This window comes from Aegilops tauschii, chromosome 4 (genome assembly GCF_002575655.3).
Source record: "Aegilops tauschii subsp. strangulata cultivar AL8/78 chromosome 4, Aet v6.0, whole genome shotgun sequence".
NCBI classification, from domain to species: Eukaryota; Viridiplantae; Streptophyta; class Magnoliopsida; order Poales; family Poaceae; genus Aegilops; species Aegilops tauschii.
In genome coordinates, this window is record NC_053038.3 from 69379112 (window position 1) to 69451200 (window position 72089).

General features: G+C 47.4%; 1 long non-coding RNA gene and 1 pseudogene across 1 annotated transcript; both read right to left on the reverse strand.

Annotated features, from left to right (window-relative positions):
• Window positions 1-11312: 11312 nt before the first annotated feature.
• On the reverse strand, window positions 11313-18225 carry LOC141021199 (uncharacterized). Its single transcript, XR_012181375.1, has 2 exons — window positions 18122-18225; window positions 11313-11579 (listed from the first exon to the last, which is right to left on the reverse strand). It is a non-coding gene; the product is annotated as an uncharacterized lncRNA (long non-coding RNA).
• Window positions 18226-19241: 1016 nt separating this feature from the next.
• LOC109734750 (disease resistance protein RPM1-like) lies at window positions 19242-44750 on the reverse strand (annotated as a pseudogene).
• Window positions 44751-72089: the final 27339 nt, after the last annotated feature.

Sequence of the window (72089 nt, forward strand, 5' to 3'; positions counted from 1 at the left end):
TCGGTGGGGGTACTTTTGTAACACACCCTACATTTTGGGCAAGCGCGTCCCTAAGTCATGGTTCCCCCCTCCCGTCGCCTCCTTTTCGCCATTTGAAATCCCAGGCCGCCATAACCTCTTCGCTCTAGCCACAAAACCCCGCCCTCCTCCATCCGCGACCTCACCGCTGCCCAGCCGGAGCCTCTTCCCTGACGACGTCGTCAACCGCAATAGCTCGACGTTCCTCATCCACCTCCCTGGATGAGGATCCGTCGTCCATCTCGTCGTCCCGCCGGTTCAGCTGCCCCGTCCTCCACCTCCAAGGAGCTGCTCCGACGATCGCCTCGTCTATCGCGGCTACTCCATCCCCACAGCGCCGCCTTAACCTGCTCCACCGGAACCGCAGCATCCTCACCGACTCCTCGGACGAAGCCGAGGCCTACTCGGCGCCACCAAAGAGGTTTTACACTCATCGCATCACACCTTCTCCTTAACTCGACCTCCCGGCGCCGACGGTGCTCCATCCCGCACCCCCATGGAGCGACTACCTCGAAGTCGGCGCCGCAGGCGACATCTCCACGGCGGCTCTCCCCCAGTGCGAGGCCCCTTCGGCGGCGGCGTCCATACCAGCCGGATATGCTGCTGCTCCGGCTCTCGCTCGCTCGCTCACTCGCGCTGCTGCTGCTGCTCTCCCCCTCGCTCGTGCTGCTGCTCTGCTCTGATTTAGCTACACTTCAGTCGACTGAATCGACTTTTGGGTCAGTCGATTTTCAGGGGTGGGGGGCTCACCGGAGTTAAGGAAGAACCACCTGCAGCGGGGAGGGGGGCTCACCGGAGAGGTACCCCACTATCTATCTTAGGGTTCAGGGTGGGGGCGGTGGTCGCCGGCGGTGGTGGGGCGGTGGCGTGGGGATCGCCGGAGAAAAAGCTTGGCGCGAGGGAGGGCTAGAGGGCTGGCCGGGGCGGCAGCGGACCGATGGTGGGGAGTCGTTTCGGGGCGATGGGGCGGCGGACCGGCGGTGGGGAGTTGTTTCGGGGCGGCGAGGCGGCGCGGGGCCGGCGGTTCGGCCGGTGGTGGCTGGCAGCTCAGGGGGCTGCAGGTTGAAGATGAACTGCAGGCCCTCCCAAAACTACATGTGAAGTGCCTCTCTACTACCATTGCGTTCAGTTTCGACAGTAACATTCAGATTCCACAGTAAATTTCAGTTTCGACAGTTAAGTTCAGAGTCAATATTTTTTACCTCATCTATTGCAGTCAGGTGGTTTTTGGTGATGTAAATTTAAATCTATCACTTTTTGGTAATGTATTTTACATCATCTATAGGAGATGCTACTAGAATCCCACTTGAGATTAACGATGTCTATCATGTGTTGCTTCAGCCTCGACGTCTTACGACTCACCGGAGCTGTTCCAACGACGGAACGATCCATCACAACAGAGCAGTGCCCTGGACGCCGTCTACAGATTCCTCAGATCTTCCTCCACACCTCCGACAGCCACCTCTGCCTCAACTTCTTCAGCTACCAACCCAATGATGCTGAGGTCGACACGGCTACGGCAAAGAGGTTGTACACTTGTCGCATCACTTATTACTCTACATTCATGTCGACCCATTAGGGCTATTTTGGTTCAACGGAAAAACATAGCAATAGGATATTTTCCTATGGCACTCTACTATTCAATTATTCATGCATTTTGTTGAAAGGAATAGAGCAAAACATCCACCTGGACCTACTTTTCAAAATCCTATGCATGAAAACAAAACCAAGTGCATTAGTGGCAGAATAACATTCTAACTGTACACGCTTTCATATGGTTTCACTTTATTTTGGCCATGTTTCTTTGCATTCCTCTGCTCCTCCATTTCCTGTGAACCAAACACCCAAGTTGACAGAAATTCTGTGTTCACAAATGCTCTGTTTCCCATGTGCATTCCTAAACTATTCCGGTGTTTTTCTTCCTATCCCTGCGTTTTTAGAATCATGCAAGCCAAATGAGCCCTTACAAAATTACTTCAGTTACAGGTAGGTGTCGAAGAAAACTTTGTGTGGTTTGTCCTGCTCCTGCCGCGACGTCGTCCACCTCACCTGAGCTGCTCCATCGACAGAAGGATCCACCAAACCTGACATCACGACTCATGACCGTCTTTCGCCGCCTCAGATCTCCTTCCCTGCCGCCGGCACCCACCGCAACGGCATCACCATCATCGACTCAGCACATGAACCTGAGGAGTACACGGGTCCACAAGAGAGGTCACACTCTTTTGTTTCTGCTTATGTTATGCATTGCTTAATATTACCTGCTACATTATTGTGATGTTCACCTCTTAGACTCCAACTCAGGTCCAAATTGATGTTCAAAGTTGAGTTCTAAATTAGTTGTGGGGCACATATCGAGGCAGCAATGAATAGTATCTCTGTCTAATATCTGGTTCGCCTAGGGTATGCCTATGTTGTTCATCTTGGGTGGGAAACAAATAGTAAAGCAATCATCATCTATTTTTTATTAAATTAAAGCAATCATCAGCCTGCTATCATTATTTTTGGATCCATCCACTGGTTGTTACCATTACTCTAGATTTTTGCATGCTCTCCTTACATAATCTCACTATAATTTTTTTGTATGCATGTCAGATATTGTACACAGTCATGCTGAACATGTAGAGAAAAGGAGAAGAGTTTTTCGCGGCAATACAATGTCATGCAGACATCGCTCCATGGTGGGTTCAATGGTAAACCCTCCCCCCTCTCCAGATTGTAATCCAGAGGAAGATATCTGTACTGAGGCGGATTCAGATGCAGCTGACCACTCCTATTTACCCCCCAAGGTGTTTGCTCTAACTTGGCATGATGATGTTAGTCATATCATGCATATGTTGCCTTGCAGTGCCTACTTTCGACATTATATATGTCATCTGCTTAGTTTAGACATGTTCTGTAATGCCACCTGTTTAGTTTCAATATCATATATGGGAATTATGCAGTCTCATGTCTTTTAGCCAGCCATAATATATGTGAAATGTGCAATGCCATCCTGTTTAACCAGGCATCATATATTTGAATGATATCTTGCCCATCCTTTTCTTCATTACATTTCCATTTGTCGACAATGTTTGTACATTAAACTACTCTTCCTGTGAATCAGCCATTTGAGTGGGTGATGGAAAAATCTGGAGTGAAAACAAGGCCTTCAGAGCAGATAGTGCTACCTGTCGAAGCAGATCTCTTGCTGGGTCCCGATAGCTCCTCAGAGATGGATTCAGAGACAGATGACCAGTCCTATTCCCCCACCGAGGTGTATGCTCTAACTTGGCACGGTTATACTGCTCATATCATGCATATGGTGTCTTGCATTGCATAGTTTAGACATCATATACACAATATTCAACACCATGTTCTTAGTTCAGACATCATATATGCGAATGCCCTCTGCTTAGCATAAAAATCACATATGTGAATTAAATCATGTGATCCTGATTACTTAGATAACATGTATGTGAATTATGTCATGTGATCCTGTTTAGTTAGTCATCATATCTTTGAATTATGTTATCCTATGCTATCCAGTTTAGATAGACATCATATATGTGAAATCATGTCATGCTATCCGTTTTAGTTAAACAATATACATGTCAACTATTTCATGCCCTGTTTTTTCCATACTATCTATTGCATCTGTCTCTCACACAATGTATGTACATTCAACTATGTTTCCTGTTTATCAGCCATTTGAATTGGAGCGGGTGATGGCAGTATCTAGCGGAGTAAAACACGGTCTTCAAATAAAACAGTGCTACCTCTTGGTGGAGATAGCACACCGGTTGTACATGCACGAGAACCAGCCCTACCACACATAACCCAGACTCTCGCAGATTTTATCCCTACTGCGATGGACAGAGAACCAGCTTCACCCAATCTAACCCCAACCCCAGCAGATAGTAACCCAGTTCCTGTTGACACATCACCATCTCCACCAGAGAGCTCCCAAACAAGAGCAGTTAGTAAGGCAACTCCAGTGCCCAAAGCGCTAGTACTACCACGGCGAACCCCAACTCCACCAGTTAGTACACCTATTCCTGTGGAGGAAGCACAACCAGCCATTCATAGTTTAGCATCTATCGCATTTGATGTTGTTAAATCCTATGTGTGTATCTTCTCATCATGGAAATATTATACTGAAGATGAAGGAAAATGCCAGTTGCAGGTGTTTGTCCAGGAGTTATGTGTAAGTAATGTTATTCATGGCAATTACTTTGATTTGTCCCATACATTCTACCTCCATGATGGTTATAATACAGCAAATTTTCCCATTTTTCTCTATAGAGAAGGACCGATTTGGAAACTCAGGATGTGAGGTAACCTGTGCTAATAGCTCTGCTATCTTCAAGAATGTTTGGTGGCAGTATCGGAATTACCTGAAGAAAACGTACTTCACTGGCAAAGAAACTCATCAAATTCCCTTACGTTCTCCTGAGTCACATTTACTGGACGATGACTGGGAACGCCTTGTTCTGTACTGGTCCCGAACCAAGAATGTGGTAAGGTCCTGAGTATATGCTTGCGTCTTACTGTACTCTGTTCATGTAGAATAAGTGCTTAAACCTGAAGAACAACTATTCTCATTTAAGATTCCATTGCTATCGTGCATACTGCTTTGCTCTTGTATCACTGTATTTACTCGTACAAACTTATTTTTTAATTGAAGGATCCAATGGAAACTCCAATGGCACAACAGGTATGTTTACGCATGTTTCTTTAACAGGTTTGCTCTTATAAATAGCTCCGTTGATTTCAATTTCAATTGTGTATACAGTTGACTTCTCATATCATGCACATTACTAGCATCACAATAGGGCCAATAGTGTTGTTGTACATGTAGACCCGTGGTACTCATCTGAAATCTTATTGTGCCGTGTAGTTTCCCACGCTTTGTATTCTTTCAGTGCTGCTTTCTCTTGAACTGATATGATTTGAACCGTGTCTCTATTTTGATTTGGCAAGACAATGCAGTGACCATAGGACATAGATATATGTTTGTTTGATGCTTTTATAATGTACTACTTGGCAATAGAAGACTTGGGCCAAACATGGGCCAAACATGGGCCGTATAATCATTTCGCCAAACATGGGTCATACTACCATGACGGGCCGTTAATAGGCCATATTTGATAACGCTATGAAAACATCCCAACGGGTTAACGGGCCACAAATGGGCAGAATGTAACCACGAGTTGAATTTGGCCCACAAACGAAACATGCCAGTAACGGACCGTAACTAAACGAATTCTAGAAATGAGCCCAAGAATAAATGGGCCCTTAGAAGGCCGAAAGTTAACACGGGCTGGAAATGGCCGATGGAATAATGGGTCATTAATGGGTATAAAGCGATACACTGTTCATTATGGGCCAGTTTCATCTCGGGCCTTTAATGGGCCCAGAGTTACAAAGGGCCTCATATGGGCCGAAAGACATCATGGGCCATACATGGGACGGAAGTTACAATAGGCTGGAATCATATTGGACGGCCCAAATGAAGCTACCGGGCTTAATTCCAATAGGCCGTAACGGGTCGGGAGTTAGCGGGTCGTAAATGGGCTATATACGAACAGGCCGTTAACAGGCTTTCCGTGGGCCGGCCCATTACCTTTTGACCAAGTCAAATGGGCCGGCCTTTTCACCGGAATGGGCCTCTGTTGGGCCGTGCCACGTGTCGACCTATCATAGGCGCCTCCTGTCCAATGAATGGATGACATCTGTCCCAACGGTGAGCCAACACGTGTTTCCTCCGGCCAATGACAATTTTACACGTGGAAAATCCTCATTGGTCCAGGCTGTTAACGGGTTATCAGATCCAAAAGCGGACCCGCTAGCTTAACGGCGACCCGTTACGGTGGATTCCACGTGTCGGTCACCCTTGACGAAAGCACTTCTATTACGCGCGATTTATCATCATGGAAGTGGACACTTCCGTGATGATAATTTTGGTAATGTCATGGAACACTTCTACGACAGCACAGGTATGACTATCTTGATTCTGTCATAAAATCGTCATGGATGTACATGCATGACAGAAAACGTGACCTACTGTGACAAACACGCATCATCACGGAAGTGTATTTTTTTGTAGTGCTAGTTGCCTCCCTCTTTGTTGCCTAGATCCTCTTTGGCTACCACTTAGTTGCGTTTGCACTTGTTGGCTACCACTTGGTTGCCTTGGCACTTGTTGCCTACCACTTGGTTGCCTTGGCACTTGTTGGCTACCACTTGGTTGCCTTGGCACTTGTTGGCTACCACTTGGTTGGCTACCACTTGTTTGCCTTGGCACTTGTTGGCTACCACTTGGTTGGCTACCGTGTGTACCTCCTTGTTGTCTTGTGCTTGCATCATTTGTCCTTGACCTCTTTCTTGGTTTGGTACATTTTCTATTGTTGTGGCCATGACCTTTGCATTTCCCACAATGGGAGCTCTCATGAGGCTCTTGGAATTGGTCGTTGCCCGATTCGCGGCGGCCACCATTGCCCCATCCGTCCATGTTGCCTCGAAGACGCTTTGTCTTATGTCTACCCCGTTTAACAACCTTCAACTCCGGATTCGGCCATAGTTGAAGTCCTTGGTACTCCGGCCATTGTGATTGGTCAAAGTATGGGTGAAAGCGGGGAGCCCATGTATTCTTGACCGTCATGATTGAGAACTCCGACTCCCTCACGGTGAGGGGGTGATTGACGTCCACATTCCTAATGCGACCAGTGGTATACAAGTGTGAGCATGGGAGATGAAGTAACAATGGCCTCCCGCAAGAGCAATCACACCATGTTAATGAGACCTTGAAAGCCCGACCTCCATGTTGGCGGCCATTGTTTTTGGTTCCTCTTGGCACTTTCACTTCGTACTTCCAATCTTCATTGTCATATAGTATAGCTTCTTGTGAGTCTGCCTTCCGTGATTGAAATTCCAACCATTCATCAACTTTGGGTGGGAACTTATAGTTGTACTTGCGCTTGTTCTAACCCGCTATCTGTTTGTTTCCATTGAGTACTTTAGAAAGTACGCATTCATCTTGTCAAATGTGTATTGAACTATTGCCGTCACGGGTAATGCACGTGCACCTTTGAGCACCCTATTGAAGCATTCGGCCATATTGCTTGTCATTTGACCGTATCTCCGGCCATCTTCATCAAAAGCACGTGCCCACTTGTTCTGGTATTGAATGTGCCTATTGAGAAAGTCTTGACCCCCGGGATCAAGTTTTTTGTGTGCGAGCAATTTGTTGTACAAATTGGTGAACCGCTTGTCGGAGAAAGCGAGACAGCAATCTTGAAGATCATCAGCCAACTCCTTAAGGCCACATGCCCTATAGAAGTTCGAACAAAAGTGCCTCATGCACCATCGATGGCGCAACGGATCATGACCGGGAATGTCAATCTCCACCGCGTTAAGAATTCCTTGATGCCGATTCGATATGACACAAATTTCCCTCTGAGCGGGTAACACCTTCGTCCTCAAAAGACGCAAAAACCACTCCCAGTTGTCATTGTTCTCCACCTCAACCAAAGCAAATGCCAATGGCAACACCTGGTTATTGGTGTCACTTGCTATCGCAACCAACAAGGTGCCCTAGTATTGTTCGGTCAAGAACGTGCCATCAACGGTGATGACCGGCCTACAGTGTTCGAAAGCCCTCATGCATTGCCCGAACGCCCAAAATGCACGGCCAAATACTCGGACTTTCCTTCCGTCATGAACCGTTGTTTTTTCCCCATGAGGCTTGACCACATGAACCATGCCCGGGTTTGTGGCGGCCATGGCTAACAACAACCTAGGGATTCGGTTGTATGCTTCCTCCCAATTACCATACAACATCTTAAATGCGGCTTGCTTCGCCTTCCATGCCTTGCCGTATTTCACCTTGTAATGAAAGATGGCTTTCACAAGGTCCATGACATGTTGGATGCTCATTGTTGGAAGTGTGGATATTGAGTTGGAGAGCCTGTAAGCGATGAACTCGGACGTGACTTGTCTGTGGTCTTGGGACACAACCTTGCCATCCACCCTTTTGCCTCGGCACATGTGAGTTGGTACACAACTCACTACGTGCCAAGTGGGACCTCCTTTCCATGGTCTTGCACGCACAATCCACGGACATTTTTCATCTTCACATGAAACAGTGCAGCGCACATTGACGTCCAAGTTCACCACCTTGTGTGGACGATAATGCGTAACCGAGTAGTTGTCGAGCCACATCTTCAATTCCAAGAAGGTTTCGAACTTAGACCCGCGAGAAATACCGTTCTTGCCGTCTTCCAAATCAAGTTGAAATCTTGGCCTAACCCCAAGAGATATACCTTGGCCACCATCTACCATGGCTTCATCCGCGAGACTAACATCCTTGAACAATGTAGTCCGATGATCCCGCCCGAATACCTTCTCGAAAGCTTCGGCCTCCTTCACCGTGAACCCTCCTCATCAACTTGTTCATCAGGACCTTCGTCATCCGAATCTGATGCATAGCCACGGGAATAAGGGTTGGAATGGTCCATTGTCTCTTGCAAATGATATTTGTCGAGATCACCCACATTGTTGTCATGGAGATCAACTTCATTGTCATCGTCCGCATACTCATCATTCTCCTCTTGCAAAGCTTCATTTTAGTTGTTTGGAAACGGGCTCAATGTTGGCCTCACTTGTTGGGTCAAAAGAGGTTCAACAATTTCATCTCGGTTCAAGGGTGGGGGGCTACTAGCAACCAAAGGGGAGGGGTTTCGGTTCAAGTCCAAATGCAAACTTGAATCAACCTTCTTCGTTGCAAATAACTCAAGAGCCTTGTTTAGTGATTCGGCCACCGTCTCCTTGTATGCAACCCAACATTGCTCCGAGTTCACACGCATTGTCTTCCAATGGATGTGCATTCCAAAACCAACATTATGCCTTCCCTCCAACTCAACGATATCACTAGGGTCCATCCAATTCAAATCTTTCCTCACTTGTTCCAAGAGGTCCGCATAGTTAGGACTATTATCAAACACCATGTCAAGCTCATCCGGGTCCGGTTCAATATTGCCTTTCAAGAAGGCGTCTTTGTCCCCATGATGAACAAACACACATGTTCTTCCCATCCCTATAAGCATTCAAACAACAAAACGTAACATTTCTTCCATGAGTACTAATCCAAGGATTAACACGGAATACAAACCCTAACATAGATATGAAATAACAACCCTAACTCTAACCCTTGCCATAACATAACAACATCCATAACCCTAACCCTAACATACTAACAAGCCTAACCCTAGCACCAACATTAGAACACCCACAAGAATAACCCTAACATACTAACAACGCTAATCATAGGAAATGAGCAATTTGTTAACATTTCTTGGATCAAAACAAGGGGATCAGAGAAGATTACCTTGAGGGAGGGATTGAGTTCAAATTTGGAAAATTTGGAGAAGGATTTGAGAGGGGGAGAGGGGACAAATCTCGGGTGGGGATGGTTTGGGGGTTGGGGTGTGTGTGGGGGGAATGGGGGAGTGGGGCCAGCCAGCCAACTAGTAACAGACAGTGCAACGCCTACGGAGTAGGCGCTGCACATTACATGTGTGGCGTCTAGCTCTGAGGCGCTGCACTGCTGGGTGCGGGCCCCGGGGCTGCCACGTTGGACAGAAGTGCAACGCCCGCGTGCTAGGCGTTGCACCGTAGGGTGTGGCGCCTCCGTGTCAGGCGCCATTCAAAAAGGTCAGCTGAGTGAAATTTTTTTAGGGGCAACTCATTTTGTGAAATGATTTCATCCACAGGTTAAAATTGTGAAAATTGCCCTAGGGTGCCATCCTTTTTTTCTAACTTGTTGGCCTAAAGTTCCCTAAAAAAAACCTTGTTGGCCTAAAGAAAACCTAGTACTACTGTACTGGAGTGGATATGATCTCCCCCAAAACATACTCAATGCTTTAGCCGCCGCAACCGCAGGGCGACGGCAGCCTGGGCGGCGAGCAGTGGGCGCCCTTCACCGTGCTCAACCTTGTAGGCGCCGGCTGACGGGCTGATAAGTTTATTCGGTAACTTCCTGTACTAGTTGTAGTTTAGGCGGCGTCCTATACTCCTATTTGATTCGATTCCGCTCGGAGTCTTGGACTAAGGCCTCTGTAGCGTGTTCATAGTTTCGGCCTTGGCTAATGCGAATCTTTCAGCCGCCTTGCTTCTGTATCGTGTTTTGATGATACGTTGGTGATCACCTCACAGCTCCAAATTTCATTGTGAATTGGCACTCATGCAGTAATACTACACCACTGCTAGTACGGCATGACATGCCGAAATCGAACCACACAGTTTTTGCCAATTAAAGGCAGTAGTAAAACAAAAAAAATAGAATAGGGAAAAAATCATAGGGCAGCATCAACTTTTGCTTGTCTTAGCTTGAGCGATTAGATCGACTTTCTTTTTCCTTGTCTAGGTTACGTATGCACTTAAACATTGGGTTTTCAGATTTTTCATATACTTTCAGAAACTGATAATACGATAGCGTACCCCTGAATTACACTCCTTCCAGTTTTAACAGAAGTTTTGATAGAACAAAACACTAGGAGATCATACTTTTTTTTTGCGGGAAAACTAGGAGATCATACTTAAATGCTGATTTCTGCACTGCACGATACTGCAGTATGAAGATGCCACCTAGGAATAACATTATTGGCTAGCAATTCACATTGAACCAGTTCCGGTGGATATAGAAAACAATTGATTCTCATTGGAGTTGTCTTATGTTTTGGTTGCATCTCTAGGAGCCTACCATCAGCTTGCCATTTTTTTTCGAAAAGGAGGTTGAAACCGCTGGCCTCTGCATCACTTTACCATCTAGGAGTACAACTCTTATCTCCTACTCTCTCTTTTTTTGCAGGGTGAATCTTATCTCCTACGCTATTGATCCACATCCCTGTAGGTCTTCTCCATATTTGTGCTAGTGCAAGTTGATGCTCTTCAAACGAGGATCCGTTTTATGAAGTTGAACTCGAGGTCTCCCTTCAGTGGCTGCAGTTGCATGTGAACATCTGAAGATGTTCTGACTTCTGAATTCTGCTGATATCCAGCTAAGTATTGCCTTTTGTAATCGATTTCTTTTTCATATGGGAAGAAATATATTGCTGCCAAAGAAAACTTTTAGTGTCCAAACTAAGCGGAAAAGATGATCGATAATTGTATCCTCTAGCAAAGCGCACCCTTGTTGAACTCCTACCAAGCTTTGGCTCCTGGCCTCTGAAGCAGGGACTTTAACTGGAGCAAGAAAAAATATCGCCTTTTTTCTTTTAGAACGAAGACGCCAGGAGCGTCCGGCTTTAAACTAATAAAGCCCACAACATAGGCAGCGTACACATAACTAATAGCCAAGTCAAGGAACCCAACAACACATAAACAACCAGCCCAGAAGGTAAAGTGCGGTACAAGGCATTGCCAGCCAGCAAAAGAGCGCTCGGAGGAAACACTTCCAAAAGGAGCTACACATCCCTAGGTAGCAGACAACGGTGCTCAAGACGCCGAGTAGACGAGGCGGAGGCGGCTAGTGCATGGCGATGGAGATCGGCGTCCTGATGCCTTACCAGCGGCGCCCACTGCTGTAAGAAAATGATACATTTGTAGATTACGTCAGCTAGGTGAGATGAGAAAACACCCTCAATAGGAAACTTGTTACGAGTACGGCATAAGGCCCACAACATTGCGGCCGCACAAGTCCACACTATACGGCGGGAGGAGCCCTGAACCGAGGACAGAGACGACACAAGCTCGGAGCTGGAGCATGGATCCCAATCCACGCCCGCAGCTTCGCGGACCGCGCTCCAGGCGAAGCGCGCCAGGGGGCACCGGAAGAACACGTGATCCGCGTCTTCCGGGACACCACAAAGTGCGCATGGCCCACTGGCCGGCCCATTACGTTTAGCCACGTTGATGGAGGTAGGAAGGCGATCTTGGCATAATCGCCAGAGGAAAACCTTGATTTTAAGCAGAATGAGGGCCTTCCAGAGCCCCGAGGCAGCCTGAAGGGCAGGACCGCGAGCCAACTCTCTATAGAGAGAGTTAATAGAAAACTTACCAGAGCCCGTTAACCTCCATGACACCATGTCCGCGGCAGTAGACAGGTGCACGCCGGCGATTAGGGCCCGCAGGCGATCCCAACTATTCGCCTCAGGCCCCGAGAGCTCCCTTCTAAAGTATATTGCCAGCGGGGAGGAGCTAAAGGCCGTGGCAATCAAAGTTGGGGATCCACCGCCATGGAATAGAGATCGCGAAACTCCGACCAGAGAGGCTGGGGGCCAATCCATAGGTCAAGCCAGAATCCCGTGGAGCGGCCGTTATTGACCGTAAATTTCGCCCCTCTGGCAAAGTACGGTTTTAAGGTTTGGATGGAGTTCCAGAATGGTGAGCCGTGATTCTCGGCCTCAAAAAAATCCCCATTAGGGAAGTATTTGGCACGAAGGAGATCCACCCAGAGGCCAGTCTCGCCCTGAGACAGCTTCCAAATCCATTTACACATGACTGCAATGTTCATCAACTTAGAGTTGATGATCCCAAGGCCCCCCTGAGCTTCGGGCCGGCATACGGCCTGCCATTTTACCATATGGTATTTTTTCTTCGGCCCAGCCCCTTCCCAAAAGAAGCGGGCCCTAGGGGTGTCAAGTTTGGTGTGCACCCCATCAGCCAACAGGAACAGCCCCATGACGAACATAGGTAGGGACGATAGGCTGGAGTTGGTTAAGATTAGTATTGCCCCTGAAGACATAAATCTCCCTCTCCACGGGCAAACTCTACCCGCCACCTTATTGCAGAGAGGTTCCCAATCTGAAATCAAGCACTTTTTCTCAGCGATCGGGAGGCCTAGGTAAGTAAACGGTAGTTTCCCAAGTTTGCAATTAAGCAGGTTGGCTACACGTAGACTCTCAGCCACGTCCATCCCCATGGACACCACTTCACACTTGTGGAAGTTGGTTTTTAGCCCGGACATAAGCTCAAAGCACAGGAGGATGGCCTTAACAGTTTCGATACTGTGCGTGTCCGGTTCGAAGAGAAGGAGTGTGTCGTCCGCGTACTGCAGGTGCGACACACCCCCCGGGATCAAGTTACCGACCACTCCCCTGATGTGGCCAGCCGCACGGGCTTTATCTAACATGGCGCCCAGGGCATCGGCCACGAAATTAAACAACAGCGGGAGGCAGGGTCCCCTTGACGAAGCCCACGCTTGTTGCGGAAGAAGTTCCCTACTTCTCCGTTCACCGCAATCGCAGTTTGGCCCCCCGAGACCAATTGCATCATGCGGTGAACCCAAACCGACGTGAAACCCCTGTCCAGGAGAACTTGTCGGAGAAAATCCCAGTTCACGCGGTCATACGCCTTCTCGAAGTCCAGCTTCAGTAAGATGGCTGGCTGGCGAGATCGTTTGAGCGAGTGAACTATTTCCTGAAGGGCGAGCGGCCCCTCCAGAATATAGCGACCTCGGATAAAGGCCGACTAACTCCTACTAATGATACGATGAGCAACTGGAGAGAGACGCGTGGAACAAGCCTTAGAGCAAATTTTAAACGGAACGTTAATGAGCGCTATGGGCCTAAACTGTCTAATACAATCCGCATGCTGAACTTTGGGGATCAAAGAAAGGACCCCAAAGTTCAGGCGTGAGATATCAACGAAACCCCGCATGAAACCATTACACACGTCGAAGATAGGCCCCTTAAGCACTGGCCAAAAGCGCTTAAACATCGCCACCGGCCAACCATCAGGGCCCGGGGCAGTGTCTGATTTCATCCCGAGAGCCGCCACATTAATCTCCTGAGGGAGGAAGGCCAACCCCAGGCCCTCGTTTTCTTGGTCCGAGACCCGCAGCACGGGATCCCAGACGTCTACCCGCAGCCTAGCGCGCAGCTCCTACGTGGGGCCCATCAGCTGGATGTAGAAGTCGTAGATGTGGCTAACGATATCCTCTTGCCGCAAAAGGAGCCCCTGCTCAGATTGCAATCTCAGGATGGCGCACTTACGTCGCCGGCCATTAGCGTAGGCGTGGAAGTACTTGGTGTTCGCGTCTCCCTTCAGCGTCCACTTGATGCCACCACGCCTACGCCAATATTCCTCCTCTGCCCTAAGGAGTGCCTCGACTTGGGCTTCCAGCGCGTAACGCTGAGCCCAATCCTACTTCGAGAAACCCTGTGAGTCGGCAATCGCGTCCATCCGAGCCAACTCCGCGGTCATGCGTGCTCGAAGCAGTTTATCCTCGCGGCCCTGGTTGGCCGCCCAACCTTTGAGAGCCGCGCGCATGCCCGCCCCTACGTCAATCCAGAACTCCATAGGCCCACGTTGCAGCCCGAGCCGGGCAACACATGTCGCCCATTTGTTTAGAAAGATTTGATCGAAACCCGGGGGCTCGAGCCATGCAGTTTCAAAGAAAAAACGAGGATTCCATTTCAACCTGTCCTTCCCTGAGGAGAGGATTAGAGGGATATGATCCGATCCAATCCTGGTTTCGGCTTGTAGGGAGCAAAGGGGGAAAAGAACTTCCCACTCCGCTGACATGAAAACCGGTCAAGCACCGACCGAACCGGCATTAACTGCTTATTGGTCCAAGTATACCGAGCCCCTACTCGAGCCATTTCCCTAAGGGCCATTGCTGCAATCGCATTGTTGAACATGGACACCCTTGTCCAGGTAATAATCTCGGTATTCTTGTCCGCTCCCGAGCGAATTAAGTTAAAATCGCCACCTACCAGTAGTGGCAAATTTCGCGCACCCAAGGCCGCAACCTTCACCTGGAGTTCCCCCAGGAACTCCTACGAGCGGGAGTGGTCGGCTGGGCCATATACCACAATGACCTCCCACTCGCACAGGGTCGCGCGGTGGCGAACGTGTGAAGAGATGTAAAACCTGCCCACATCCCACGTCAAAACCTCGCAACAAACTTGGTTGACACCAAGCAGCAGACCCCCAGAGTGGCCCACAGTGGGAACCCAATTCCACGCAAAACGCTCCAAAGGATCGATAGCCAAAAAGTCCTGGTGGAGAAATTCCACCTTGATGGTTTCCTGTAAACCCACTACATCGATACCTTCTTCGCGAATGTATTCCTTCAGCTGGGTCCGCCTCCCAGCGTGGCCGAAGCCACGAATGTTCCAGAAAATGAAACGCATTAGATTATGCGATTGCGGAGACGGATACCCCTCGCGGTAACCGCTTTGACCACACGCCGTGTCTTGGCAGGACAACGAGTTGAGGGGGGACGGGCCGCACAACGATCCCCAGAGAAGCCCCTGCTTCGTCTGTCGATGGCGCCACGCGGGCAGCAGCGGCCTGGGCAAGCGCTGCCTGCGCGATTTCCTTCGAACAAAGGAGAGAAAGAAGCTCGCGTGCTTCGCCCTTGTTCGACATGTCTACTCCACAATCATCTAAGATCCCACCTAATCGCTCATCTGAGTACTCGTCGAAAATAGTGAAACAGGGCAGGGGATTACCTTCAATTTTCATGTTCTTCTGCGCCAGAAGGAGCTGGGCGCGCTGCAGCGAGGGAAGGTTGCCCTTGGCGCCTTTGGAGCGCGAGCTGGCCCACTCCAGAGTCGATGGCGCTGCCACCACCGCCTTGGAACGCTTGGCAGTGGAGATGGGCGCCGTCTTGGCCACCGCCGCCCGGAGCGCATCCGAGGGGGGGGGAGGAGCGGTCGCCGTAGTCCCGCCAGCCTGGCCTCCAGGGGAAGCCAGCACCATCACCACCTACCTGTGCGAGACAGGCGTGCCCGCACTCGCCGTCGGGGGGCTCGCCGGCGCCACCGTAGGAGTCTTGCGCCCCGCCATCTTCTTGGGGATCCGCTTCCCGCAGCTGACGCCGCCCACCGCAGATGAAGGTGGAGGGGAGCGCGCCTCGAGCACGCGCACCCCACCCACGCCAGCAGCCACCGGAGAGATGAGCATTGAGCGGCCCCCCGAGTCACAGGATGCCGAGACGCCTTTGTCCGTGTCGAAGCCGAGCGACATGTTGGAGCCATACTGATTAAAGGCCGTCTCGTTGCTGCCCACGCCAACATGGCGCTCCCCCGCTCCCCCATGTCAGTCGCAACCCCCCCCCTTTAGGAGCGACGGTCGTCGTGTCCTTGTCCTTGAGACCCAACTTGTCCCACGACGCCGTGTCAATCGAATCATCGCCCAAGCTCATGTCATGATCCTTGTCCTTGCCATCCGGGCCCTTGTCCAAGCTTGCGGGGGGAGGGGGAGGGGGCACAACACCTTGAGGCCCGTCCGTCTCGGCCTCCATCCTAATGGTGTAGCCTTCGCTGTTAAACCAGATCTGGACGTAGCCACGGAGCTTGGCCGGAGAGCGGCATGCAAAGCGCATCCTCATCGGCCCGAGACTCGCCAGCGACGCCTCATCCACCTCCATGGGGCGGCCAATCATGATGGTCCCGGCCATGAGGCGGTCCACGCGGCGATGCTTGGGAGGCACGCCCCACAGCATAACCCACACATCCGGCATGATCTCTGCCTTGGGCTCCTCCGGGAGAGATTCCTTGATCTCGGCCATGATGTTGTTGAGGGAGAGGAAGAGCTTGCGGCTGTGGGTCGCCATCCGCAGCATGGCCTTGTTGGGGAAGACGACCGAGAATAGGTTGTCGCCAATCACCGTCACCTGCCAGTCCCATACCCTTTCGAAGAGGTGGGGGAGTTCCGCCTCCAGGATAGGCACCGACAGCAGCCCGGGCGACGCGGAGATGACTGCCGCATCCGCTACTAGCTGGGCTCACACCTCCTCACCCTCCGTCTTCACGAAAGGCAGGCAGAAGAAGCCTTCACCGGGGATGGCATTGCCCATGATCTGCAGCATCAAGGGCCGCCCCTGCGAAGGACAGTGAGCCGAAGCATGGCCCTCCTCATGGCAAACGACGCACAGCGGCTTGAACGAGCACATGTTCTGTTAGTGGCCAACCCGGCCACACTTGAAGCATTCGGGCCCGTCAGTCTCCTCCACTGGAATGGGCGCCTCCGCCGAACCCTTAGAAGCCGACGGCCCAGCCATCAAGGCCAGCGGCGCATGCTTGGGCTCCACCGAACTCCCCCCTTCTGCTTCTACTTCTTGGCATAGGGATCCCCGATCCTTTCGCCGCAGAGAGGGTGTTGGATCTCTTTCCTCTTGAGCTCTTTCTTTTGCTCCAGCCCCCACCGCCTGTACTCCTCCTTCTCCTTCTTGCACTCGCGCTCCTCCTGCTTCTTCCGCTCTTGTTCAGCGAGCCACCATGGAGGAGGCGGCCACCAGCCACCACCCTCCGCCAGGCCCGCCAACATCTTGGATTGCGCCTGCACTCGGAGATCGAGCTCGCGCTGACGCTCAGCCGCCGGATGCAGCGGCGGCAAGGCTGGCTTCTCCGCGCGTCGGTCAGCGCGGGATCCCATCCGCACCACGGCCGTGAACGAGCTCGCGAGTGGGGAGGGGGGCGGAGCGAACCAGGCGACGAGCGAGATGCCCAAAGCGCCGCACTTGCGAGGAGGATGCTGGAAACCCTGAAGTGAGATCTAGGGCACCCCTCGGCAGCCACAGCCACTTATAAGGGGAGAGGGGCAGCCGCGCATCCGCCTCCGCGTTGGGCCTGGGCCTGACCGCATGGGCACACGTGACCAGCGGCCCGGGAAGGCTCTGTCCAACAGCTGGCTCGCACCCCTGCACCGAACCAGACTGGGTGATGGGCAAAGCCACGGCTGGGCCCCCTGGCCCAAGCGAAGGAAGACTGGGCCACTCCTCCGGGCCCAACCAGGAAACAGGCCCACCAGCCCGAGCCAACGGAACCCTAGTCAGAGCGCGCGTCTCCCTGGCAGGGACTACCCCGCCGCCGCCGCCGACCCCTGTCAGCGCCGACGAGCTCGCAGCGGCCGAGGGAGGCAGCAGCACCTCCTGGCCACTCCGCCCCGCCTCCGCCAGGACGCACGAGCGGCCCTCTGGGCCTGCATCCGCACCACTGGGCGGTCTCCAGATCCGCGCCGCCAGACGACGGCAGCCATGACCACCAGGTGCAAAAGCACGCCGGCGGCCGGCCTTGAAGGAGCCCCCAAGCTCCTCCGCACGGGCGACAAAGTCACCCACCGAGCAAGCCTCGCGAGGCCTCGGCGAAACACCTCCACTCACCTGGCTGCCTACCTGATTTTCCTTTTCTTCTTCTTCGTCGGAGTCGTCACCCGCCAGCGCCCAGAACCTGCTGCCCGAGGGAGACACCGGTCCTGGGAGCCGCCCGGCGGTCGCCGCGCTCGCCCCTCTGCTGGCCTCACCGCCGTCCATCCGCCGTCCGCCTCCACGGTCCCGCCAGGCACACGTGCGCCATCGCTTCTGGAGTCGCCTCCCGAGTCGCCTATCCGTACGAGAGCCGTTGGGTCTCCCATCCTCCAGAAGAATGTGGTTTTTCCACCCAATGCTTGTATCTTTAAAAAAAAATCGCCTGATATATCAATCTTAGAAGACGATGTATCAAGGTCGACAGAAAGTGTCTTCTACTCCATATTCTGAACGGAAAACACATATTCATAAAAAGTACTCCCTCCGTAAAGAAATATAAGAGCGTTTAGATCAATAAAGTAGTGATCTAAATGCTCTTATATTTCTTTACAGAGGGAGTACATGTAATTTGCGTTCCTTTTTCCTAGTGTATCACACAACATATCAGACGAACCAAGATGATACTACTACTAGTTTAGCCCCGCTAAATTGGCAGACCTAAACACCTGCGAAATTCACAAACAGAAGTGCTATTGAAAATCCCCACAAAAAAAGTGCTGCTGAAAAAAATATGAAAAACAAGATAGAGATCTTATTGATCTGAAATTTGGGGATCAAAAGACAGTGTACCCATGTATGAATGTTAACTCTTGGCGAATCAGATCATGGGGTGATACATTGACATAGATCAAAAGGTATCAAGATATTAAATGAAATGTTTGACATGATTAATCATAGAAGATGTTCGATACAAACAATGCATATGGTTACATGAAATTACTACTACAGCATGTAACTTAAACAACAGACAAATGGTACAAAGCACGGTCAACAAAAAACACATGCGGTACAGAGGCCACTGGAAGGCAATGTACACCAACCACAACCAATCTTTGAGGAATAGATTTGTTACAGCATATAAGTACTGACCAAATGCTGCTGGCGATGTCGATAATCGCAAACTTATTGGAATGGTTAAAAGTATGACGCACTTGCACTGGATGCAGCATACAAGAATGCCACTGCAGAAAGAACCGACTTGCCGTGTCTAGACACGAACCTCTGAAACATGTTGTATCTTCTGATGCATTCCTTCAGTGTCCCATTGAGTTCTGAAATCCTTGTGCAAGTTCAGCAGCCAGAGCTTCTTCAGGGAGCGAAGGGATTCAATGCCTTGAGGAACTTTATCAAGCTTGGATAGCGACACAATGTACAAACCATCAATGCAGGGAAGAGCGCCATCAATGATTTTTAGCTCACTGACATCATGCATGTGCTTTAAGACAAGCGTCTTCAGGTTGGGAAAGGATCCCGCAGAAAGAACCAAAGTATTTCCGACAAGCATGCCGATGCGGTTAAGACTCAGATATGCCAGGTTCGGCATGTGCGGTGCGAGCATCCCCAGTGGATCTTCCACAAGGTCACACCAGCTTAGAGCTACATACTTGAGGTATTTCCCATGGCTGAGAAAGATCGGGCAATTTAGTGTCCCCATGGCCCATTGTCCTCTGATAATCCTTGGCTGGAAAGCCTGGAAGCAGAGTGTCTCCTTCTCATCTCTTGCAGAAAGAAGCAAGCTCGAAAGAAGTGGCAGAGTTGACAGAGTCGCAAACAGATTTGCACATTCAGCAGCACTAATGGTATCAATCCACACACTTCTTAGTTGCATCAGTTTCTTCAGCTGCTCTGCCAGGTCAATGCTGGACACCACAGTCTCGAGAGTTTGCAGTTCTTCCAAGTTGGACAGCTCTTTAGGTGCTTGCACTCCCATAAAGTACCGGAACTCTATCTGATTCTCATCAACATATTTATCGGCTAAAAGATGACGCAGCTTCTTGATCTTAACAATCCCTTGTGGTAGCTTCTCAATTTTGGTTTGTTTGATGTCCAGAGTGTGGAGGTTAGAAAGATTCTCAATAGAATTGGGGAGTGATTTGACCTTGGTGCGTCGTAAGCCGATGTAACGTAGATTGAACAAATGCCCTATGGATGCTGGCACTTCAGTGACTTCAGAGTCTTGAAGCTCGAGAACTGTAAGATAGATAGACTCAAGACAAAATTGATGACAACATGCCAGGGGCGGACACAGTTCCTCCAAGTGACAGTACTGTTCGAAGATGTGGAAGTTGAATTTTCACTGCTCTGTCGTCTTTCCATCCACATAATGACAGACGACGAACATCCTTATCCTGCTGTACCAATATCATTGTGGCGTAATCATAATCTGAAGCAAATCTCTCTTCTTTAGCAACAGAAATAGCTAGTTCACGCACAATATCATGCATCTTACTGTTGGATAATCAGCAACTTACTTTACCGAGGGGCAAAGACCAATACATATACATGTGTGGTAAAGTGCAGGAAACCCCTTATACAATGGGGATAAACTGAAAAGAGACTATACCATGGTTTTAAATAGCCCGCTATAGCTCCGCTATAGCACGCTATAGCATTTGAAAAAGGTCATGCGCTAAGGGTCATTTGTCCAAACACATGAGAAAACATTTTAAATAGCGTGCTATAGCATTTAGAAGAGGTCCGCCGCTAAGAGGCTTAGCGCGCTATTTAAAACTTTGGACTATAGACATCTAACACCCCCCTCAAACTCATGGTGGATCAACAACACTGAGTTTGGAGAGGAAAAATGCATGCTGCGCTCGAGTCTGTGCCTTCGTGAAGAAGTCAGCCAACAGTAACTCAGAGGGCACATAGTGAAGAGCGAGAGTCTGATCCTGCACAGCAGCACGCACGAAGTGGGCATCCACACCGATGTGCTTAGTGAGCTCATGCTTCACCGGGTCACGCGCAATACTGATAGCACCAGTACTGTCTGACAGTAAGGGAGTCGAGGTAGCAGCAGACACACCAAAATCCTCAAGTAACCACCGTAACCAGATCACCTCAGCCGTCAGCATAGCCATGGCTCGCAACTCAGCCTCTGTACTCGAGCGAGAAACTGCAGTCTGTTTCTTTGTTTTCCAAGCAATAAGAGAGCCACCAAGAAAGACACAATAAGCAGACAGCGAGCGTCGATCAGAGGGATCACTAGCCCAGGTAGCATCAGAGTAAGCCTGGAGCTCAAGAGAACTGGAGCGGGGAAAGAAAAGGCGCTGAGAGATCGTGCCACGAAGATATCGTAGAACACGGAGGAGGTGACTATAGTGGACAGAGGTGGGGGCTGAAACAAACTGACTCAGGATGTGAACAGGATAGGAGATGTCAGGACGCGTAACAGCAAGATAGACAAGGCTACCAACGAGGTGACGATAGCGAGTGGGATTAGGAAGAGGGTCACCATCAGAGGCACGAAGCTGAACGTTGAGCTCCATAGGAGTCACAACGGTGCGGTCATCACTGAGAGCAGCTCGAGCGAGAAGATCCTGAATATATTTCTCTTGAGAGATGTAGAAGCCATCAGAGGTCGAGGAGATCTCAATCCCAAGAAAATAGCGAAGAGAACCAAGATCACTCATGAGGAACTGGTCATGAAGGCGGGCCTTAACAAAGGCAATGTAGTCAGAGTCGTCACCAGTGATGATCATGTCATCAACATAAAGAAGGAGAAGAGTCCGACCACGAGGAGACGTGTGAACAAACAACGCGGGATCATGATCACTGGGCAAGAAACCAGCGGCAGTCACCACAGAGGCGAAGCGCTCAAACCAGGCGCGAGGGGCCTATTTAAGACCATAGAGGGAGCGGCGAAGTCGACAGACCATATCGTCAGGAGCATAGTACCCCGGTGGTGGCTGCATGTAAACCTCCTCACGCAACTCGCCATTGAGAAAGGCGTTCTGGACATCAAGTTGAGAGATAGACCACTGACGAACAGAAGCCACGGCAAGGAGAGTGCGGACAGTGGTCATATGAGCCACAGGAGCGAATGTCTCATCATAATCGCGTCCCTGCTCCTGCTGGAAACCACGGGCCACAAGACGAGCTTTGTAGCGCTCAAGAGAACCATCGGAGCGTGTCTTAATCTTGTAGATCCACTTGCAGGTGATGGGGCGAACACCGGAAGGAAGGGAAACCAGCTCCCATGTACCAGAGCGCTCAAGGGCAGCAAGCTCTTCTGCCGTCGCAAGCTGCCATTCAGTTTGAGTCATGGCAGTCTGATAGGAAGTGGGCTCATCAATAACAGAGAGACCATACCAATCAGGAGAGTAGCGATCAGGCAGGGGCGAGGCCGAGCCCGGAGGTTGTGAACCGGGGGAGGCGTGAGGAGAGGTGCACCAGAGGTGGAAGGCGCGTCAGGGGAGACATCCTCAGGACGAGGGCGACGAGTATAGTGGAGAGGGAACGGTGAGAGAGGGCGACGGACTGGACATGATGGTGGAGAGGTGGAGGAGGAGGATGGAGAAGATGGGATCGGTGGTGAAGGAGAAGAAATGAGAGGTGCCGAAGAAAGAGATGACACAGGAGGCACATAGCAGGGTGTATCGGGAAGGAGAAGGAAAGAGAGATCGTCCACAGAGAAACACGAGGAAGAAGGACGTGGGTAGTAGGAACGAGACTCGTCAAAAGTCACATCACGCGAGATGCGCAAGCGACGACCCACAGGATCCCAACATCGATAGCCCTTGTGCTCATCACTGTAACCAAGGAAAACACACTCAACCGACTGAGCAGTCAGTTTGCTCGGGGGGCAAGAAGAACATAGCACACACATCCAAACATACGGAGAGCGGAGTAGTCAGGAGAGCGACCAGTGAGACACTCCAGAGGAATACCACCCTGCAAAGCAGTCGATAGTTGAATGTTGATGAGATAGGTGGATGCAGTAACAGCCTCAGCCCAAAAGTGGGGTGGAACGGAGAAGCAGCAATCATCAGCGCACGAGCCGTCTCAAGCAAATGACGATGCTTACGTTCGGCAACGCCATTCTGAGCATGAGCACCAAGACATGAGAACTGGGCAAGAGTACCCTGTTCCGCGAGAAAACCACGCAACAGCTGAGAGATATACTCTCCAGCAGAGTCAGCACGAAAAGTACGAATGGGCGTGGAAAACTGGGTACGAACCATGGCAGCAAATCGTTTGTATATAGAGAGAACCTCGCTACGAGATTTCATGAAGTAGAGCCAAGTGTAGCGAGAGAAATCATCAATAAACAAAACATAGTAGCGATGACCACCTTTCGAATCAAAGGGAGCAGGACCCGAGACATCAGAATGAACTAAGTCAAAAGGACGCTGAGATACAGACTCACTAGTAGGATAAGGTAACTGAATCTGTTTGCCAAGTCTGCAACCATTACAATGTAAGGAGACATCTCTAGATACAGACCCTAAGAGGCCCCGATGAACTAACGAAGACAAGCGAGAGCCACAGATGTGACCAAGACGATGATTCCACTGCTGGAATGACGCAGACGAAGAGGCAGCAAGAGCATGGGAGTTGGCAGAAGTGGTGGCAGCGGAAGGAACACAAAGCCAGTCAACCTCCCAAAGGCCCTCTGACTCACGGCGCCGGGGCCCAGCACCAACCAAAGCCTTGGTGCGACGATCCTGAATGGAGCAAGAGTCGGTATCAAGAATGACACGACAACCAGAATCAGTGAGTTGGGCAGCAGAAAAAAAATTCATGGTAAGGCGAGGAACATGGGAAACACTAGGAACAAAAAAGGATGGAGTGGAAAGAAGACCACGACTAGCAACAGGAAGAGGTGTGCCATCGGCGGTAAGAACATTAACAGGTGAATCAAGAGGTCGGAGAGAAGACAGCACAGAAGAATCAGAAGACATATGAAAGGAGGCTCCAGAATCCAGAACCCACGAGGATGTACCTGACTGTGTAGAGGCCTGCGGTGATGTAGAAGGGGATGCAGTCATAGCAGCAGCTGAACCAGTCGACGAGGAGCCAGAGGAGGCAAGTAGACGCTTGAGGCGTACAATGTCCTGGTCAGTGAGTGACTGAGTCGAGGAAGACGCAGGAGGGCCACTAGAAGGGGAGCGTCTCTGGTCTCGCTTCTTCTGGCGACAATCAGACTCTGGGTGACCTGACCGGGAGCAGTAACCACAGAAAGTGTCACGGCGCGATGTACTCTTCTCAGCATAGAGGACGGCTCACCCCCCTGAAGGAGTGGGCAAGAGTGGTGGAGCAGTGAGGCGAGCAGATGACACAGGAGCCCGGGTGGCCAACACTGAAGGAACCACAAGTAACCCAGCAGAGCGAAGACGGGTCTCCTCAGCACGAAGCTTAGCAAGTACCTCCGAAATAGGAACACAACCACGAGCAAGTAAGTGAGCTCGTCGGGGCTCAAACTCGGAGCGGAGACGAGATAAGAACTCATGAACCCGCTGAAACTCCAAGTCAGACCGCGTAGTCTGACAGCAACGGCAAGTGCCACAAACAACTGTCCTTAGTGAGGCAAGCTGACGCCAGATGGCAGAGCACTGTGAATAGAACTCATCAACAGACGAGTCACCCTGCTGAAGAGCATGCTCCTGACGCACCACAGAGAGGTATAGAGCATCGCCAGAGGGCTGATAGCGCTGACAAAGATAGGACCACATTGCTGCAACAGTGCCGAGGCCCATAAACTCCGAAGCAAACTGAGGAAGGACACTCCAGTGAGAACAGCAGCAGCCCGAGCATCATCATTGCACCACTGAGTGTAAGCAGACAGATCATCCCGGTAGACAGAAAGAGCATCAGAATATGCTGATACCTGCTGATCATAGGCATCAACTGCAGTGTCATCAAGAGCCTTGGCTGCATCCCGATCAGCCTGAGAAGCATCAGCAGCAAGCACCGGCGGTACCGGCGGAACAGGAGCCACTGGAGCAATAGGGCAGGGCGGACACGGAACCTCGCCAGAGAGAACGCCCCACAGCAGAAGGCCCCGCATATGGATACGCATGAAACCCACAAACTCAGCATAGTTGGTGCCATCGAAGATCACCGAGCACCGAGGAACGGCGACATAGCCCGAAGAAGACATGATGAAGTCTTCCTTCTGCTTCTCTGCTTCTCTTTTTTTTTGGTCAACGGACGAAAAAGACTGGATCTGGATCGGGCGAGATCGAGGCAAAGGAGCACTCGCTCGCTCCTACGGCCAGGCCAATCGGGCGCCGCCCGCTCGCACCTGCGGCCAGGCCAACCGAGGGCCGCTCGCTCGGGGCGAAGCGGACGAGAGGAGCCCAGCATGCGCCTGCGGGAACTCCCCAGTAGCAAACCGCGGCGACGACGGGTCCTGGACAGGCGGCTGCTGGACGGGAAAGGGGCAGCGACGGCGGGGCTTGGGGAGGCGGCAGCCGGACGGGAAAAGGGGCGGCGACGGCGCGGCAACTGGGCCGGGTTGACGGCGGCGACGGGGCAGAACAGCTACTACCGGGGCAGCAGCAGGAAGAAGGCTCGGACGAGCCGGAGACAGCTCCTGCCTGACGGAGAAGGCAACGAAGGAGCGATTCCGGGCCGGGGACTAGAGGAGAGATGGCCGGAGACAGTCCACGGCAGCCGGAGATGGGCAGGCTAGAGACAAGGCGCACAGAGTTGCAGCGTGCGGGTGGAGGAAGAGGCTAGCCTGGCATTTGATACCATGTTGGATAATCAACAACTTACTTTACCGAGGGCCAAAGGCCAATACATATACATGTGTGGTAAAGTCCAGGAAACCCCTTATATAATGGGGATAAACCAAAAAGAGACTATACACATCTAACACTTACAAGTGTTAACCCTGCCAAGCTCATCATACTCCACGACTTGAAGCATATTGCAGTGGATCAATTCCATGAGATTTCCCTCAGCCACCATCTCCGCTGTGTTATTTGCTTTACTCGGCACAAAGCCTCCAGCAACCCAGAGTCGCACAAGGCTTTCACGTGACATGTGGTGGCCTTCAGGAAAGAGACAGCAGTACAACAAGCAGAGTCTGAGGTCGTATGGAAGATCATGCTAGCTCAAATCTGAAATTGCTCGAACATGATCACTGTTTGACAACTCGCTTCGAAGCTGATTGTACATTTGAGTCCAAATGTCTAACCGTTGACTTGAAGACAACATGCCTCCGATGGTAACAATCACTAGAGGTAGCCCATGGCACCTGTCCACTATAGCAGTAGCAACCATTTCAAGATCCTTGGGGCACATGTGATCCTTCTGGTTCTTAAAAGCCCTTCTGCAGAAGAGTTCAATGCATCAGGCTTACTCAATGGCTGGAGCTCCAGATGACGGGTGGGAGAAGAAATTCCATCGACATGGTCCTTCCGTGTCGTAATGATGATCCGACTTCCTGGGATATCCTGGTGAGCACCATGTATTTGGCAGTATACATCTTGCTCCCAAACATCATCCAGTACAATCAAATATTTTCTGTTTCCAAGTCTCTGCTGTATTTCCTTCTTCAAGTCATACACGTCCATTTTGTCAATACCTGCTGACAATGGTTGTTCGGTAAATCCGATCTTCCATAGTAGCTTCCTCAACAGGGCGTCAACAGTGTAAACTTGTGACACAACGATCCATGCATGTGCAGGGAAGTTGATCTTTTCACGTTCGTAAACATTTGAAACAAGGGTAGATTTTCGATACTGTTATCACGTTGTTCTCTGTCTCTGGCTCTTCAGAGTACAGCCATCTAGTTAGCCAAATCCTGTTGTTTTCAATCCCTACTAGATCTCCATCTTTGACAAATTTCGGGAAGCTGTCTTGGGACCGCTGCCTTTCCATCTCAGTAAGTGGGTTAGCGACAAGCTGGAAGGGCTGCATCCACTGCTCTTTCATCTTTATAACTAGTTGAATCTCCTTCTCTACCTCAACTACCTCATCTGTAATTTCAGTGAAAACTATGGCATAATGTGTTCCTTTGATGAAGAATTTCCTCAGGAACCCTTCTTTCTGAAGTTGACGAAGGTGGTATGAGTATTTATCCATTACATCGTCAACATGATAGGCCACCTTGCGGACATCCCCAATCCAACTCTTGACAACGTCGTCCGTGAGGTATACCCTGCCTATCTGCCTTATAACATTGCTCATCATGGTGAGTACCTTCTTTATTTGCTCAATCTTTACCGGCAGTTCCTTCAGATTAGCAAGTTTTTCAGAAAGCTTAGCTATGGTGCCTTTGGTGGCTTCTTCTAGTAAAATGTCACCAATCTTCGTCACAGCAAGATGTACCACCAGGGATATTTGTCCTGGAAAACAAATACACAAAGCATGTTAAGTGGATGTGGTAGAAGATCAAATATCTTCAAGCTTAGCCCATCTAGTCATATATGAACATGACTATTCTACATGGCCACCTTTTATCTATATATCACAATGTGTCAATCTATTTATTGAAGAGACTTATAATTATTTGCTGTTGTTTAAGTTTTGACACTGAACTCCTAAAGTTGTTTACATTACCCTAGTTGAAAGGTGATTCTGCCCTAACTAGCACGGTGGCCCTCACAAATGCGAGGAAATCAACGGCTCACATCTATTATATCATGTGAAAAGAGGAGGTAAGAGGTACCATGTTAAAACTGCTCTCGTTTACCCCCATTCATTGCATAATACATAACATTTTAAAAGATGATATATTTACGAAGGTCTATCTTTGACCTTTATTTTGCATAAATATAAACACCCAGACACATAAAAGATCTTATTCTATAAGGACCCCTAGAGCATCTCCAATAAATGATGTAGATGTAAAAATGACATATTTTACATCACCGGGGAGCAAAAATGGTGCTCCAACGGATGATGTAGATGCAAAAAAATTACTCGAAGGATAGGGCACGATGTAAAATAGGCCGCTCGAGCAAAAGTTGAGCAGTCACGCGCGCAGCCCCAGCTGCCGCACGCCCATTCCCGCCTGCCGCCGCCAGACCCCATGGACACCTCCTCCGACCCTGCGGCCGCCAACGCCGCTCCAGTGCACCTCGCCATGTCCGCCTTTGTGTCTGTCGCCGGTCCCGCCGCCGCCATGCCTTCCCTAAATCAGCGTGGCGGATTTGTAGCCCCACCTCCCGTGGCCGTCGCCGGAATGGAACTGCCAGCGAGAAAGAAGGCTCATGCGGGCAAACCACATGATGGCGGCTTGAAGCGGCCACCGCGCGACCCTGCTGCGGCTTCGTCCCAGGTGAAGAAGGCGATGGCGGTCGCGGCTCCTGCAGATGTGCGGCTGCCCTATTTTACATCACCAATTGGAGCACTAGTGCCTATTTTACAACATCTGTTGGAGTTGGAGGTTTTTGATGATGTAAAAATGCACATTTAGGTGATGTAAATTTTACTCGAACCACAATTCGATGCCCTATTTTACATCATCTATTGCAGATGCTCTTACGATCGTATTCTATGCATAAAAAACGTGCATTCTATACATCAAAGGCAATGCTAAAAACACCTAACCGAACCCCTACCCCGGCCTGAACCGAACCACAAAAGCCTAAAAAGTACCCCACTCCACCCACCTTCCTCTCCCGACGTGCATCCACCCCCATGATATCAGTCTTCTTCCATACCATGACCGACACTTCCTCCCATGTGGGGGTGACTCGCCCCACCGTGCGAGCCAACCCGGCCAGCCAACCCACCAAATCCTACCACCCCACCCCACCCGCGCTACGCCGTCGTCACCTTCCGTGTCGTGCACCTTCGCTACCGCCAGGAGCAGCCCCTGCCACCGGTAGGGAGCCCACGCTTCCCAGCCTCCTCCCTTGCACTGTGTTGCCCCGCCCATTCCTGGAGGTTGTGCCCCACCGTGACAATGGTCCTCGAGCACCGGCTCCCCTCCGCGTGAGCACCGGGGGTAAAATATGATGATATGTCGGCTATGATTTTTATGATTTTTGAATGTTGCCGGTAGTACTAATTGTCTACATAAGATGGTAAAAAGGTTATTTTCATGGGCAATGATCTTTTATAGGGTTCTACTCGTGTGTCTATCCATTGCATTGTACTAGCATTGATATTCTGGTGATAGCATCAAACATAATATTAATTGTCTAGTTAAACTAATAATTAGTATGAACACTTAAAATGTTTTTGGTGTGAGATCTGTCTAAGTGTAACTATTGTGACATGTCAGCTGCGATTGTTATGCAAATCCTTCATATCAAAGAGGCCCTAGCGTTTCCTTAAAGTAAGACAAACTATCATTGTTGCCTCACTTAATTGATCATAGTGCTGTTCACATTGATCATAATTCTGGACTCGACAAGTCCTAGCTGGTGCTTCTCTGCACCACCAGGCATTGACACAATACATAGTATGTATATCATGTCGTTGGCATTTGGGTCAGTGATCACGATACACATCTGTAAATGTACTACACATATGGTTTATATTATGCACATTGCGTTTAATGACCTATGTTTTGTAAACAGTCAAACTCTTTATTGAGAATGTATAGTTTTCTTGGAGAAGTAATGCCATATTGGAATGGAAATGTAGAGTGATTACCTGACATAGTCCGATCCAACAAGAAACTTGATAGCCCTGGGAATAAGAAATCCTGATAGCAACAAAAAAAGTTTATTCTCGATTTTTTTTATATGGTCGAATTACTGTGCATAGTTTAACAGGTGGTCAATATTGGGAAGAAAAATAGGTTACGTTACCATGTAATTTTATAGGAGTGACGAGGAGGAAAAATGTGGAGAAGTTTGCTTTCTAAAAGTTTTATTGGTAACTAGCAAAGTGACCTGTGCACATATATGAGCAACATATTAATCGTGTATTATAACTTTTTTTTCTCAAGTTTATAAGAAGTAATAGTGCATGCATGGTAAAACCACTGAGTTGTCATCTTTTGTAGATCACTTCGGGGACATAAGGAAAAAAGTATCTTTGTTTTGGTAATTATGATAAATACCAATAGTAGTTTTCTTCCATAGATAATTTAAACCCATACTAAGAATCCTATAATTTTGGGCATGTTAATTTTTGCGTGTCAAGCACAAATAAAGTACTATAATTATATAGATTCCACATTAACCAGCTTATATGCATTCTTTGTTCAGCAAAGCTACAACTGAGCTTAAAATGATGATACAAAGTTTAGACATGTATCTGGACAATGTACAAGGGTCAAACAACTTTTATAACTCACTGCAAAAACGAAAACAAAGCTTTTTTAACTGATCATGTATCTCAAAAACCAATATATCTATCTATCGGCTATTTCCTTCCTCATTTTCTGTTAACCTATATTTTCTACCAGTACTTTGTTTTGGAGGGATGACTTTTTATTTTCGCTTGAATAAAATAATAATTTGAACTTCAAAACCAGAAACACACATGATTTGTTTTTTGTGTAAACAAGATGGAATAAGTATTTAACTGCTTACACTTATTTTTAAAAATGATTGAGGTCGCTTGCCGTTAGGAGTGTTCAAAGTCAATTTGAATGCAAACCGTGGAAACGAGTGAATACCGAAGAAGTTCACTTTTTTCCGTTAGGCCCAACCATGCTGGTAAACCATAACAAAACAAGTACCGATCCATGGTTTGAGTTTGTCTTTTTCCTTTGGACCCTGATAAGAGATACATGTGTGGGCTGAAAGAGGTTGGGCCACAAGCCCTTCTAGCCATCCATTGTGACACGTCAGCCTTTTTTTCACACATGCATTCAAACAGGAAAGTAAACTGATGATGTCACCGGAAATCTTTTGGGTTTTCAAACTTTAAAATGTTTTATCTCTTAAATGACAAACCCGATTGAAAAACCGTTTTGACCACTAAATTCGCCGCGACAAGAACTTCAAAACTAGATCCCATGTCGATATGTTTCGACGATATTTTTTGGCGGTCAAAAGTTGTCATGTCTATTGCACATAAATTGTCATGGTGTTTACACTGAAGTTGTCATGATATATTTCAACTATTTTTTCTTCTACGTTTAAAGTAATTTTTGACATGTTATAAAAAAAAGGAATTAAGAAATTAAACTTGACATGGTGAATTACTAAAATTTGCCATGATCCATGAAATAATTTTGACATGGTTCATAATTAAAAATAAATCCGTTGTCAATTACTTTAAAAATGCATGGTCAATTACTCAAATATGCTATGAAGCAGAAACTAAAATTGCCATGGTGAATTACTTAAATTTGCCATGATACATGCACAAAAAATTTCCATGGTTCATACAAAAAATAATTTCCATGGTCAAAAATACTAGAATTGCCATGGTCAAAATACTAAAATTGCCATGATCTATAAACTAAAATTGCCACCATGAATTATTAAAATTGCCATGATCCATGAATTAAGTTTGCCGTTGTTAGTTTTTAAAAATTACCATGGTCAATTAATAAAATTTGCCGTGAAAAGTAGTTGAAATACAATGCTAGTTTAAATATAGAAGAAAAAAAGATAAAATATATCATGGCAACGTTAGTGTAAACACTATGGAAACTTCAGTGTAATATCATGGCAACTTTTGGGCAAAAAAAAGTCATCGAAACATATCAATATGGGATGTAGTTTCGAGACGGATTTAATGATGAAAACGGATTTTTAATCGGAATTTTTATTAAGAGATAAAAAATTAAGTCCGAAAAAACTAAAAAGATTATGCTGATGTCATTTGTTTGATGTGGCAAAATAGATGATAATGGAGACGTTTGGACCATGTTGATTTGTTTCACACATGTGACACTTATCATTTAGGTTTCCTTTTTAGAAATACAGATTAAACCCACGGTTTGAGTTGAAATCGCAAATGAACACCCTAAGCATATATGCTATATACATCTGCCCCTGGCCAATTCGACTTCTATGTGATGCAATACAATATATACAAACTTATCATGGCAGTACCACCACCACAAAGAGCAGCAGTGACAATACCAGATAGTAGCAGTGCACAAGGAGTATCTTTATTCGTCTCTCTTGGTAAAAACAAAAGAACCTTTTGATTGTAAACTCACCTTGGTGCTCGTCTCTCTTAGTCCTTTGGGTGGTCTGATTCGCCACAATTGGTCGGATGATGTTTTAGAAACAGCCATCGATGGCACCTCATCTGCCAGATCAGAGACAGAGCTTATCTGCAATAAAAATAAAAAGAAGGCACACAATTACATACTTCTATATTTCCCGTGTCGTGTTCGTCTAGGATGTATATACCAACTTATCAAATGGAACTTCTGGTACCAACAAATCATATGCAATTGTGAGTAGAATTAACGATGATTTATTGTTCTGAAAAGAAGCAAAAGCTTTGCTTTTTTATTGACCGGTTAAGGAGTTTAAATGTACAAGAGCCCCAGCGGGTCTGGCCAGAAGGAAACAAACACTATGTACAAAACACCAGTGACACAGAATGCCTAATCTCCAGGCACCAGGCTACGCAAATACTTGGTTACTGCATTAACGATGATGTCTTATGTAGTACTAGTATACATCTTACCGGTTGCTGTATTTCATTGTCCTTTTGTTTAGTGCTTGTAATATAGACCATTTCATCAATATATTTATAGCCTCAGTTTGTGGTTGTTGAATTATGATGTGTTGTGCTTATTTTATAACTAACTGTGAAAATTTGGAAACAAAGTAGGCAAAATCGGGTCAAACAAAAACTATAAAACATGAAACCGGGTGGGACAAACGTGATGATTAGAATCCACCACAATGCAAAACGCAACAATAAAATAGTGTCCTCTCTTACTTATGTTGGTTATATTGCCTACTAATATCAAAGATAAGCAATTTTAGTTGCATTATGGTATTTATGTTTTGGTAGAAGATTGCAATAGCAGCTATACCTAATTACTCCATCTTTATGTGACGTTCATAGTCTAAGGTCAAATTGACTATCAATTTCACCAACGAAACATAATTAGGTGCCTGAAAATTATACCATAGAATACTTATGCGGAAAAAGTTTGCGATGGTATACTTGTTATGACACGTGGCTAGTGTTTTATTTGTCAAATTAATAGTCAAAGTAGATCATGAAATACGAGGATGCCATGTAGAAGGAATGGAGGGAGTAATATATATTGTTATCAGGATCGCAAAATGCAACCGATGAAGACCCTTTTCTCTTATTTTGGTTTAATGGATATGATAAATAATGGAACACTTAAGTATTACTTGTCTAGAAATCAGTAGTTAAGATCAAAAGGTAAGTTTTGGAAGAACTCACCTCAGAGCTTGACTTAAGTGCACCTTTATGCGGATCATCTACCTGCAGAACAAGAAACCATATTTCACCTTATCCACATACTGCGAAATAAAAGTGAAACAAAGACAGTTTTTCTACTTTCAAGTGGATGCTAAATATCAACCCGAAAATAACTATTTTCAGGTCAGCTGAAAAACACCAGGGTACACAATCGCTTAAATATAAGGTTGATGGAGGATGTCTTGTTCGTCAAATAACATTACCTGCGGCACTGAAGATCTAGTACCGGCAGGTCCAATAGGACCATCCGTAGTTTCAGGGAGCCGAGCGATTATATGATGTGTAACCGGTCTTTTCAATGGGTTGGACTCTATGCACTCTATTCCTATCTCAGCACATACTCGTATTTGTTCCAATTGTATGTCCTTCTGTGATTGCTCCAATCTGATGCTCCAACTTTCAAGTATCTACGAATTGCAAATTCAAAGAAATATTATTATATATTGTAATATGCTTTAATATGCTATGCCAAAACACCATGTTGAAGTGTGCCGGTTAGCTCAACTAAGGAAAAGTACTTTGACAACCAATTGAAATATTTGAGATAATTTTAAACGAGACGTGATGGTCCATACTGCACTGCCCACGCAACTTGGTCATTACATATAAGGCCTTTCACATTCGTTAATAAGACATGCAGGATTTGATTTTGTAACCAGTTTTGTTAAAACATCATATGTATGAAGACACACGCAACATCTATTGAAGACCAGTAATGGAGCTTTAAGATCAACAAAGCTACCACAGTCATCTGCTATCGATGGGAACATCGCCTCAGACTAAAAGAATTAGACGTAGTACCGAGACACAAGTAGTCAAACATATGGTTTGATCCTTCGTAGGTGAGGGATAAAACCACCATCCTAACCATCCAACCGATAGCTGGTTTTCTTTTTAGAAATAGTTACTTACAAGATGGACTAAGTATACCGAGGCATTTTTACTTCAATTTTCACTTGATTTTTAAGTAGTACTCGCAAGGTTTTTTCTAGAGACTACACTCAGTTTATTCATTTGTAGTTCACTGCAACGTTGTTGGAGTTGTTTCTATATCTGTCCATATGGACCTTTTGTTATTTGATATGCTAGGCAGGATATCAAAAAACATCCTACAAAAAAACTTGAGTTTCATCGTGGACTTCTTGTTGCTAAAATTGACCACGTTATACTGATGTTAAAATTGCAATTTCCATTCCTAAATATGATGTAATGTGGCAATAATTTACATATTATTCACCTTTTAAAAATGTTTTGTTGTGTAGTTTACTATAAAGAGAGTGATTCCATCAATACAACGTCTATGAAAAAATTAGTATTGAAACTAATCATAATAACTTAAAACTAAATTAAAATCAAGCCTTTATCTTAGAAATGCGTCATAGCTATTCTTACATCCTCAACAGCTTCATACCCCCTCTTTCCGGTCAGTATCTCCATAATTATGACACCAAGACTGTACAAGTCAAACTGGTATGTGATTTCATGGCTACCGAATTCTGGTGGCAAATATCCCCTTCATGAAATTAATATTGATCCAATTAGTTAATGAGAAAAGTGTGGATACAATAAATCATAGCATAAAAAGAATGAGATTTCAAGAGGCTTAGCTAGCTTACAGTGTTCCAGCTATGTTTGTTGTAAAAGCGCGACTTTGCTTTTCATCAAAACACCTTGATAAACCAAAATCCGCAATTTTGGGAAACATACTATCATCCAACAAAATGTTTGGAGGTTTAAGATCCAAGTGAAGAATTTGATTTTGATGGAGGTAGTGTAGTCCCTTGCAAATCCCATTGATTATTTGGTAGCGCTTTCTCCAGTCAAGTCCAGTAGATGCATCTATGAAAGAGGGAAGAGAAAAGGCAGTCTAGTAACCTTACATCTTTGAATGGCAGGTAGTATACCACATGGTACGTCTTATACTGTTAAATTAAAAAGTAAATATGCAAACTGAACTTTATGTGCCACATGATCTTACCAGCGATATACTTATCGAGAGTTCCCTTATCCAGGTACTCAAAGCAGAGCAACCTTTGCCGTACATCCGCAATAACCCTTGTGAATCAGCACAATATCCAATAAATCGTATCACATTTTTGTGATTCACCTTTATCAGACATTCAACTCTCGTTGGAATTCTTTCTCACACATATGTGTATTAGATAGCCTCTTCACAGCAACGATTGCCCCATTCTCAAGCATTCCCTATATTCTCGGAAAGCCTTGTATCAATTAAAATCTCAAAATCAACTGTTGTTAAAACTGTGATTGTTGAGGGTTGCCGTACCTTATAGACCACTGCATATCCACCTCTGCCAATTTCCCGCTCATCAGAAAATCCATTACTGATATCTTCCAGGAGTGATAATGGCAAGGCCTTCGGTTCTACCTTTTCATCACGTAGCATGCACTCCAGGTCGCTTTGTGTAGGAGTTGTATGGCGATGCATTTGCAATTATATGCCTTGATACCCTGGAAATGCAAGTAAGAACAACCTTATTAAACTATTGCTAGTAAAAGGGCAGCCTGGTGCATTTAGCTCCAGCTTGCGCAAGGTCCGGAGAAGGGTCCGACCACTTTGGGGTCTATTGTACGCAGTCTTTCCCTACATTTCTGCAAGATCCTGTTAACCTGTGAGCTTATGGTCACAAGACAACATAAAAGCATTTGGGTCTATTGTACACAGCCTTATTAAACTATTGCTAGTGCGCATATGAAATGTATAATGAACATAAAAGCGTTCTAACTTCTAAGTGGCCAGAAAATAGTTGAAAGGTATCTCCACCGCCACTGCCACCGGAGCCGGATTAGCCCTTTGCGTCAGGGAAGCGGATTAGGAGCTCTCGGGTGCTACGTCCCCCTATATTCAAAAATAATTTAATAATTAAAAAAAGTCAAAAAACCTGGATGTATTTTTGAACCAAATATGACTAGGTATTGTACTCATGTAAAAAGTTTGGCCAAGGAATAATTCTCGTTGACTTCAGGGCAAAAATAAATAAATTTATGATGACAATATAGCATGAATAGACTTGTATCTAGCATTTTTTGGGAAATTTTTGTCTCTGGATACAATAAAAGTCATTTCCTATTTAATCTTTTCATAAGAGTGCAATACTTGGTCATGTTTGATTCCATAAAAAGTTCCGGGATTTTTTGACTTTTTTTGAATTACTAAATATTTTTTGAATATAGGGGTGGGGGGGGGGGGGGGGGGGCAGCACCCGAGAGCTCGTATGCATTTTCGTTTGCGGAAGCGGATTAGGAGCTCTCGGGTGCTACGCCCCCCTATATTCAAAAATAATTTAATAATTCAAAAATAACTTAATAATTCAAAAAAAGTCAAAAAAACCTGGATATATTTTTGAACCAAATATGACTAGGTATTGTACTCATATAAAAAATTTGGCCAAGGAATAATTCTCGTTGACTTCAGGGCAAAAATAAATAAATTTGTGACGACAATATAGCATGAATAGACTTGTATCTAGCATTTTTGGGGAAATCTTTGTCTCTGGATACAATAAAAGTCATTTCCTATTTAATCTTTTTATATGAGTGCAATACTTGATCATGTTTGATTCCATAAAATTTGCCGGGATTTTTTGACTTTTTTGAATTACAAAATATTTTTTGAATATTAGGGGGGGGGGGGCGTAGCACCCGAGAGCTCCTATGCATTTTCGTTTGAGGCGTCTCCTACCGCCTTTGACCTTTGTTTTTCTCTTTAGAGCTTGTTGAGCTGTGCCCTCAATAGAATCCTCTTATACTTGGTGTGTGTTCGTGTGTTCTATGACTGCCTGTGTGTGTGAGCGCGTTGTGACCTTGGTTTGGACCTTGTGAATTTGATGGTTTGCTTTATCTATAAAGCGGGGCGAAAGCTTTTATCGGTAAAATAGTTGAAAAGGTTAAAAATTTGAATAAAAACAACGGACAACCAAGCGCCTGTTTTCCTCTTGTGTGAGTAGAAGCGAAATAACAACTTGGTTTGAAACAGAAATCTTTTAACAGGGGAAGGAGTTCGGCAAGACCACCAAGAATAAGAAACTGTTTTTTCCTTTTCACGGGGGCCATTTTGAAAGACTTCTATCCTATTTAGGCCCTGTTTGGAGGACCTCCGCTCCACAACTCCACTCCCGGAGCTGCTGTTTTCCTCTGTTCGGAGGCCTGAAGTTACTGTTAAAAATAGCGGAGCTGCAGTTTCCTGGCTCCGCAGCTCCGGGGATTTTGCGGAGCTGGCGGATTTCCGAACAGGGTCTTACTTCGATCACCTCTTGGGACGCATTCCAATCTTCTTCCAGCGATAGGCTGGATTTTCTCTTTTTTTCTCGTTAACAGGATTGCACAACCATCTTGTCTTGGCTTGGGCCAAAAGTTGGAACTTGTTCGTTCATAAGAACAGCACTCCTCTAACGAATAAGAAAGAACCTTTTCTATCGAGTTCACCACCTGATAACTCTACAGTTACACTTATTTGTTTTGTGCTGAATCCCACAAAATCAACCTCAAAGAACTCTTAAAACGAATAGACTCCCTCAAACAAAAATATTGTGCAGAGCCATGATGCACCCGCACCTACGTTCAAAGCCACACATCTGCTGGGCCCCTTCTCGGGATTTATGCATGACATTCATAGTAAAATATGGTGGGAAATCAAGAGACATTTAGAAGGCCTGAAGGCACTGATAAAACCTACTGCATGCTTTTGCCATCGGGATCCCTTAGAGGCAGCTCCTCTCCCGACGCCGGAGGGAGCTCCGCCGCCGCAGCCGCAGCCGCAGCCGCAGCTCGATCTTCCTCCTCCGGCCATCTCCTCCATAACAGAGAGCACATCCGAAACCCTCTCATCATCCTCTCTCCATCCTATCCAGACCCCTGTGTTGCCCCCCCCCCTCCCCACTCAGGCGACTCGGGTGGTGCCGTAACCCTAGCCACCGGGGGCATTACCTCACTTCTCTCCGTCCGTCGTCGCCGGGGGACGCCGCCGAACTAAGCCCGGGGGGCGATGGCTGTGGCGGGGGTATGCCTCTCTTCTGCGGCATGTGGATGGTGCGGGGCCCTCGGCATGAGGAGGCGCGGCCGTTCGTGTTGGGGAACGTAGCAGAAATTTAAAATTTTCTACGTATCACCAAGATCAATCTATGGAGTCATCTAGCAACGAGAGAGAGGGGAGTGCATCTACATACCCTTGTAGATCGCGCGCGGAAGCGTTCAAGAGAACGGGGTTGATGGAGTCGTACTCGTCGTGATCCAAATCACCGATGATCCTAGCGCCGAACGGACGGCACCTCCGCGTTCAACACACGTACGGAGCGGGGACGTCTCCTCCTTCTTGATCCAGCAAGGGGGAGGAGAAGTTGATGGAGATCCAGCAGCACGACGGTGTGGTGGTGGAAGTAGCGGGATCCCGGCAGGGCTTCGCCAAGCGCAAGCGGGGAGGAAGAGGTGTCACGGGAGGGAGGGAGGCGCCAGGGCTTGGGGTGCTGCTCCCATGCGCCTCCCCACTATATATAGGGGTGGAGGGGGCTGGTTTCTTGCCCTCCAAGTCCATTGGGGCGTTGGCAAAGGTGGGGGAAAGAAATCCCATCATTTCCCTTCCCCACCGATTGTTATCCCCCTTTTTTAGGGATCTTGATCTTATCCCTTCGGGATATGATCTTATTCCCTTTAAGGTGGGATCTTGGTGCGCCTTGACCTGGGGTGTGGGGCCTTGCCCCCACTACCCACGTTCATGTGGGTCCCCCCATGCAGGTGGGCCCCACTTCGGAACCTTCTAGAACCTTCCCGGTACAATACCGAAAAATCCCGAACATTTTCCGGTGGCCAAAATAGGACTTCCCATATATAAATCTTTACCTCCGGAACTCCTCGTGACGTCCGGGATCTCATCCGGGACTCCGAACAACTTTCGGTTAACCGCATACTAATATCTCTACAACTCTAGCGTCACCGAACCTTAAGTGTGTAGACCCTACGGGTTCGGAAGACATGCAGACATGACCGAGACGACTCTCCGGTCAATAACCAACAGCGGGATCTGGATACCCATGTTGGCTCCCACATGTTCCACGATGATCTCATCAGATGAACCACGATGTCGAGGATTCAATCAATCCCGTATACAATTCCCTTTGTCAATCGGTACGTTACTTGCCCGAGATTCGATCGTCGGTATCCCAATACCTTGTTCAATCTCGTTACCGGCAAGTCACTTTACTCGTACCGTAATGCATGATCTCGTGGCTAACTCCTTAGTCACATTGAGCTCATTATGATGATGCATTACCGAGTGGGCCCAGAGATACGTCTCCGTCATACGGAGTGACAAATCCCAGTCTCGATTCGTGCCAACCCAACAGACACTTTCGGAGATACCTGTAGTGCACCTTTATAGCCACCCAGTTACGTTGTGACGTTTGGTACACCCAAAGCATTCTACGGTATCCGGGAGTTGCACAATCTCATGGTCTAAGGAAATGATACTTGACATTAGAAAAGCTCTAGCAAACGAACTACACGATCTTGTGCTATGCTTAGGATTGGGTCTTGTCCATCACATCATTCTCCTAATGATGTGATCCCGTTATCAATGACATCCAATGTCCATGGTCAGTAAACCATAACCATCTATTGATCAACGAGCTAGTCAACTAGAGGCTTACTAGGGACATGTTGTGGTCTATGTATTCACACATGTATTACGGTTTCCAGTTAATACAATTATAGCATGAACAACAGACAATTATCATGAACAAGAAAATACAATAATAACCATTTTATTTTTGCCTCTAGGGCATATTTCCAACAGTTCGGGTCTTGGCGGGCGGCGGCCGATCATGCGGCAGCGGGCCATCTGACCTCGGATCGGCAGCCGCGGCATGGAGGGCCTAGTGGACGGGTTGGCTGCATGGGTGGTCTGGCCTCCGATCAGATCTGATCTGGCCGGCGTGGCCTGCTCCCTGTGTGGCGGCGGAGATCGGTGGCGGTCCCATGCACATAATGCTAGATGGAGGTTCGTCTAGCAGATCTGGGTGAAAACCTTGCCCCCGGCTAGTTGCCAAGGCTCGCGATGGTGGCGCTCTTTTGTGTCGTCCCCTTCTTGATCATGTCGCCGTGGAGAAGCTGCAGACTTCTATCCGCTACCTCCTAGGGAAATCCTAGATCAGTCGATCGGATGAGGACAACGCTCTTTTGTCGTTCCCCTGTAAGGGCGCCATTTTTGGAGGTGTGCATTGGTGCGAGGGACCAGACGGCTTCAGCGGTGGAGTGTTGTTTCATGTGACGCACCGACGACGTGGAGTCTCGACAGCATGGCACTGCAGTGTCTCGGCAACGGATGCGTGATGATGGACGTGCATAGGGAGGTGGCGTTGTCTGGCATTTTGGTGGCGTCGACGGCAGCCTGGTAAGGTCGATGCGTCGATACCTTCTCTGAAGATGGATAAGTGGAATACGGTGTCGGCGGCATCTCCAGCGTGCGGTGGACCGGTGTGTGCCCTAGACCCGGTGAATGGGGCTTGGTTGAGGCCTCCGGTTTTAGATGTTGGGCTTTGGTGTGACGTCTGGGCAGGCGGCCTCGACAATACGCACTACTTCATCAAGTTGACAGGAATGGCAACAGATGTTGTCAAGATGGTGGCTTCAGACTTATTGATGTATTTTTTCGTAAAGTCTTGGTGAATAATTAATAAAATGTTTGTATGCATTAACCTGATGCAGAGGCCGGAGTCATCCTCAACAACAAAAACAACAACAAAGCCTTTAGTCGCAAACAAGTTGGGGGTAGGCTATAGGTGAAACCCATCAGATCTCGCAACTAACTTATGATTCTGACACATGGATAGCAAGCTTCCACGCACCCCTGTCCATAGCTAGTTCTACCGGAGTCATCCTCATTAAAAAATGCCATTGGTACTAGGAATAAAATAGCTAACTCTGCTTCCTGTGTGCATGTACTGTTCGGTTGAGTCATGGTTCTAAGAGCATCTATAGCCGTACTTGGCAAATCCGGCCCCTAAACGCCCGCCGGCGCGTCCACAGACAACGCTCGTCGGCCCCTCATATGTTGCGCCCCACATCCACATACGTCAAATGCCGATCATCAAATCCATGCAATCCATGCACGTTGATGATACGATACAAATTGTCTGAATTCAACAGTTCAAAACAAAACAAAGCAAATCATAGTTCAACAAACCGGACATGCCAAAATGAAATCAATGTCCGAGCGTGATGGATGGCTTTGGATCACTGGCCAGGCGCCTGCTCCGAGCGAAATGCGTCGTGCTCCAAATGGAATGCGTCCTACTCCGCCTACATCCGGGCTACCTGCTTCGCCTGCATCCGGGTTGCCGCATCCGCCTGCATCCGGGCCGCTGCCGCATCCGCCCTCACTGCCTCATACTCCCTACGGTCGTTGATCTCCTTCTTGTCTGCAAGTAACTTCTTCACATGCTCATCCAAGAGGTTTCGTCCCAACTTCAAATGCGGTGGTGCCCTCCAATCCATACTCCATTTCGGCCGGATCTTCATTGTCATTGATCATGTTCGACAAGAACGCCTCCTACATGATAATGGTTTGCAAGCATTCATCATGTGCGAAATAAACTAGTGGTCTATGCAAAAATTTGATCGGACATGAGCAAAGAAAATGTATCGTCTCTTGTTCGGTCATTCCGTCGAACATGTCGAGGGCAGCCCGGGCGCCACCGATGCCCGTGCTCATCCGCGCCCGAACGAGCTGCGGCGAGGCACATACGTCGACCATCGGCATTTGCGTGAGCGGAAAGCTCTCCGAAATGGCCCAGCCGACCGTCGAATGCTCCTCTGCCCCAACAGGGTCGGACGGCGTAATCCGCGTCGGCGCTCGGATGGAAAGGGTGCGGGGTTCCGGGCACGGCGGAGGAGACAACTGCTCCACCATGTCTGAACCTCCCTTGGCCACCGCCGCCTCCCTCTCTCGCTGTCGGCGTCGCCGCAACTTCCGGGCGACGTTCTCCGCCTTGCAAGACGGAGCCAACGAAGGGACGCCGACCGACGAGGTGGGCTGCGTCTCCCTCGCGGCGGTCGGGGATAGGCTGGACGACATCTCCGGCGGTGGATCGGGGCCGGTGGTGAGGATGGGGAGCAAGGGTGGAGGACGGCGAGGGTTCGGACGTGGAAAAAGTTGAAGGGCAGCGGGAGCAGGAGGGAGGGTTTGGTGAATTTGATGCAATTTATGGTGGGGTCGGACTGTTGAGTACTGAATGAGGCAACCTAAGGACAAGAATAGTTTTTTTAATTCCGGAATTAGACCTCCAGAATCTTGGTCGGATGAAGCAGACCAAAGAACTAAGATCTATAGTCGGACCCCCTACTCTCTTCCTAAATGCCCGAAACATCAACCTGGTGGGAAAAAAAACCTATACGACCAGGTCGTATGTGCCTACACTGGAGACCCACTTCTGCATCTGACACCTGTCATACCGAATCTCAAAGCAAGAACCATCGTTTCCAACTTGCAGCCCACTCCGATTCCCACGTTCAGAAAAACATCCCCATCTCGTCGGCGATGGCGCGGCTCCAGTTCAACAAACATACACAGCAGTCAGCAACCTCTCTGCCCACAGCTAGCTCCTCCACACCAACGGGGACAAACAGGGCGGTGCCCGAGCTGGGTCGTCGACGAACATGGCCACTGCTTTCGACGAGGATGGAATACCACGGGAAAGGGAGTTACCACCGGCGTCAAGGAACATATCCGTAGTTGGATGGGACGCGAGCTGGGCATCGACGAGCGTCTCCATTACACGGCGAGGATGGCTTCGAGGAGCGCACCGGCGGCGAGCAAGCTTGACTTCGACCAGCGTCGCCGTTACTGGAGAGGATGGCCTCAAGGAGCGCATCGGTGGCGAGAGCCGTTGCCGGCGACGATGGCGTCGAGAACGCATCGGCGGCGAGCGTCGCCGTGCAGGCCGGCGTATCACGCTGGTGGCTGCACAGTTTGGGGCTACATAAATTAAGATTTGGCAAAGGAAAACGATGAGAAGAAGGGCTGCCGCTTTGAGATTCGAATTTGCCGCAGGTAGAAGTGGGTCTCCAGAATGGGTGCGTACGACCCAGGTCGTATATGATTTTCTTCCAACCTTGCGTGCCCGGTCAAAAAACAGTAACTTAACCGGACCCCTCAATTCATCTGTATACGTATCGGCATACCTTAAACCCGTCTCAAATCTGCGGCAGTATGAGAGGGTCCGGTCACGCCCGAGCACCCTCTGCACGTCACAGCTGGCACACCCGGTCCCACATGCAGCCACCCAATCCTTCCACTCATCTCTCTCTCGCCGCCGGCATGGGCGTGCTGACCGTGTGCGCAGCCAGAGCCGCAGGCCTCGCGGGCGCGCAGGCATGAGTAGCCGGAGCCGCTTGCCTCGCGGGCGCGTGGGCGTGAGCAAGCCGGAGCCGCAGCCTCGCCGGCGTGCAGCCGCATGCCGTGCTGGCCGTGTCCGCAGCCGCCGCCGCGTGCCTCGCGGGCGTGAGCAGCGGGAGCCGCGGGCCTCACCGGCGTGCAGCCGCAGGCCGTGCTGGCCATGCACGCAGCCAGAGCCGCGTGCCTCACGGGCACGCGGGCGTGGGCAGCCGGAGGCGCGGGCCTCACCGGCGTGCAGCCGCAGGCCGTGCTGGCCGTGCGTGCAGCGGGCCGGCCGCGGGTGCCGCCGCGCTGTGGCCGTCGTGCTCGCACTGGCCGCCGCGCTCGCGTGCTCATGCAGTGGTGAGTGCTAGCTAGCTGCTGCGAGCCGCCGGTGCCGCTGCTCATGCATGCGTGCTTGCTCTCACCAGGCAGCGGGTGCTGCCGTTGCATGCGTGCTCCGGCCGGCCGGCGACGGCACATCCAACATGCTTGATGATAAAATGTCTACGAATACGAGAGGTTGAAAGTACGGGTCGTAATTATTTTGCAGCAAAAATTAGAGGATGGTGAGGACGCGTCCGGACGCTGACCGGCGCGTCCGCAGGCTTTTGGGGCTCCAAATTAAATGATCCTTGTTGTAGATGCTCTAAGCGGCGGATACTCGTTGAACCGAAAGGTCCAATATTTCTTCGGTGCAAAAGGATAAAACAACCGGGCATGAATCTCCATCTAGGCAAATCCAAGAAAAATGATGAGCAGAGTGAGTAGAATGGTCGTCTAACCACGATCTGGCCAGCAGATCCAGAAAACATCCGGTAAGAACGAATAGCTAAACTCCCAACCGGTAGAATCAGAGTACTTGACAAAACTGAAATCGGTTGCGAACTAGTTCATCCGAGAAGAGCCATAAGATGTTTATAGATCTGCTAGAAATTATGGCAGAATTTGCAAACCTGGTCGAGTGGTTGACGGCACTGAAGCTTAACCCTGGTTATTGAGGACCTGGATGCCAATGGTAGGAGGCATGCCCTGGGAGGTGCTATTGATCCGACTAACCACTTGCTTCTTCTTGTAACTAGAACTTCAGCCACTTGCCACTTTGTTTATTCTTTTGTTAATTAAAACTCATACTAGTTGGGTTTGATTCCTACAAACACATGGGCATAATATGGCATCCAGTCAATTAGTCTCCACCCCCACCAACCAAACATCGTAAGCCATAGAGATTGAAATACTACCCTGGGTCACAGCTTGACATGTAACAGTTCATTTCATTACAGAGTTCGGGCGACAGGAATGGGGTAGCTACGAGAAGAACGCTAAAGAAGAAGCAGAGAGAGCGGATGTAAAAGAAGCCGCAAGCCGGAACATCGGGAGACCAGTGCCCGTGCTCATGCTCGCTGTCTCACAGCTGCAAGCCGCAAGCCGGGAGAACTGGGGAGAACAACGGCGTATTCCCATGTCGGCTCGTGCTCGGTGTCTCACAGTTGGCCTTCTTGCACCGACGCACGAAAACGGAGGAAGTTGGGGTTGGCAAAGGACAGTGCTGGACGGACATGGACTGGGGAAACTCGCCGGCTATTCCAAAATCCATAGGCAACTTGCCCACGGTCACACACCAAGCGATTAAATTGGTAGAAGTACAAGTTTTGCACATAGCGTTAATTTACTCGACGAAACTTTCTGTACATTGGGTTTTAAATGGATGGTGTGATATGGAGTGTTGTCCTAAATCGTCCGTGAAGCGTCGTCTGTGTAGCAGTCCTGTTTACTCAAATTACTCCTTTGATGTCTTAGAGCATCTACAACCGGACCTCTTAAACCCGTCTTAACTGCATGGACAGGCCGCCCGATCACTAACCGGTCACGAAATTTCGACCCAACCGGGCCTCACAAACCGCCCTCAAACGCCCGGGCTGACCGGTACCCCTCATATCCAGACCAAATATGGGGCGGTCCGTACGCGTCCGGGTGCGCCCGCCACATCGACTTGGCCCAATCTGGCCCACGCCTGCCCCACAAATATCGCCGTCCGGAAAACCCTAGACCACGGTCAATCCGAACTCCACTTCACTCCCCTCTCCGTCCACTCCACTTCCGATCCCCTCCGAAGGCATCCGATGGCCGGCGACCGAAGCAGCGCTGCCTCCGATGGGGACTCCGGCTCCGACGACGACTGGTCTAGCCTGCTGCGCGAAGCGGACCCCGACGATGTGGAGGAGGTCGCCCTCCGCATCGCATTGAGGCATTCGGTCGTCGACCAAGGCCGATCCGGCAGCGGCGGATCCACTTCGTCAGCGCCCGGCGCCCGTCAACGCAGCGCCGGCGACGTCGCCGACCCTTCTCGCCCGGCGCGCAGCTCCGGCCACTCTGCTCCGCTCCTCCAGGTACGCTGCCCACCACCAGCATCCTTTCCGTCGGAGGTGGTGCCCGGCCACCGCTGGGTCCTCGTGCCCGACGCAGGGCTGGCGCGCACTCGGATGCCCGAGTTGGAGGACCGAGCAGCCCAGTGCAAGCGGCAGCGGGCGAGGGAGAGGGCAGCGGCATCCGAGTCGATGTCTACGCGCGGCGTGCGAGCGCGTCGGTCGATCCTGAGGCAGCGCTCCTCGCTTCTGTCCTCCGCCGCTCGCTTACGACGGCGGAGACGGATGCGCGACGCCTCCGCCGCAAAAATGCCAAGGCGCTCGACATGCCATCGAGTTGTCGGAGCGCGAGGCAACAAAGGAGGCGAAGGCGGCCCGCCATGCGAAGGAGCAGGAACGCCTGCTCCGCAGGCTGTCGGGCATGAAGTGCAGCTCTGACTCGGATATGACAGACGGCACCACCTCCAGCTCCGACGACGTGCCTCCGCACGCCGACGCCTACACGGAGGAGGGGCACAGCCGCGCCGACGGCCGAAAGGTGAAGGGGCCGGCGAGGAAATGGTGATTTCCTCCGCCCTTCCTCGTTCTGTTTATATTTTATATATATTTCATAAGTTTGTAGTATGTATTTGCACTGTCCGCCGTTGAACTCCAATGAATCATGTTTCTTTTGTCCGGCTAATCCGATGAAATGTGCTATGATCATGTGTTTTACGCAGCGTTGCATGAATTGCATGGTTTTGAGGTTTCGGATATGAGGGATGCGAGTGTGGAATACGAAATATAAGGCGTGCCCGGTCAATGCCCCCGGACGCGTCCGCGGGCGTTTGAGGGGTCGGATTTGCCCAATGCAGCTGTAGATGCTCTTACAACAAGTTTTGCACATAGCTTCTATTAATTTGTGTATAGAAAAATGAGTCATTAGTCCATTAGCTCAGCCTGATTGCACGCTTTAGATCAATAACTCAGGAATGACCAATTTATACCATAAACTCATTAATTTGATCAATTAAGGTCAAAACCAATTTGAGAGAGAGAGAAAAAATTAGGTGCGGGAGAGAAAAAAATTAGGTGTGGGCATTAATGTGGATAGAGAAGTCGTGCACATGGACAAGAGGGACAAGAGGAGCGGAAAGGGTCTCAGGCCGCGGGGCAACAACATGGGCGACATGGTGGTGGTCAGCATGTTGGCGGGGGAAGAACCCAAGGTAGGAGGGTGCATGGCTGCTGAGGGTGGGTTGGCAAGTTCCGTGGCTCATGTAGGCAGGGCGCGATGGCTTGAGGAGGTTAGGGGTGTCGGGATTGTTAGGGATCGTAGCAGAAATTAAAAAATTTCTACGCATCACCAAGATCAATCTATGGAGTCATCTAGCAACGAGAGAGAGGAGTGCATCTACATACCCTTGTAGATCGCGAGCGGAAGCGTTCAAGTGAACGGGGTTGATGGAGTTGTACTCGTCATGATCCAAATCACCGATGACCGAGCGCCGAACGGACGACACCTCCGCGTTCAACACACGTACGGAGCAGCGACGTCTCCTCCTTCTTGATCCAGCAAGGGGGAAGGAGAGGTTGATGGAGATCCAGCAGCACGACGGCGTGGTGGTGGAAGTAGCGGGATTCCGACAGGGCTTCGCCAAGCGCTACGGGAGGAGGGAGATGTGTCACGGGAGGGAGAGGGAGGCGCCAGGGGCTGTGGTGCGGCTGCCCTCCCTCCCCCCTTTATATAGGCCCCCTGGGGGGGCGCCGGCCCTAGGAGATCTGATCTCCAAGGGGGTGGCGGCCAAGGGGTGGCTTCCCCCCAAGCCAAGTGGGGGGCGCCCCCACCCCTAGGGTTTCCAACCCTAGGCGCAGGGGGAGGCCCACGGGGGGCGCACCAGCCCACCAGGGGCTGGTTCCCCTCCCACTTCAGCCCATGGGGCCCTCCGGGATAGGTGGCCCCACCGGTGGACCCCCGGGACCCTTCTGGTGGACCCCCGGGACAATACCGGTGACCCCCAAAACTTTCCCGGTGGCCGAAACTGGACTTCCTATATACAATTCTTCACCTCCGGACCATTCCGGAACTCCTCGTGACATCCGGGATCTCATCCGGGACTCCGAACAACTTTCGGGTTACCGCATACTAATATCTCTACAACCCTAGCGTCACCGAACCTTAAGTGTGTAGACTCTACGGGTTCGGGAGACATGCAGACATGACCGAGACGACTCTCCGGTCAATAACCAACAGCGGGATCTGGATACCCATGTTGGCTCCCACATGTTCCACGATGATCTCATCGGATGAACCACGATGTCGAGGATTCAATCAATCCCGTATACAATTCCCTTTGTCAATCGGTACGTTACTTGCCCGAGATTCAATCGTCGGTATCCCAATACCTTGTTCAATCTCGTTACCGGCAGGTCACTTTACTCGTGCCGTAATGCATGATCCCGTGACCAAACACTTGGTCACATTGAGCTCATTATGATGATGCATTACCGAGTGGTCCTAGAGATACCTCTCCGTCATACGGAGTGACAAATCCTAGTCTCGATTCGTGCCAACCCAACAGACACTTTCGGAGATACCCGTAGTGCACCTTTATAGCCACCCAGTTACGTTGTGACGTTTGGCACACCCAAAGCACTCCTATGGTATCCGGGAGTTGCACAATCTCATGGTCTAAGGAAATGATACTTGACATTTGGAAAAGCTCTAGCAAACGAACTACACGATCTCATGTTATGCTTAGGATTGGGTCGTGTCCATCACATCATTCTCCTAATGATGTGATCCCGTTATCAATGACATCCAATGTCCATAGTCAGGAAACCATGACTATCTGTTGATCAACGAGCTAGTCAACTAGAGGCTCACTAGGGACATGTTGTGGTCTATGTATTCACACATGTATTACGATTTCCGGATAAGACAATTATAGCATGAACAATAGACAATTATCATGAACAAGGAAATATAATAATAACCATTTTATTATTGCCTCTAGGGCATATTTCCAACAGTCCCCCACTTGCACTAGAGTCAATAATCTAGTTACATTGTGATGAATCGAACACCCATAGAGTTTTGGTGTTGATCATGTTTTGCTCTAGGGAGAGGTTTAGTCAACGGATCTGCTACATTCAGGTCGGTATGTACTTTACAAATATCTATGTCTCCATTTTGAACACTTTCACGAATGGAGTTGAAGCGACGCTTGATATGCCTGGTCTTCCTGTGAAACCTGGGCTCCTTGGCAAGGGCAATAGCTCCAGTGTTGTCACAGAAGAGAGTCATCGGGCCCGACGCATTGGGAATCACCCCTAGGTCGGTAATGAACTCCTTTATCCAGATTGCTTCTTGTGCTGCCTCTGAGGCCGCCATGTACTCCGCTTCACATGTAGATCCCGCCACGACGCTTTGCTTGCAACTGCACCAGCTTACTGCCCCACCATTCAAAATATACACGTATCCGGTTTGTGACTTAGAGTCATCCAGATCTGTGTCGAAGCTAGCGTCGACGTAACCCTTTACGACGAGCTCTTCGTCACCTCCATATACGAGAAACATATCCTTAGTCCTTTTCAGGTACTTCAGGATATTCTTGACCGCTGTCCAGTGTTCCATGCCGGGATTACTTTGGTACCTTCCTACCAAACTTACGGCAAGGTTTACATCAGGTCTGGTACACAACATGGCATACATAATAGACCCTATGGCCGAGGCATAGGGGACGACACTCATCTTTTCTCTATCTTCTGCCGTGGTCGGGCATTGAGTCGTGCTCAATTGCACACCTTGCAATACAGGCAAGAACCCCTTCTTGGACTGATCCATATTGAACTTCTTCAATATCTTGTCAAGGTACGTACTTTGTGAAAGACCAATAAGGCGTCTCGATCTATCTCTATAGATCTTGATGCCTAATATATAAGCAGCTTCTCCAAGGTCCTTCATTGAAAAACACTTATTCAAATAGGCCTTTATACTTTCCAAGAATTCTATATCATTTCCCATCAACAGTATGTCATCCACATATAATATGAGAAATGCTACAGAGCTCCCACTCACTTTCTTGTAAACACAGGCTTCTCCATAAGTCTGTGTAAACCCAAACGCTTTGATCATCTCATCAAATCGAATGTTCCAACTCCGAGATGCTTGCACCAGCCCATAGAAGGAGCGCTGGAGCTTGCATACCTTGTTAGCATTCTTAGGATCGACAAAACCTTCCGGCTGCATCATATACAATTCTTCCTTAAGAAAGCCGTTAAGGAATACCGTTTTGACGTCCATTTTCCATATCTCATAATCATAGAATGCGGCAATTGCTAACATGATTCGGACGGACTTCAGCTTCGCTACGGGTGAGAAAGTCTCATCGTAGTCAACCCCTTGAACTTGTCGATAACCCTTAGCGACAAGTCGAGCCTTATAGATGGTCACATTACCATCCGCGTCTGTCTTCTTCTTAAAGATCCATTTATTTTCTATGGCTCGCCGATCATCGGGCAAGTCAATCAAAGTCCATACTTCGTTTTCATACATGGATCCTATCTCGGATTTCATGGCTTCTAGCCATTTGTCGGAATCTGGGCCCGCCATTGCTTCTTCATAGTTCGAAGGTTCACCGTTGTCTAACAACATGATTTCCAAGACAGGGTTGCCATACCACTCTGGCGCGGAACGTGTCCTTGTGGACCTACGAAGTTCAGTAGGAGCTTGATCCGAAGTACCTTGATCATCATCATCATTAACTTCCTCTCTAGTCGGTGCATGCACCACAGGAACATTTTCCTGAGCTGCGCTACTTTCCGGTTCAAGAGGTAGTACTTCATCAAGTTCCACTTTCCTCCCACTTACTTCTTTCGAGAGAAACTCTTTCTCCAGAAAGGACCCGTTCTTGGCAACAAAGATCTTGCCTTCGGATCTGAGGTAGAAGGTATACCCAATGGTTTCCTTAGGGTATCCTATGAAGACGCATTTTTCCGACTTGGGTTCGAGCTTTTCAGGTTGAAGTTTCTTGACATAAGCATCGCATCCCCAAAATTTTAGAAACGACAGCTTAGGTTTCTTCCCAAACCATAATTCATACGGTGTCGTCTCAACAGATTTCGACGGAGCCCTATTTAAAGTGAATGCGGCAGTCTCTAAAGCATAGCCCCAAAATGATAGCGGTAGATCGGTAAGAGACATCATAGATCGCACCATATCCAATATAGTGCAATTACGACGTTCGGACACACCATTACGCTGAGGTGTTCCAGGCGGCGTGAGTTGTGAAACAATTCCACATTTCCTTAAGTGTGTGCCAAATTCGTGACTCAAATATTCCCCTCCACGATCTGATCGTAAGGACTTTATTTTCCTGTCACGTTGATTCTCAACCTCACTCTGAAATTCCTTGAACTTTTCAAAGGTCTCAGACTTGTGTTTCATTAAGTAGACATACCCATATCTACTCAAGTCATCGGTGAGGGTGAGAACATAACGAAAGCCACCGCGAGCCTCAACGCTCATTGGACCGCACACATCGGTATGTATGATTTCCAATAAGTTGGTTGCTCGCTCCATTGTTCCGGAGAACGGAGTCTTGGTCATTTTGCCCATGAGGCATGGTTCGCATGTGTCAAATGATTCATAATCGAGAGACTCTAAAAGTCCATCAGCATGGAGCTTCTTCATGCACTTGACACCAATGTGACCAAGGCGGCAGTGCCACAAGTATGTGGGACTATCGTTATCAACTTTACATCTTTTGGTATTCACACTATGAATATGTGTAACACTACGTTCGAGATTCATTAAGAATAAACCATTAACCAGCGGGGCATGTCCATAAAACATATCTCTCATATAAATAGAACAACCATTATTCTCGGATTTAAATGAGTAGCCATCTCGCATTAAACGAGATCCTGATACAATGTTCATGCTCAAAGCTGGCACTAAATAACAATTATTGAGGTTTAAAACTAATCCCGTAGGTAAATGTAGAGGTAGCGTGCCGACGGCGATCACATCGACCTTGGAACCATTCCCGACGCGCATCGTCACCTCGTCCTTCGCTAGTCTCCGCTTATTCCGCAGCTCCTGTTTTGAGTTACAAATATGAGCAACCGCACCGGTATCAAATACCCAGGAGCTACTACGAGTACTGGTAAGGTACACATCAATTACATGTATATCACATATACCTTTGGTATTGCCGGCCTTCTTGTCCGCTAAGTACTTGGGGCAGTTCCGCTTCCAGTGACCACTTCCCTTGCAATAAAAGCACTCAGTCCCAGGCTTGGGTCCATTCTTTGGCTTCTTCCCGGCAACTGGCTTACCGGGCGCGGCAACTCCCTTGCCGTCCTTCTTGAAGTTCTTCTTACCCTTGCCTTTCTTGAACTTAGTGGTTTTATTCACCATCAACGCTTGATGTTCCTTTTTGATCTCCACCTCCGCTGATTTCAGCATTGAATATACCTCAGGAATGGTCTTTTCCATCCCCTGCATATTGAAGTTCATCACAAAGCTCTTGTAGCTCGGTGGAAGCGACTGAAGGATTCTTTCAATGACCGTGTCATCCGGAAGATTAACTCCCAGCTGAGTCAAGCGGTTGTGTAACCCAGACATTTTGAGTATGTGCTCACTGACAGAACTACTTTCCTCCATCTTACAATTGAACGGTAGTCATTTGGCCGGCTATGGAAAGAAAAAGCTTGCATCTGTTCCCCCTAAACTATAACGGGTCCCATCTCTCTCCAAACCTAACGTGGTAACTTGTCGGAGACTTCATATCTCTCGACCCGGGCATGAGCTTGGAAAACCATTTTCAGCTCTTCGAACATCTCATATGCTCCGTGTTGCTCAAAACGCTTTTGGAGCCCCGGTTCTAAGTTGTAAAGCATGCCGCACTGAACGAGGGAGTAATCATCACCACGCTGCTGCCAAGCGTTCATAATGTCTTGGTTCTCTGGGATGGGTGCGTCACCTAGCGGTGCTTCTAGGACATAATCTTTCTTGGCAGCTATGAGGATGATCCTCAGGTTCCGGACCCAGTCCGTATAGTTGTTGCCATCATCTTTCAACTTGGTTTTCTCTAGGAACGCGTTGAAGTTGAGGGCAACATTAGCGTGGGCCATTTGATCTACAAGACATAATGTAAAGATTTTAGACTAAGTTCATGATAATTAAGTTCATCTAATCAAATTATTCAATGAACTCCCACTCAGATAGACATCCCTCTAGTCATCTAAGTGAAACATGATCCGAGTCAACTAGGCCGTGTCCGATCATCACGTGAGACGGACTAGTCAACATCGGTGAACATCTTCATGTTGATTGTATCTTCTATACGACTCATGCTCGACCTTTCGGTCTTCCGTGTTCCGAGGCCATGTCTGTACATGCTAGGCTCGTCAAGTCAACCTAAGTGTATTGCGTGTGTAAATCTGGCTTACACCCGTTGTATTCGAACGTTAGAATCTATCACACCCGATCATCACGTGGTGCTTCGAAACAACGAACCTTCGCAACGGTGCACAGTTAGGGGGAACACTTTCTTGAAATTATTATAAGGGATCATCTTACTTACTACCGTCGTACTAGGCAAATAAGAAGCAAAACATGATAAACATCAGATGCAATCAAATAGTGACATGATATGGCCAACAGCATATTGCTCCTTTGATCTCCATCTTCGGGGCGCCATGATCATCTTCGTCACCGGCATGACACCATGATCTCCATCATTATGATCTCCATCATCGTGTCTTCATGAAGTTGTCACGCCAATGATTACTTCTACTTCTATGGCTAACGTGTTTAGCAATAAAGTAAAGTAATTTACATGGCGTTATTCAATGACACGCAAGTCATACAAAAAATAAAGACAACTCCTATGGCTCCTGCCGGTTGTCATACTCATCGACATGCAAGTCGTGATTCCTATTACAAGAACATGATCAATCTCATACATCACATATATTTCATTCATCACATCCTTTTGGCCATATCACATCACAAGGCATATGCCGCAAAAACAAGTTAGACGTCCTCTAATTGTTGTTGCATGTTTTTACGTGGCTTCTATAGGTTTCTAGCAAGAACGTTTCTTACCTACGTAAAACCACAACGTGATATGCCAATTTCTATTTACCCTTCATAAGGACCCTTTTCATCGAACCCGTTCCGACTAAAGTGGGAGAGACAGACACCCGCTAGCCACCTTATGCAACTAGTGCATGTCAGTCGGTGGAACCTGTCTCACGTAAGCGTACGTGTAAGGTCGGTCCGGGCCGCTTCATCCCACGATGCCGCAGAAACAAGATAAGACTAGTAGTGGCAAGAAAAATTGACAATATCGACGCCCACAACTGCTTTGTGTTCTACTCGTGCATAGAAACTACGCATAGACCTAGCTCTGATACCACCGTTAGGGATCGTAGCAGAAATTAAAAAAAAATTACGCATCACCAAGATCAATCTATGGAGTCATCTAGCAACGAGAGAGAGGAGTGCATCTACATACCCTTGTAGATCGCGAGCGGAAGCGTTCAAGTGAACGCGGTTGATGGAGTCGTACTCGTCGTGATCCAAATCACCGATGACCGAGCGCCGAACGGACGACACCTCCGCGTTCAACACACGTACGGAGCAGCGACGTCTCCTCCTTCTTGATCCAGCAAGGGGGAAGGAGAGGTTGATGGAGATCCAGCAGCACGACGGCGTGGTGGTGGAAGTAGCGGGATTCCGACAGGGCTTCGCCAAGCGCTACGGGAGGAGGGAGATGTGTCACGGGAGGGAGAGGAAGGCGCCAGGGGCTGTGGTGCGGCTGCCCTCCCTCCCCCCTTTATATAGGCCCCCTGGGGGGGCGCCAGCCCTAGGAGATCTGATCTCCAAGGGGGCGGCGGCCAAGGGGGTGGCTTCCCCCCCAAGCCAAGTGGGGGGCGCCCCCACCCCTAGGGTTTCCAACCCTAGGCGCAGGGGGAGGCCCAAGGGGGGCGCACCAGCCCACCAGGGGCTGGTTCCCCTCCCACTTCGGCCCATGGGGCCCTCCGGTATAGGTGGCCCCACCCGATGGACCCCCGGGACCCTTCCGGTGGTCCCGGTACAATACCGGTGACCCCCGAAACATTCCCGGTGGCCGAAACTGGACTTCCTATATACAATTCTTCACCTCCGGACCATTCCGGAACTCCTCGTGACGTCCGGGATCTCATCCGGGACTCCGAACAACTTTCGGGTTACCGCATACTAATATCTCTACAACCCTAGCGTCACCGAACCTTAAGTGTGTAGACCCTACGGGTTCGGGAGACATGCAGACATGACCGAGACGACTCTCCGGTCAATAACCAACAGTGGGATCTGGATACCCATGTTGGCTCCCACATGTTCCACGATGATCTCATCGGATGAACCACGATGTCGAGGATTCAATCAATCCCGTATACAATTCCCTTTGTCAATCGGTACGTTACTTGCCCGAGATTCGATCGTCGGTATCCCAATACCTTGTTCAATCTCGTTACCGGCAGGTCACTTTACTCGTGCCGTAATGCATGATCCCGTGACCAAACACTTGGTCACATTGAGCTCATTATGATGATGCATTACCGAGTGGGCCCAGAGATACCTCTCCGTCATACGGAGTGACAAATCCCAGTCTCGATTCGTGCCAACCCAACAGACACTTTCAGAGATACCCGTAGTGCACCTTTATAGCCACCCAGTTACATTGTGACGTTTGGCACAGCCAAAGCACTCCTATTGTATCCGGGAGTTGCACAATCTCATGGTCTAAGGAAATGATACTTGACATTTGGAAAAGCTCTAGCAAGCGAACTACACAATCTCATGCTATGCTTAGGATTGGGTCTTGTCCATCACATCATTCTCCTAATGATGTGATCCCGTTATCAATGACATCCAATGTCCATAGTCAGGAAACCATGACTATCTGTTGATCAACGAGCTAGTCAACTAGAGGCTCACTAGGGACATGTTGTGGTCTATGTATTCACACATGTATTACGATTTCCGGATAACACAATTATAGCATGAACAATAGACAATTATCATGAACAAGGAAATATAATAATAACCATTTTATTATTGCCTCTAGGGCATATTTCCAACAGGGATTGGGCGCCTTCTAGGGAGGAGGACGCCACGTGAACTCTCACAATGTCACCCGTGTGTGTTCAAGGTTCATCAGTACACTAGCAAAATTCCAGAGAGGAACAATGGATAGTTGCCATCATGTGTTTATAGTTGAGTGTGGGAGAATTTTCGGGGTGAATGCTTTGAAATTTGGTGGGTGGTGTTTGGTTGCTAAAGTGAATCTCTCTGCCAAATTTCAGTCCTATTGGATAAGAACATGTGGCAATGCATGTGCACAATTATGCACTATGGGATCTGATATGTCTCCATCGTATCTACTTTCCCAAACTCTTTTGCCTTTGTTTTGGACTCTAATTTGCATGATTAGAATGAAACTAACCCGTACTGACGTTGTTTTCAGCAGAATTGTTATGATGTTGTTTTGGTGCAGAAATCAAAATGCTCGGATTGACCTGAAAATTTACGGAGAATATTTTTGGAATATATAAAAAATACTCGTGGAAAAAGATACCAGAGGGGCCACCCAGGAGCCACAAGCTCTGGGGGCGCGCCTCCAAGGCTTGTGGGCCCCCTGGAGCTCCGGCAACCCTAACTCCAACTCCATATATACCTATTCACGGAGAGAGAAAATTAGAGAGAACGATTTATCGCGTTTTACGATATGGAGCCACCGCCACCTCCTGTTCTTCACCGGGAGGGCTGATCCGGAGTCCGTTCGGGGCTCCGGAGGGTGGAATCTGTCACCGTCGTCATCATCAACCTTCCTCCATCCCAATTTCATGATGCTCACTGCCGGGAGTGAGTAATTCCTTCGTATGCTTGCTAGACGGTGATGGGTTGGATGAGATTTATCATGTAATCGAGTTAGTTTTGTTAGGGCTTGATGCCTAGTATCCACTATGTTTTGAGATTGATGTTGCTATGACTTTGCTATGCTTAATGCTTGTCACTAGGGCCCGAGTGCAATGATTTCAGATGCGATTATGTTTTCATGAATATATTTGTGTTATTGATCCTATCTTGCAAGTTGTAGACACCTATTACGAGTTATGATCCGCATACCTAATGTCTACTACGCAACTTTATTCTTGTAGACTCGTGTTGGGCCTCCAAGCGCAGAGTTTTGTAGGACAGTAGCAATTTTCCCTCAAGTTGATGACCTAAGGTTTATCAATCCATGGAAGGCGTAGGATGAAGATGGTCTCTCTTAAACAACCATGCAACCAAATAATAAAAAGTCTCGTGTGTCCCCAACACACCCAATACAATGGCAAATTGTATAGGTGCACTAGTTCGACAAAGAGATGGTGATAAAACTGTAATATTGATGGTACAAATATATTTTTATAATCTGAATAAATAAAAACAGCAAGGTAGCCAATAGTAAAAGGCCACAAAAAGGGTATTGCAATGCTTGAAAATGAGGCTTAGGGTCCGTACTTTCACTAGTGCAATCTCTCAACAATGCTAATATAATTGGATCACATAACCATCCCTCAACGTGCAACAAAGAATCAGTCCGAAGTTCTTATCTAGCGGAGAACATAAGAAGGAATTGTTTGTAGGGTACGAAACCACCTCAAAGCTACTCTTTCCGATCAATCTATCCTAGAGTTCGTACTAAAATAACACCAAGCTATTCTTTCCGATCGATCTAACCAAGAGTTCATACTAAAATAACACCAAAGCAAATTCAGATTCATAACATTCAATCCAACATGAAGAACCTCAAAGAGTGCCGTAAGATTTCTACCAGAGAAACAAAGACAAGAACGTGCATCAACCCCTATGTATAGATTACCCCAATGTCACCTCGGGAATCCGCAAGTTGAGTGCCAAAACATACATCAAGTGAATCAATATGATACCCCATTGTCACCACGAGTATTCATTTGCAAGACATATATCAAGTGCTCTCAAATCCATAAAAGTATTCAATCCGATAACAACGAAATCTCAAAGGGAAAAACTCAATTCATCACAACAAGATAGAGAGGGGAAACACCATATGATCCAACTATATTAACAAAGCCCGCGATACATCAAGATCATGACATCTCAAGAACATGAAAGAGAGAGAGAGAGATTAAACACATAGCTACTGGTACAAACCCTCAACCCCGAGGGTGGACTACTCCATCCTCATCATGGTGGGCGCCGGGATGATGAAGATGGCCACCGGTGATGATTCCCCCCTTCGGCAGGGTGCCGGAACGAGGTATAGATTGGATCTCGTGGATACAGAGGCCTTGCGGCGGCGGAACTTCTGATCTAGGGTTACCCCGAGGGTTTTTGTAATATTTGGGAATTTATAGGGCGAAGAGGGGGTGCGGGAGGCCACCGAGGTGGGCACACCCCACCTGGGCGTGCCTGGGGGCCAGGCGCGCCCTGGTGGGTTGTGCCCCCCTCGGGTCACCCCCAGATGCTGCTCTGGCCCATCCTGGGTGTTCCGGTCCATAAAAATTCTCCAAAAAGTTTCGCGGTGTTTGTACTCCGTTTGATATTGATTTTCCGCGATGTAAAAAACAAGTAGAAAACAGCAACTGGCACTTGGCACTATGTCAATAGGTTAGTCCCAAAAAATAATATAAAATGATCATAAAATGCTTGTATAACATCCAAGAATGATAATATAACAGCATGGAACAATAAAAAATTATAGATACGTTGGAGACATATCAGCATCCCCAAGCTTAATTCTTGCTCGTCCTCATATTCTTTTCTTTCTAGCATGGACATTTTTGATGTGGAATGTTGCCTATCATGTCATCTCATATTCTTTTCTTTCTAGCATGGACATTTGGACTTTTATATGGTTCAAAGCAATAGTCTAGTTTTGACATGAGGACTTAAATACTCAAGCATATCAACAAGCAACAATGTCTTTCAAAATATCAACGCTAAAATAAGTTATCCCTAGCCCATCATGCTCAATCATTGATCCATTCATGAAACACACTCGCATATTAGCTACACCCAATGCTCAAGTATGATCATAGTGCATCCTAGTTGGTGCTTTATAAGAGAAGATGGAGACTCAAATTAAAAATAAAAATTGCATAAAGTAAAAGAAAGGCCCTTCGCTGAGGGGAGTAGGGATTTGTAGACGTGCCAGAGCTCAAAGCGAAAAACTTAGAGATAAAAACATTTTGGGAGGCATACTTTTCCCACCAACGAAAACGACTTAGAGCTCCCAACACTTTCCATGCTAGATATATCATAGGCGGTTCCCAAACAAAAAATAAAGTTTATTCCTTTTTCCACCATACTTTCAGTTTCCATGGCTAGCCGAATCCACGGTTGCCCTCCATACCAACACTTTCCAAAGAATTTATTATTTGACAACATAAAGTAAATTCATTTTTCATTTCGGGACTGGGCATCCCTAATACCTTTGCCTTACTCTCGTGCAATGACAAGTGAATAAACACTCATCGTGAGAATAACACATCTAGCATGGAAAATATCGGCCACCCCTCACCACCTCGCGAGCGGTACGAGCACACAAAAGAGAATTTTATTTTGAAAATTAGAGATGGCACATACAAATTTTCTTAGAACGGCAAAATAATACCACCTATAGGTAGATATAGTGGACTCATGTGGCAAAACTGGTTTAAAGGATTTTGGATGCACAAGTAGTCATCATACTTAGTGCAAAATGAAGGCTAGCAAAAGATTGAGAAGTGACCAACCAAGAAACAAATAATCTCATAAGCGAGCATTAAGCATAATTAACACCAAATAATGCACCACAAGTAGGATGTAATTTCATTGCATGACTATTGACTTTCATGCTTGCATGGGGAATCACAAACCTTAACACCAATATTCTTACTAAAGCATAATTACTCATCAACATGACTCACATATCACAACATCATATCTCAAAACTATTACAAGGAATCAAGTTTATTTTATCCAATGATTTTCATGAAAGTTTTTATTATATCCTTCTTGGATATCTATCACTTTGGAACTATTTTTCATGTGTTGCTTTGATAAGCTCAAACAAATATAAGTGAAGATCATGAGCATAATATTTCTTTCTCTCAAATTAATTTAAGTGAAGCAAGAGAGAATTTCTTCAAAAATACTAAAGCACACTGTGCTCAAAAAGATATAAGTGAAGCACTAGAGCAATCCCATAGAAAAGAGATTCGTTGACGGGATGTGAGTGCCGCTTACCTAGCCTCTCTGGCAACTATTTGAGGACTCTATTTTATTTAAAAACTTTCAGTTCTAAGTATTTTATTAAAACAGCAAGCAAAACAAAACAAAATGACATTCCAAGAATAGCACAACTCATGTGAAGAAGCAAAAACTTAGGCTCAACCGATACTAACCGATAATTGTCGAAGAAGAAAGGTGGGATGCCTACCAGGGCATCCCCAAGCTTAGATGCTTGAGACTTCTTGAAATATTATCTTGGGGTGCCTTGGGCATCCCCAAGCTTGAGCTTTTGTGTCTCCTTAATTCCTTTTATATCACGGTTTCCCTAAATCTTAAAAACTTCATCCACACAAAACTCAACAAGAACTCGTGAGATAAGTTAGTATAAACCAATGCAAAAACTTTATCATTCTCTACTGTAGCAAACCACTAAAATTATTATTCAACATTGCATACTAAATGCCTCTGCATATTTAATAGTCCTATCCTCAAATAGAATCATTAAACAAGCAAACATATGCAAACAATGCAAATATAACAGTAATCTGCCAAAACAGTACAGTCTGTAAAGAATGCAAGAGTATACTTGCAACAGCGATAAACTTTCTATTTTCAAACAACAACTCATATATTTGCAAAATAAGCACGGTGAAGGCTATCCTTGACATTTTTACTGGAAAATAAAGATGCAAAACATTATTCTAAGTAACAGCAATCAAATCCTAACAAAATAAAATGACGCTCCAAGCAAAACTCATATCATGTGACGAATAAAAATATAGCCTCAAGATATTGTTGGAGACGAAAGAGGGGATGCCTTCCGGGGCATCCCGAAGCTTAGTTGCTTCGATCTTCCTTGAATACTACCTTGGGGGTGCCTTGGGCATCCCCAAGCGTAGGGTCTTGTCACTCCTTGTTCTCCTCATATCGATATCTCAACCAAAACTTGAAAACTTCAATCACACAAAACTTAACGGAACTTCGTGAGATAGGTTAGTATGACAAAGAGCAAACCATTTCACTTTGGTACTATCAAAGACAAGATTCATAATTGTTTCACACAATGCCTACTGTAGCATATCATTTCTACAATTTATATTGAGCAATATAAGCCATAGAAACTACTCCCTCCGTACCTAAATATAAGTCTTTCTAGAGATTTCAATATGGACTACATACGGATGTATATAGACATAGTTTAGAGTGTAGATTCATTCATTTTGCTCCGTATGTAGTCCATATTGGAATCTCTAAAAAGACTTATATTTAGGAACGGAGGGAGTAGAAAACAAGCGAACTATGCATTGAAAACAGAATCTGTCAAAAACAGAATAGTCTGTAGTAATCTGTACTCCAACCATACTTCTGCTACTCTAAAAATTCTGAAAAATTAGGACAACGTAGATAATTTGTATATCTATCACCTGTAAAACATTCAGATTAAAAGCACATTCCAATGAATTTTCAAATTTCCTGGACTGAGCTCAAAAGTTTCTGTTTTTGCACAGATTCAAGTCAACTATCATCCACACTATCCCAAAGGCTTTACTTGGCACTTTATTGAAACAAAAGAAATAAAACATGATTACTATAGTAGCATAATCATGTGAACACATAAAAACAGTAGGGGTAATTGTTGGGTTGTCTCCCAAGAAGCGCTTTTCTTTAATGCCTTTTAGCTAGGCATGATGATTTCAATGATGCTCGCATAAAAGATAAGAATTGAAACATGAAGAGAGCATCATGAAGAACATTTAAGTCTAACCCACTTCCTATGCATAGAGATTTTGTGAGCAAACAACTTATGGGAACAAGAATCAACTAGCATAGGAAGGCAAAACAAGTGAAACTTCAGAACTTTCAACATAAAGAGAGGAAACTTGATATTATTGCAATATGTAAGAGCATATGTTCCCCTCTCATTATAATTTTTAGTAGCATCATGAATGAATTCAACAATATAACTATCACATAAAGCATTCTTTTCATGATGCATAAGCATAGAAATTTTATTACTCTCCACATAAGCAAATTTATTCTCATGAATAGTGGTGGGAGCAAACTCAACAAAATAACTATCATGTGAGTGAAAATTAAAATCATGATGACAAGTTTCATGGTTATCATTATTCAATATAGCATACATGTCAGCACCATAATCATCCTAGGTAGGAGGCATGCTTTCATCATAATAAACTTGCTCAACAAAACTTGGGGGACTAAAAATATCATCTTCATCAAACATAGCATCCCCAAGCTTATGGCTTTGCATATCACTACCATCATGGATATTCAAAGAATTAATACTAGCAACATTGCAATCATGCTCATCATTCAAATAGTTTGTGCCAAACATTTTATTGACTTCTTCTTCTAACAATTGAGCACAATTTTCCGATCCATCATTTTCAAGAAAGATATTATAAAGATGATCAATAATATGATGCAACCTCAATTACATTTTTATGTAGTTTTCTTTTTATAAACCAAACTAGTGATACAACAAGAAACTAAAAGATTCGATTGCAAGATCTAAAGATATACCTTCATGCACTCACCTCCCCGGCAACGGCGCCAGAAAAGAGCTTGATGTCTACTAAGCAACTTTATTCTTGTGGATTCGTGTTGGGCCTCCAAGCGCAGAGTTTTGTAGGACAGTAGCAATTTTCTCTCAAGTGGATGACCTAAGGTTTATCAATCTGTGGAAGGTGTAGGATGAATTTGGTCTCTCTCAAACAACCCTGCAACCAAATAATAAAAAGTCTCTTGTGTCTCCAACACACCCAATACAATGGAAATTGTATAGGTGCACTAGTTCGGCGAAGAGATGGTGATAAAAGTGTAATATTGATGGTACAAATATATTTTTATAATCTAAATAAATAAAAACAGCAAGGTAGCAAATAGTAAAAGGGCACCAAAACGGTATTGCAATGCTTGAAAATGAGGCCTAGGGTCCGTACTTTCACTAGTGGAATCTCTCAACAATGCTAATATAATTGGATCACATAACCATCCCTCAACGTGCAACGAAGAATCACTCCGAAGTTCTTATCTAGCGGAGAACATAAGAAGAAATTGTTTGTAGGGTACGAAACCACCTCAAAGCTACTCTTTTCGATCAATCTATCCTAGAGTTCGTACTAAAATAACACCAAGCTATTCTTTCCGATCGATCTAACCAAGAGTTCGTACTAAAATAACACCAAGGCAAATCCAGATTCATAATATTCAATCCAACACGAACAACCTCAAAGAGTGCCCCAAGATTTCTACCGGAGAAACAAAGACAAGAACGTGCATCAATCCCTATGCATAGATTACCCCAATGTCACCTCGGGAATCCGCGAGTTGAGTGCCAAAAAATACATCAAGTGAATCAATATGATACCCCATTGTCACCACAAGTATTCATATGCAAAACATATATCAAGTGCTCTCAAATCCATAAAAGTATTCAATCCGATAACAACGAAATCTCAAAGGGAAAAACTCAATTCATCACAACAAGATAGAGAGGGGAAAACACCATATGATCCAACTACATTAACAAATCCCGCGATACATCAAGATCGTGACATCTCAAGAACACGAGAGAGAGAGAGAGATTAAACACATAGCTACTGGTACAAACCCTCAGCCCCGAGGGTGGACTACTCCCTCCTCATCATGGTGGCCTACGGGATGATGAAGATGCCCACCGGTGATGATTCCCCCCTCCAGCAAGGTGCCAAAATGGGGTCTAGATTGGATCTCGTGGATACAGAGGCCTTGCGGCGACGGAACTTCTGATCTAGGGTTACCCCGAGGGTTTTTGGAATATTTGGGAATTTATAGGGCGAAGAGGGGGTGCGGGAGGCCACCGAGGTGGGCACACCCCACCTGTGCGCGCCTGGGGGCCCAGGTGCGCCCTGGTGGGTTGTGCCCCCCTCGGTTCACCCCCAGGTGCTGCTCTGGCCCATCCTGGGTGTTCTGGTCCATAAAAATTCTCCAAAAAGTTTCGTGGTGTTTGGACTCCGTTTGATATTGATTTTCTGCGATGTAAAAAACAAGTAAAAAACAACAACTGGCACTTGGCACTATGTCAATAGGTTAGTCCCAAAAAATGATATAAAATGATTGTAAAATGCTTGTAAAACATCCAAGAATGATAATATAACAGCATGGAACAATAAAAAATTATAGATACGTTGGAGACGTATCAATACCCCAAGGTGACAATAATTGGGATTCTTTCTGGTGATTATCGTAGTTTGAGGAGTTCATGTATACACTAAGTGCTAATGCTTTGTTCCGGTTTTCTATTAAAAGGAGGCCTTAATATCCCTTAGTTTTCTTATGGACCTCGTTGACAAGGGAGGGTAGGACAAAACATGTCATGCAAGTTCTTTTCCATAAGCACGTATGACTATATACGGAATACATGCTTATATTACATTGATGAATTGGAGCTAGTTCTGTGTCGCCGTAGGTTATGACTGCTACATGATGAATATTATCCAACACAATTATCCATCGCTTATCCAATGACTACGAGCTTTTCACATATTGATCTATGCTAAGTTACTTTTGCTGTTGCTACTGTTACAATCACTACATCATACTACTTTGCTACTAAATACTTTGTTGCGGATATTAAGTCTTTCAGGTGTTGTTGAATTGACAACTCAGCTGCTAATACTCGTGAATATTCTTTAGCTCCCCTTGTGTCGAATCAATAAATTTAGGTTGAATACTCTACCCTCGAAAACTGTTGCAATCCCCTATACTTGTGGGTTTTCAGGATCCAAGGTTGTGTGCATGGGTATGTAGGTGTAGGAAAAGTCATGGAATTGATTTAGACCTTGGATGAGAAGAAACTGATATGGCTTCACAAGCTCAATCGTAATAACACTCTTTTCATAGGAAAATAATGCTTCTTTAGGGCGAAGAACTATGAAATGGCTAGAATAGATGTGTACTTACATTGGCAAGATTATAGAAACATTGGATAACTTGGGAGTAAGAGGGGAAAAGTTTGATCTCAAGTTAAAATAAACTTCCAAATCAAGATCCAAACCAAAATTTAAAGAGAATTCAAATGAAACTCGGGCAAAAATCGGGGTGTTACAACATACATATATGTCAACATCCATGCTTTCAAATAAATTGAACAAGTCAATCTCATATTTCTACACATGTACAGTGATGTACTCGTAATTTTGACGGAATAATGAGAGAACACTGAGGCGAGGATAGCCCCCGCAGCTGTAACAGCCTGATTTTTGGCCCTTTCTTTTCTTTTGTTTTTCCCGAGGTTTTTGCCTGAGATTTCCTTTTTCCGTGGCTATGTGGTCTGGAAACTGTAGAAGATGCCCTCTTCTTTGTTTCCAGAGTGGCTTGTCATTCCCAAATCCTTCCCTAGACCCTGTCATTTTCATCCTAGCCCAAATCCCAATATTCTTTTTATTGGGAATATTCCTTTTCTATTAAAGGAATAACTCAAATTGCCCTAGGTTGTGAAGCAACCTTTATTTCCATCACTCCTAAAATTCCCAAATAATTCTCATAAATTGCTTGGGTCATATCTTTCTCAAATATGGCAAAATATTTCATTTTTCATGTTTGTCATCATGCTCAAATAATTCATTTCCTATTCTGCCCGAAATGGCACATTGTGAAGCAAGTGCTATTTTCCTTTTCCCAATTGACCTCAAACTCCTTGGACACCTTTTCCTGTCCATATCATTGCCACATGCCAAAATGCAACCTCATTTGCCTAGTAATTATTTAATTATGATTTTCCAAAGTTTCTATCCATAAAGAAGCTTTGTGAAGGAGGTGCAAGCTAGGCATATCCAAATGAGTTGCCATTTTGCATGGTCCCTCATATCATCATACCATAGCCCTCCACCAAAGTAGAGCTCATGTCATGCCTCCATGTGAGCTCATCTTCAATTCTTTGATTCTGTCCAAAATTTCAGTTTGTGAAGCAAGTATATTTTATCTTTCTCCATTATGGGTGTAAATTTTTCTAGGCCTTCTATTATCCATATAACCTACCTCCACCCATTTTGGGCATGGTTCATCAAGCCATTATTCCTCTAGAATGTTTGCGAGATTCTGGTCAGTGAAGATAGTTGTGAAGGAAGTACCATTTTGATGAATCCAATTGGTATGAAATTTTTACAGCATCTTACTATGACCAAATCATTAGGCCTTGCCAAATTTCAGCTCAAGTTGATGCTTCCTCAGAATGCATCATCCTAATCTAGTTTCTAGACCAGTTTATGTGGTTGTTAAGCAACTACATTAAATCTTGATCCTAATCCTCTCCAAGTTACCAGAGTGAAAGTCCTTCTTACCCTAAACCTACCAGACAACTCCATTGCTTCCAAACTCCTTCTTGTTGATCAGCAGTTCTCATCCAAGTTACTGCAGTAAATTTCAGAGGTTAATTACCTTTTAACCAGAGCACTTTTAACCAAACTACCACCGCAGTTGCAACATCCCAAGGAAGGACTCCACCCCAGACATCGTTTGGGTTAGCTTGTGGCACTGTGGGCACCAGTGAACGCGGTGATCACGAGCCTTGGCATGCATTGCGCGCGCTCTGCTGGCGTTGGCCGCGTCCAGGGCGTTTTCTTGCTCGGGCCCCTCCTCCTCTCATCGCCTTCGCGCTCGTGAGCCTGTCCAACAGCTTCACCGCGTCGTCGCCGTCCTCCTGGAGCCTTCTCCCCCTCCGTTAGCCTCTCCGTCAGCTCTCGTTGCCGCGCGCCCACGGACGCATTGTGGCCGACCGAGGCTTTAATGGCGTTCGACCGCTTCTCCTCTGCGCCCTCGGCTCCCCTCACCCTGTGCGCCTCTGTAGCTCGTCCGTTGCCTTCCTCGTCGCCTTCCCGCGCCCTCCCGTTTTCACTGAGCCTCGCCAGAGCTTTGGCCGAGCTCGAGAGGCGGCACTCGGCCACTGCCTCCCTCGCCCGGCTATATATAGCCCTCCCCCGAGCGATTCGAGCACACCAGCAGCCTCGCCTCACTCCCGGCTCCCTCCCCAGCCTCTCGTTCGAGCTCGAGGAGCTCCCTGTGCCCACCATGGCCGCCATGGCCGCCTCGGGTCTCCTCTCGAATCCGAGCCATCCGAGCCTTCCCCCTCCCTCCTGACCTCACCATAGCTCCACCCGGACCCCGGAGATCCTCCCAGTGTCCTCTCCCTACCGCCGGAGCCACCTTGGCCGCGTGCCCCAAGCTCAATCTCCGCCGGTGCCTCTCTGTTCCCCTTGCAGCGCCGTCCCTCCCGCTCATCTCTGGCGTCTCCTTCCCATCAGGATGGATGCGGCACTCCTTGCCGGTCTCGCCGGTGGCCTCGGCTTGGCCGGAGGCGGCCTGAGCCGGCCGGGCCACCGCCGGCATCGCGACCCCGCCCCTGCCTCCTCTGTTTCCCATCGGGGTGCAGCGAGGAGGAAGAAGACGAGGCCAGCTGGGCCCCACATCGCCTCCCGACCCCACCTGTCGACGGCTGCGCGTTGACCCCGCATTGCCACGTCAGTTAAGCGGAAGCGTAATCTCACGAATACGCTTTCGTTTCAGTGAAAGCGTAAAGAGCTGCGGCTTCGGCCGAAAATACGCCTTCACTGTCCCGAACGCGTAGTTGCTGGAATGCGCTTTCAGCTTTTCTGTTTTGGCCCAGTCTGTAAAAATTTGTATTACAGATGGGTCCCTGCAAGAAAAACTATCATATCTTTTTGCTCGAGACTCCGATTAAGGTGAAACCAAAGCCCACTTCTTCGTTTCGTCGAGCCCGTTCTGCGGTTTCATTTTCACTATGGTATGACATACTGGAAATGACCTTTTTGCCCTTGCACGTAAACAGCCCCTCCAAGAGAGAACTGTTTCTGGCAAAACTTTCCGCGGCTTCACCGCACTTCTTCCCGGTGCCTTCTTCATCCCCAGGCAAGCCACAATACCCACTTGCATGATAGTCATGCAGTAGCCATGGTTTTCAACTTGAATATTTATTAAATGTTTGCTTGTTTAAAATAGGGTTATCATTGTTTCGGTAATGCTTCTGGGTTAGTGCTTACTTGCTTGCTATGTTGTTATGCACCTGGTTGTCAGGCCCTGCTAGTTGCTAGTATTACTTTCATATTGCCATGCTTGATAGTAGTACATGTTGGGTTGGTCATGTTCTTCGGTGCATGACTAACATCGGTTGCCGAGTACTGTTAATATGCGTTGTTCCTTTGCTGTTAGTTGGTTAAGTGTTACTCGGTAATGTTATTGATGTGTTCTTGCATGGTATTTATGGTTGATGCTAGTGGTCATGTTATGCTATGAGTAGTGTTGCACTGGTAATATTTATGCTCGTCATTATGCCATGTTTAGTTGGAGATTATTCATAGTTGATATGGTGGATAGTTATGTTGCATCCCGTGCTTATGTTGATATCATGCTCATGCTTTGTAAATGCATCATGTTATTTTATCATGGCTCAGCATATTGCATTCAAGTTTAACCGGATTAAATTGAACTTGAACAACTGTTGGCTGAGTCATGGTTCCACCATATCGAACTGACCAGTGCAACCACGCTTACCTTTATGGGAAGGTCCTAACTAGGTCTATTGTCGTGCCTCTTGCCGGTGCCTCCAACTAGGGAAGGTTATGGGCGCGCTACCCTGATTAGGTAGGCGGACGTAAGCCTTGTGTGCCCGTTGTTGTTGTTATGGATCCAGTCCCCGTGAGGGACGTTTTGGCCACGACGGTGGTCGTTGTGTCTTTGGTAGACACGGGGCCACCCAGGACTAGCCCAGTGGGGAGTAAGTCGGAGTGGCCGGGAGAGTGTCATGGCAGTAGATCGGTTTTGTCGGAACGCCGTTGGTCCACCCGAATGGGAATGCGAGGCCATGAGTTCCGTAGTGTGGGTACAGTGTACTAACCTCTGCAGAGTGTATATTAAATCTATCGATAGCCGCGCCCGCGGATAAGGGCCCAGTTCGTGCCGGTCACACTGTGAGTCAATAGTATTAATAATAACTTGATTAATGACAACCCCGGTTTGCTGATGAGATAAGTTGGTTGTGATCGCCGGAAAGATCACCGTTTGAGACCAAGTGTTGGTCATGGTTGTGATCGCCGGAATGATCACCGTGGTATCGACGATACCGAGTTGTTGGATATTCGTGATGTTGCGCGAGAATCGTGGGTAATGATCAAGCTCCTTGTGGTCATTTAATGATTACTATGGTATTGTTTATACCAAGCTTGATTTGATCCTGAGATAATCGTGTGATGTCTGAGATTGGTAAGTGATGCATGTGATGGTTACGTAGTAATCCGAGCAGAATAAATAGTGCATATAGTGTCATCATGTTGCATGCTAGTATCGTCAGATTCATATGTTCATGCCATGCTCATGTTGTTCTAGCTGTATCATGTTCATGTTGCTCATGTCATGTTGTTATGAGGATCTCATGTTAATTCCTGTTTAACCTGTAATTGCCATGCTGTTGTTTGTCTTGAATGCTTCTGGTTATTGTGAGCTTGCAAGTACATTCAATGTACTGACCTGGCGTGTCATGCTAGTTTGCAGGTCGTGCCTGGATTGCTTGCTTGTTTGGTGTTGTTCCTGTGTTCGCGAGCTAGGATAAACGTTTCAGCCAGAGTCCCTGTGGAGTGGAGTTCACCACCGTCGTTGTTGTTCCGCTGCTAGAAGTTCTTCCGCTGCTTCGAGTTGTTCTGCTGCTTGCATAGAGCAACTGAGGATGGCGTAGTGTCGGCGTGCCGATGTTATTCATTGTAATATCGGAGACCTTGTAATCATATTCATGTAATAATAGAAAGCTGGTTTGTTCTATGCTAAGCAGTGCCGTATTCCAGAAGACTTCTCCCCGATCTCTGGGCTGGAATACGGGGCGTTCCGGTTTCTTTGAGCCGGGGTGCCACAGCAGCCCCCGTGTCGACCCCGCTAGGGCTACTCGGGCAGCACCCAAACCCTAGCCGCTGGGGCGCGCACTCCCTTCTCCCATCCCTCCGCCATCGTCGGGGGACGCTGCCGGGCTAAATCCGGGGGCCGACGGTGGTGGGGCTGTAAAATAAGTTGGAAGCGTTGAACCCTTTGTCTCGGGCCGCATTGATATATATTGGGCAATAGCCTTGGCGTACAAGTTGTGGAAGAGACCGAGATCGATCAGGAGAGATCGTTACAGAGGGATACGGGAGATAAGTAAAGATAGAGGAGGATTACAAGTTTAAACAATATTCCTATCTCTATACAGTTTATTCTAACACTCCCCCTCAATCTGAACCTCAAGAAGCTTTGCCAAGGTTGAGATTGTACGTGAACTTATCCAACCCTCTCATGGTAAGGGGTTTTGTAAACCCATCTGCAAGTTGATGTCCTGTAGAAATAAACTTGATCTCAAGCAACTTCCGAGCTACTCTTTCTCTGACAAAATGAAAATCAACCTCAATGTGTTCTGTTCGTGCATGGAAAACAGGGTGAACTGTTCAAATGTTGCCACTACTCCATGCTCAGGCACAACATTCTCACCCTGAAACTGAAACCCTTGATCGTACAGACGTTCTGGGCGCTCGTCTTCTATGATTATATTGTGCATGATCACACAAGTAGTCATCACCTCCCACAGTTTCTGCGTGCTCCAGGTATTAGCAGGATACCGAACGATGCCCCGTCGAGATTGCAAAACACCAAAGGCACGCTCGACATCCTTCCTAGCACTCTCTTGCTCCTGGGCAAATCTTTTCCTCTTCTCTCCGACAGGGTTGGGTATTGTCTTGACAATAGTGGTCCACTGAGGATAGATACCGTCACCCAGGTAGTATCCTTTGTCGTAGTTGTGTCCATTGACAGTAAAGTTCACCGGTGGGCTGTTGCCTTCGGCAAGCCTAGCAAACACCGGCGAGCGCTTAAGCACGTTGATATCATTGTGTGATCCAGCCATGCCAAAGAAAGAGTGCCAGATCCGGAGATCTTGAGACGCCACGGCCTCTAATATGACAGTGCAAGCCCTGACATGTCCCTTATACTGCCCTTGCCAAGCAAAAGGACAGTTCTTCCACTCCCAGTGCATGCAGTCTATGCTGCCAAGCATCCCTGGGAAGCCCCTTCTGGCATTCATCGCCAACAAACGGGTTGTATCTTCAGCTGTCGGCTCTCTCAAGTACTCAGGGCCAAAGACAGCAATAACAACCTTGTAGAACTTATACAGGGACTCTAGGCATGTAGACTCACTCATACAGACGTACTCGTCAATGAGATCACCGGGCACTCCGTATGCAAGCATTCGGATGGCGGCAGTGCATTTCTGATAAGAGGAGAAACCGATCTTGCCGACGGCATCCTCTTTGCACTTGAAATAGTCATCATAGCCGACCACCCCCTCTCCAATACGGTTGAAAAGATCCCTACTCATACGGAAACGGCGGCGGAATTTTTGATGTTTGAACAACGGGTTTGTTGTATCAAAGTAGTCCTTCCAAAGAAGGAAATGCCCGCTCTCTCGGTTGCGATTCAACGCCGGAAGGTGGCCCGGAATGGAGCCACGGAACAACGGCCGCTGGCTGTTGAGGTGGTGATGGACCAACACGGCAACCAATATCTCCTCCTCCTCGTCGGACGACGAATCGTCGGAGTCACAAAGAAAATTGTGGAAAAAGAACTCGTCGGCGGAGTCCATTTTCGTACCTTGGCAAACTGTCGAACAGCTTGCGGGCGTCGAAGAAGGAGACGGCCGGCGAGGGG